This window comes from Macrotis lagotis, chromosome 7 (assembly GCF_037893015.1).
Source record: "Macrotis lagotis isolate mMagLag1 chromosome 7, bilby.v1.9.chrom.fasta, whole genome shotgun sequence".
NCBI lineage: Eukaryota > Metazoa > Chordata > Mammalia > Peramelemorphia > Peramelidae > Macrotis > Macrotis lagotis.
In genome coordinates this window covers 151,185,952-151,246,899 of record NC_133664.1, presented here as the reverse complement: position 1 = coordinate 151,246,899, position 60,948 = coordinate 151,185,952, and the positions used below count along the sequence as shown (strand labels likewise).

The 60,948-nt window shown below is 35.4% G+C and overlaps 1 protein-coding gene and 1 pseudogene across 2 annotated transcripts; both read right to left on the bottom strand.

Annotated features, from left to right (window-relative positions):
* Nucleotides 1-239: 239 nt before the first annotated feature.
* On the bottom strand, nt 240-47,408 carry SLC26A3 (solute carrier family 26 member 3). 2 transcript variants are annotated; one of them, XM_074195160.1, is made up of 20 exons: nt 47,214-47,408; nt 46,605-46,744; nt 46,383-46,493; nt 46,050-46,171; nt 43,732-43,896; nt 41,538-41,690; nt 39,847-39,929; nt 36,846-36,993; nt 36,611-36,724; nt 36,429-36,506; nt 33,345-33,440; nt 24,062-24,168; nt 22,805-22,874; nt 22,609-22,701; nt 15,682-15,777; nt 14,460-14,693; nt 4,774-4,828; nt 2,865-3,007; nt 2,654-2,719; nt 240-638 (listed from the first exon to the last, which is right to left on the bottom strand). In XM_074195160.1, the coding sequence occupies exons 1-20, from the start codon at nt 47,339-47,341 to the stop codon at nt 615-617; spliced, it is 2,226 nt and encodes a 741-aa protein (XP_074051261.1). In that variant the 5' UTR covers nt 47,342-47,408; the 3' UTR covers nt 240-614. The 2 variants fall into 2 exon arrangements, with proteins under 2 accessions (XP_074051261.1, XP_074051260.1); XM_074195159.1 differs by lacking the exon at nt 240-638 and having other exon boundaries at nt 2,462-2,719.
* Nucleotides 8,974-10,149, bottom strand: LOC141493879 (actin, cytoplasmic 2-like; annotated as a pseudogene).
* Nucleotides 47,409-60,948: the final 13,540 nt, after the last annotated feature.

Sequence of the window (60,948 nt, the reverse complement as noted above, 5' to 3'; positions counted from 1 at the left end):
GGTAAATGTCTTCTAGGAAATTTCTAGAATATTTCATTCTCATTATCTTGGTTTTTTTTTTTAAATTACAATAGGAACTTTAGAGATAGACTACTGAAGTTTTTTTCTTCCCCTTCAAGAATTTAAAAAGAAATTTATCATGACAAACCAAGCTTCTATGCAACTGAAAGGATTATTTAAAAAAGCTATATTATAAGGTTTAAGATTATAAATTACAGACTTCAAAGCAGTTGTGTATATGCATTATTATAAAGGTATATAAATTATAGAATCCAAAGCAGTTGTGTAAATACATTGTAAAAACCCTTATACACAGAGGCAGTGACTTGGATTAGAATCCATCAATACTATATAAATAAAATATATATGTACATAATTAGTTCCTTTTTGTCAGTTAAATCTATAAAATAAAAAATTAAGAATATTTATATCATTTAAAATGGACATGTGAAAAATATACTATGTTAGAGCAATCTTGTTCCAAAGATTGAAACAATTCCATGTAGTAAAAATATTCTTCATATGATGTATGAATTTATTGATTACTTTCTGGATATAAAATTGTTCTTCTATACTGGACAGTCTGATAAAGATCTCCCTGAATTTTATTTTGATTAAAATTTTGTTTCCACAGATCCCTGAAAGAAAGAAAGGCTTATTTTAACAGAAGTCATGTTAGATTTGAACAGTTATCATGACTGAGCATAGTACCTATGTGTTTAGAGCAAGCCTTTGGCATCCCAATTTCATTAGGATCACTAATAAATATCGACAATGTCAATGTATCAACATGTTCCTCTGTTGATAGTTGGTTAGCTGAGTGAATTAACTCTTATATGCTCCTAGAGCTATCTAAATTGGGGGGAAGGGCCTAGATTTTAAGAGGGGCATTTATGCTGGAAGACTTGGTCCATTCTCAGATAGTGTAACATCATGCAGCTCTGGGGTTGAGAAGGGAGGTGGGTTCTGTGGCAATAACTCTGGGCATAGTAAGGCTGCATTCCACTGGAGGATTTCTGATGGTCACTATGAAAGGAAAGGAAATAGGTCCCTCCTTTGTATTCTGGGATGAAGCACTGTTTATGTTAGTCTGGCAATATTGGTTGTCTCTGCCTTATGTATGTATACTATATTTTAGATTTATCAAAGTATTTGTAATCGGGGCAATACATAACAAATTTTCTTCCTTCACCCTTTACTTCTGAAGGGCATTACATAAAACCCCTTATTAGTATGTCTCCTTGTAATATGGAACCTTTCTTCTAAAATGGTTGAAGTTTTCATTTTTCCTAACCATATTGCTCTGAGAAAGAATGGGTGGGTGAAGCTAGCTAGTATGATTAGATTTTCAAAGGTGGGGAAGTTGCTTTGAGATTACAGTTCAATATTTCTGATGCCTGTTCAGAGTTCATTCTTCTGAAACCCTGAAACTTAGGAAGTTTCGGATGAACCTCTTTCCTGTTTAATTTAGTGACAGTTCAGAAACCAGCCACCATGGGGAGCAATTTCAAGTTATTTTTTAATATTTTCAATTTCATTGGAACTTTTCCCTAAACCTCCTGTCTCTTTTTAAAAAAATTTAAAATTTTATAACTGTTGACTTTTTTATCAACTTCTTTTTGGAATATATTTCTCCTCCTGCTCAGTGAACTATCCCTTAGGGCAAAGTATAAAACAGGAGGGAAAAAATCAGTTCAGCAAAACTAACCCACATATCATATATATATATATATATACATATATATATGTATATATATATATATATATATATGCAATGTTTCACCCTCTTACAACTTCCTCTTCAAAGGAGGGAGGGAAAGCTACATCTTCTCTTTTCTTCAGAGATGGGGGAGGGAGGTTTCAGTCATTATCACATCACAGTGTTCATTTTTGCCTAAACCGATTAATAATCTTAGTTCTCCCAACTCAAGGAATTTTCTTAAGGATAAGAATATCATACAAAGTTCCTTTTCCTGTTTGAACCCTGAAGTAGAGCTGGTGATCTGGTTTTGAGTCCAAGCTCCATCCTTAATTGGACCTCCAGTTTCTTATCTTTAGAATAGAGATAGTAACACCAGTTTTATCTCTTTGGAATGTTTGTGGGGCAACAGTGAGATAATAGTTGGCAAGCACTTTGAAAAATAACAAAATGATATATAAATGATCAGAGTATTACTAGAAATTCAGTGGCATTACACTTTGGGGTAACTTGGGTTTAGTGTTCCCAATAGCTCCCTGAATTTTGTATATTTACATGGTACTTTAAGATTTGCTTTACTTATATCATTCCATCCTTACACCAATCCTGTGAGTTAGGCTATATTATTATCCTCATTTAACAGATGATGAAATTGTGATTCAGAAGGATTAAATGACTTGTCTAGGGTAGTAGGGTAAGAAAATTGTGAGGTAGGGTTTGAACTCAGCACCCTGAAGTCCTGAGCCTATTCACTATACAACACTGTCTCTCTGTGTTTCAAGAATGAAACACAGAGGGCTTGTAGAAAGTCCAAAGGAACTGTTGTCTTTTGTTTTGTTCCTTAGCATATTTCTTCCTCTGACTTAATGAAATTTGTTTGTAAAAGGCAAATGATCCTCCCTAGAGCTACTTCATGTGGGAATTATCTGTCAGTTCCTGGCAGATGAGCCTTACCTGGTAATCCCTATTGTGTAGTCCTCCATTTGTGTTTATAGTAAAATCAACTTTCATTTCTTTCTCCTGAGATAAAAAGAAGTTCTAAGTTACAAGGCAAGCAATTTTCAAAATGGTCAAGTTTAATTCCTAGAGTCTACTGTAATCTCTTAAACAAATTCAACGTCAATATTCTCTTTTAATGTTAATATTGCCAGGAATTATTACCTACCTGATTGTGGTTGGATTTTGAAATAATGTAGTTCTTTTTCATCCAAATGTGCAAAATGGCATCATGAATTGTCAGGAAAAATATTGAGCTCTGGACTTCATGGTCAAAAAAGTCACACCGTTCAAGTTTTCCTACAAAATCATCTGAATGAAAACAAAATGAACGTGACAAAGTCCTTTTATTAAGGTGCTTATAGGTAGACCCTATTTGCAAATATTTCATTTATCATTGATGTCAGTTGAAGTTTTGATGCCTTGCTATGCTATGGCAATAATGATAATTCATATTTAACTAAGGTTTTATGGTTTACAAAAAGCACCATTCTCACATCCTCCCTGTGATAAGACAGTCTGTTTTATTATTATTATTATTACCAGATGAGATTAAGTACCTTGCCCTCAGTACCATCACTGATAAGTCTCAGAGCAGACTCCAGACCAACCCAGAGTTCCTATTTCACCATACAGCTAACTAGGATATCACCAAACCATTAGCCTACTATTGGAATAGTTTCTTCTTCTAGAGGAATATGAACACTTTTGTATTCGTTTGTATGACAGTATGGATGATGGTGGTATGAGAATAGTTTCAGTTGGTGACTGAAATAGGTCAATATCTGTTGGTACAGATGACCACACAGTTGATTGGTTTCAATGCTGAATTTTGCTTTTGGTTTGTTTTTTGGGTTTAATTGAAAGAGCAAGACACAGTCTACCTGCCTGTCAGTATATTAGAATTCTTTGCTAAACTTCAGCGATTTTACAACTTCAACCTCAGTTGTTCACCTGGCAGTCCCATGTCTTCAAAGGTTAGATTTTGTTAGGAGCTAGATCCATTGCTTGGCACTTGACTTCCTTGTCTGTAGATGACTGTTTTTGTAAGCATGGTAGTTGCAGCCCTGATCAATTATCAACAGGTGGAAAGGGGTTACTAATAACAATGAAAACTTAGCACTGTGGTGATATTGCATTCCCCATAAGACTTCCATCAGAGTGCTATGAGAAAAGAGAGTGTTTGTTTTGCATGTTAGCCTGTTCTGCTTTCTAAATTGGGACTCACAGTAGAAAATTGTACCTAGGGACTCAGCAAATGCAATTAAAGTATTCATTGATTTATTTAACAAGTATTTATGAAATATCTATTGCATGCAGAGCACCATGATAGGTTGGGAAGATAAAAAATTTAAAAACATTCAGTTCCCTGTCCTCAAAGAATTTATAGTTGAGAAGTAAAGATTATATCAGGATGGAATTCTAATTCTGGGACACTCTGGGGAAGTTCATTTCATCTCTTGGGAAGAAGTGCCACTAGGGTACTCACTCCAAAGAAGCACACTCACCAGCTCCAAGGTTTATAGGTGTTATATTATATATCATATTATGCAAGAGTTATTGTGTTCACTTTTCCCCAGCAAGAAAATATCTTCAATGTCAAAGTTGAGAATTTGAGGTTATAGCAACCCAAAGGAATAAGACATGCTTTGTGGTCAGGGAATTCTTGGAATTTAGGTCTGAAATTCATCTACTTATATAGAAAAAATAAATTGCAAATTTTATATTCATATTCTTAGGAATATCCTCATATATTCAATCCATGATTAAATATAATGTGTTTTAAAGATTTCGAGCTTCTGGCTCACTAAATTACTTTCACATATGTTGTTAATCATGGACATTTTTATTATTCTTAATGGTTTTTGGAAATTCTAATAATATTAAACTATTAATACTAATAGTATTAAAAAAAGAAAGTGTAGGATAAAATTTCCTTAATGGTTTTTGTAGGACCAGTTGCTATTTAGGCCCTTCTGTTTTTCCTTCTGTGAGAATGGTACCTGTTCTTTTTTAATTGTATTCATAAAAGGTTGTACACCAATTAAATGAAGGGTGAAAACAGAAAGACAACTTACCATCAACTCCAACAATATACACATCTACATTAATCCTGAGAAATCCTTGCAAAATCTGTAAAACAGAAATCATGTCTTATAAGAACAATTTGATGTCATAAACAAAGAGAACAATAGTGATTATATTTTTTGGAGGATATATAACTATCAAACTTTTGCATGGTGAATGAATATAAATTAATAGTTAATAGAAAGGGAAAAAATTTCCAAGTTGGGAAAGAAAAAAAGGCTAATAAGAAACAGGGTGCTTGTTTAATTAAAAGAATCTTAAAAAGGTGTCTAATTGTTTATGGGCATAGTATATGGGGAAAATTTCCAATTAAGTTTCTTTTTAAGTAAGTTTTCTTAAACAGAAGGCTCAACAAAGACCTGCTTATTAATTAAAAGCAAGAGACCTACAAAAACATCTACAAGTTTACAAAATTTTCACCATTCCTATCCTTGGAAATTGACTATTACTGTCAAATGAAATCATTTATGTTCTTAATGTGACAGTTTCCTCAATTCTAAACTGAGAGGTTGTGGTCTGGATGACTTCTAAGTCCTTTCAGCCCTAAATCTGATTCAACAATTCTGACTATATTTAACACATTTTTTGCAAACCTTAAAGGATTATATAAATGTTAGCTATAATTACTACCTCAGTCTTAAACATGTTCATATCTTCTAATTCCCTAGATCCTTAGACTGAGAAGTCTAACAGTTCCAACAAAATATACATCCAGGTATGACTAAACTGAACCAGACAAAAAATTTTTTTTCTTCTGTTTAAGTGTCATTCATTACATGCATCATCATCATCATTAACATTGTAACAAATCTCTTGGATACAGGATACCATACTCTAAGAGTTTGAGATATCAAAAAATATAAAGTATCTTCCCTGCTCTATGAATGTACATGGATAAGCCTAAACAAACATTAACCTCATGTGTAAAGAGAAATTGAGTGAATCTAAATCTATTTACACTTTCTAGGTCTGACTGTCACAAACCACAGATGAGTTGAAAACCCAGGAAAAACAGAGGAAAAAAAGGGCAGAACTTTTAACATTTTCTTTAATCCTAGATATAATTTAGGCTATGCATGTACTCCCTTTGAAGCTAACATGGTGGATAGCTATCATCATAAAATCACTGTACTGACAATTAGTCCACTGAGAGACAGGTTTGGATAAACTGTGTTTTCACCAGTTTGTTGCCAGAAAATCATATATTGGTCCTTTGCCCAGGGTTGCTAGAGTGTCATGGTGCCTTGCTGATATGGGAGGGACCCATATCCATATAATCAAGGACTCTCACAGCATGTAGGCCACCACCAGAAGTCCTGTGTCCTATTAAATAAGACCATGGAGGGGTGATAATGGTTTTGGAACAATCAATGGGAAGATTGTCTTTGCACAACATTCTCCTCACTATAATAAAACATCATGGATAAGTCATACCATCATGTCCATGATGACATGGTTCTCTTCAATTACAAAGGACAACTTACTTTTCTCTTAAGTATTTAAAAAAAGCACTTGAAGGAAAATAGATCTCAAAATCTGATGATTTTCCACAAAGATAGTTTCAAACCATAGAAATTATGTGAAAAAACAACATTTTCACAGGACTTCAACAAACCTCCTCTGCTTGCACTAAATGTAAGAATGGCTTGGATATTTTTAGGCTATGCATAACAGTTAAAGTCTGGGGAATTGGGGTTTGTTGATTTTTACCCTGGCAGGGCTGAGGGGTAGGGAGAGATCTATGTTGTAAATTTGTAGAAGATTCCTGAGCTAACAGGCAAGAAGCAAAGGCAGGATGGAAGCACTCACATTTATCTAAACTTTTAAAGGTTACTAAGTATCTCCCCCTCAAACCCTGGGAGGGGAGGTGGTATAAGTATTATTAGCCTCACTTTTCAGATAAAGCAACTAAAGTCCAGAGAAAGTAAATGATTTGTCCAAGTTCATGTTAAATAACAGGATTGATCCTACACAGACCCTTGATTGGGTATGTAGTGGGTAGAGTGTTGGGTCTGGAGTCAGGAAAACTCATCTTCCTATGTTCAAATGTCTCCTCAGATACTCACTAGCTGTGTGACCCTGGACAAATCATTTAGCCCTTTTTGCCTCAGTTTCCTAATCTGTTTAATGAACTGGAGAAGGAAATGAAAAACCACTCCAGGATCTTTGCCAAGAAAACCCCCAAATGGGGTAATGAAGAGTCAGAAACAACTCAACATGACTGAAAAACAACTGAGTTCTTTACTCAACTCCAGTGTATTTTCCAATATTTCCTATTAGATCTTTCCTTCACTACTCATCCCTTTAAAATTACAGAGAAAAATACTGGATTTATGATTAGAGTAGATTGTAGGGAACTCCTGGGTGAGGAAACTAATGTAAGTAGGACTTCTCTTCAAGTCTTGGAACACTACCTAATGTAGAGCACTGAAAAGTTAAATGACTTGCTCATGGTCATACAGCCAAAATTGGAACCCCACCTTTCTTTTTTTGTTGTTTTTTTAAAGATTTTAAATTATTTTGAGTTTTACAATTTTTCCCCTAATCTTACTTCCCCCCACACCCCCCCACAGAAGACAATTTGCCCGTCTTTATATTGTTTCCGGGGTATACATTGATCCAAATTGAATGTGGTGAGAGAGAAATCATATCCTTAAAGGAAGAAACATAAAGTTAAAGAGATAGCAAGATCAGACAATAAGATATCAGTTTTTTTCTAAATTAAAGGTAATAGTCTTTGGTCTTTGTTCAAACTCTACAGCTCTTTCTCTGGATACAGATGGTATTCTCCATTGCAGATATTCCAAAATTGTGCCTGATTGTTGCCCTGTTGGTATGAGCAAGTCCATTAAAATTGATCATCACCTCCATGTTGTTGTTAGGGTGTACAGTGTTTTTCTGGTTCTGCTCATCTCACTCAGCATCAGTTCATGCAAATCCCTCCAGGCTTCCCTGAATTCCCATCTCTCCTGGTTTCTAATAGAACAATAGTGTTCCATGACATACATATACCACAGTTTGCTAAGCCATTCCCCAATTGAAGGACATTTACTTGATTTCCAATTCTTTGCCACCACAAACAGGGCTGCTATGAATATTTTTGTACAAGTGATGTTTTTACCTTTGTTCATCATCTCTTCATGGTATAGACCCAGTAGTGGTATTTCTGGATCAAAGGGTATGCACATTTTTGTTGCCCTTTGGGCATAGTTCCAAATTTCTCTCCAGAAATGTTGAATGAGTTCACAGCTCCACCAGCAATGTAATAGTGTCCCAGATTTCCCACATCCTTTCCAACAATGATCATTATCTTTTCTGGTCATATTGGCCAATCTAAGAGGTGTGAGGCGGTACCTCAGAGAAGCTTTAATTTGCATTTCTCTAATAAGTAATGATTTAGATCACCTTGATCTCCTCATCTGTAAATAGCCTTTGCATATTCTTTGACCATTTGTCAATTGGGGAATGGCTTTTTTTTTTACTTGCAGCACTTTTATTTTCCTTAAACAATGATGTGTTGGGCATTACAATTCTCAACTCTTAGGATGACTTACAAATTTTGGTATTCTACTGTCATGTGAGAATATTAAAGCAATGTACAAAAATCTAACTAGATGCACAAATTTACAGGTTTTAAATGAAAACTTTTGCAACTCATGGTTGAGTAACTTAGTCCCATGACATTGGGGGGAAAACAGTGGGTTAAGAAAAAACTGGTTCCTAAGGCTTGGATTCAATATGTATTCCTGCTAGGATGAAGGCAAGATATAACACACATTTAATAAACTCTTGCCAGCCTTAGGACAGAAATTCTGACCTTTAAATACCCTGTATAGATCTGATGCTTAATAGAACTAAACTGTACAGCTGTTGAGTGTCAACCAGCCAAATACTATATTGCTGTATTATCAGGTCAATTCTCTATAGAAGTTAACTCTTAGCCTTAGCCTTACCTGTCAAAATGAAGTGACCTGTATCAGGATTTAGATCAAAGATATGTCAAGGTATGCTAAAATGTACACCAAGGGAACAATTGTTAACTTGAATACATACGAGGTCAAATCAGTAACGGTTCAACAATCTAAAGAGTGCTGATATTTGTCTAATATCAGATACAAACTTCCTCAAGGACAAGTTTCTTTTCAGAGAAGGCTTATTCCAGTTTCATGAGGTTAACATGAGGTGTATATTTGTCAGGGCAAATTTTTACTTTGTGAATACTCATGCAGCAAATGCTACGCATCTGCTAGCAGTCCATTTAGAAGCATTTGTGATAGACAATGGATGGGCCAGATTCATCATATTTCTGCTTACTGATCCCCATCTGCTGGAAGGTGGAGAGAGAGAACCACCAATCCAGACTGAATACTTACATTCAAGGGGAGCAATGATCCTAATTTTCATTGTGCTAGGTGCCAGGGCTGTGATTTCTCTCTGCATTCTGTCAGCAATACCAGGGTACATAGTAGTACTACCAGACAATATTGTGTTGGCATATAGATCCTTTTGGATATCAGCATCACATTTCATGATAGAATTGAACAATATGAATGCCACAGTATTCCATACCCAGGAAGGATGGCTGGAAGAGGGCCTCCGGACACCTGAACCTCTCATTGCCAATGGTGATCACCTGGCCATCAGGCAGCTCATAGCTCTTCTCCAGGGAAGGAGATGAAGCAGCAGTGGCCATCTCCTGCTCGAAGTCCAGGGCAACATAGCACAGCTTCTCCTTGATATCACGAACAATTTCCCTCTCAGCTGTGGTAGTGAAGCTGTACCCTCTTTCTTTCAGTATCTTCATGAGGTAGTCTGTCAGATCATGGCCAGCCAAATCCAGATGAAGGATGGCATGGGGAAGGGCATTACCCTCATAGATGGGCACAGTGTGGGTGACACCATCACCAGAGTCCATGACAATACTAGTGGTACAACCAGAGGCATACAGAGACAACACAGCCTGAATGGCAACATACATGGCTGGGGTGTTGAAGGTCTTAAACATGATCTGTGTCATCTTCTCTCTGTTGGCCTTAGGATTTAAAGGAGCTTCTGTAAGCAGAACAGGGTATTCTTCAGGGGCTACACGAAGCTCATTGTAGAAGGTATGATGCCAGATTTTCTTCATGTCATCCCAGTTGGTAACAATGCCATGCTCAAATTTCAGAGTCAGGATACCTCTCTTGCTCTGGGCCTCATCACCAACATAACTGTCCTTCTGCCCCATTCCCACCAGGACACCCCTGGTGTCTTGGGCATCCAACAATGGAGGGGAACACAGCCCGAGGAGTATCATCCCCAGCAAAGCCAGCTTTGCACATGCCAGAGCCACTGTCAATCACAAGAGCAGCAATTTCTTCCTCCATTTTTGTTTAATCTAAGACTGCACAGGGTCCAAGTCTGAGAATTTCCAAAGTAGCCATAGCCTACAAATGCTGCTGGCTACCACTGAGTGAGAAATGGCTTTTTTTTTAAAAAATTTGACTCAGTTCTCTGTATATTTTAGAAATGAGTCCTTTGTCAGAAACATTAGTTGTAAAGACTGTTTCCCAGTTTACTACATTAATCTTTTGAACTTGATTACAGTGATTTTGTCTGTGCAAAAGTTTTTAACTTATTGTAATCAAAATCATCTAGTTTGTTTTCAGTGATGTTCTCCATCTCTTCCTTGGTCATAAAATGCTTCCCTTTCCATAGATCTGACAGGTAAACTAGTCCTTAATCTTCTAGTTTGCTTATAATATTGTTTTTTAAGTCTAAATCCTGTATCCATTTGGATCTTATCTTGATATAGGGTATGAGGTATTGGTCTAATCTAAATTTCTTTTCCCCAGCAGCTTTTATTGAAGAGAGAGTTTTTATCCCAATAGCTGGACTCTTTGGGTTTATCAAACAGCAGATTACTATAATCATTTCCTGCTATTGCACCTAGTCTATTCCACTGGTCCACCACTCTATTTCTTAGCCAATACCAAACAGTTTTGATGACTGATGCTTTATAATATAATTTTACATCAGGTAGGGCTAAGCCACCTTCTTTTGCACTTTTTTTCTTTGAATCCCTGAAAATTCTTGACTTTTTGTTTCTTCATATGAATTTGCTTACCACTTTTTTTTTAACTCAATAAAGTATTTTTTTTTTGGAATTTTGATTGGTAGGGCACTAAACAGTTAGTTTAATTTAGGTAGAATTGTCATTTTTATTATATTAGCTTGACCTATCCATGAGCATTTGATGTTTGCCCAGTTATTTAAATCTGATTTTATTTGTGTGAGAAGTGTTTTGTAATTGTTTTCAAAAAGTTTCTAAGTCTGCCTTGGCAAATAGACTCTTAGGTATTTTATATTATCTGAGGTTACTTTGAATGGTATTTCTCTCCCTAGTTCTTCCTGCTGTAGCTTGTTAGTCATATATAGAAAAGTTGAGGATTTATGAGGGTTTATTTTATATCCTGCAACTTTGTTAATGTTGCTAATTGTTTCCAGTAGTTTTTTTGGATGATTTCTTGGAATTCTCTAGGTATACCATCATGTCATCAGCAAAGAGTGAGTTTTGTCTCTTCCTTTCCAATTCTAATTCCTTCAATTTATTTTTCTTCTCTCATCACTTAACATTTCTAATATGATATTGAATAATAGTGATGATAATGAGCATCCTTGTTTCACCCCTGATCTTATTGGGAATGCCTCTAGCCTCTCCCCATTGAATATAATGCTTGTTGATGGTTTCAGATAGATACTTCTTATTATTCTTTTTTTTTTTTTAGATTTTTGCAAGGCAAATGGGGTTAAGTAGCTTGCCCAAGGCCACACAGCTAGGTAATTATTAAGCGTCTGACATCGGATTTGAACCCAGGTACTCCTGACTCCAAGGCCAGTGCTTTATCCACTACGCCACCTAGCCGCCTCTGCTTCTTATTATTCTAAGGAACAGTCCATTCATTCCTACACTCTTTGGTGTTTTTAGTAGGAATGGGTGCTGTATTTTGTCAAAAGCTTTATCATATAATTTCTGATAGGTTTGTTGTTGATATAATTAATTATACTAACAGTTTTCCTACTATTGAACCAACCCTGCATTCCTGGGATAAATCCTACTTGGTCATAATGTATTATCCTAGTCATAACTTGTTGTAATCTTTTTGCTAAGATTTCATTTAAGATTTTTGCATCTGGGGCGGCTAGGTGGTACAGTGGATGGAGCACTGGCCCTGGAGTCAGGAGTATCTGGGTTCAAATCTGGCCTCAGACACTTAATAATTATCTAGCTGTGTGGCCTTGGGCAAGCCATTTAACTCCATTTACCTTACAAAAGAAAAAAACCTAAAAAAAAGATTTTTGCATCTATATTCATCAAGGAGATAGGTCTATAATTCTCTTTCTCTGTTTTAACTCTTCCTGGTTTAGGTATCAGCACCATATTGGTGTCATAGAAAGAGGTAGGGAGAGGAACTCCACCTTTCAAGGATAGTTCTAGTCACTATTTCATTCTGCCTTTCTCAAAATTATGTTGTTCAGTCATATCCAACTCTTTGTGATCTCATTTGGGTTGTTTTTTTTTTTTTGACTAAGATACTGGAGTGGTTTGTCATTTCCTTCTTCAGGTAATTTTAAAGATTAGGAAACTGAGGAAAACAGGGTTAAGTGACTTGCCCAGGGTCACACAGTTGGTCAATGACAGGTCAGATTTGAATTCAGGAAAATGTTTTCCTGACTCCAGTCCCAGCAGTCCAGCTGCCTAGCTGCCTATTCTCAAAATCATATATACTTAAAAGGAGGTTATCCTAGAATAGGAGTGGGGAATCTTTTTTTCTAACAAGGACCATTTGGATATTTATAGCATCATTTGCCTACTATATTTGGTCAAAAATTTAATTTAATTCACCCCTAAAAAGCTCCTAGATTATTGAATTTTGAGTCCCCCTGCAGTTGCCATGGCAATGCCAGACCAAATGACTAGAAATTTTCAGCCCCTGACCTAGAGGGGTAAAGGAGGGATCTCATTTGTTCATTTGCCAAAGGCAATATTCTCATCCTATGATGTTTCTCCCTTTAAAGTATAAGTACAAATAGTTTTATGGGACACTAATGCATTGTTGGTGGAGCTGTGAATTGATCCAATCTCTCTGGAGAGCAATTTGGAATTATGCCCAAAGGGCAGTAAATACATACATATCTATGTATGTATTTACTGCCCTTTGATCCAGCACTACTACCACTGGGTCTATAGCCTGAAGAGATCACAAAAAAAGAGTAAAAACATCACTTGTACAAAAATATTCATACCAGCTCTGTTTGTGGTAGCAAAAGAATTGTAAATCAAGGGATGTCCATCAATTAGGGAATGGCTAAACAAAATGTGGTATATGTATGTGATGGAACACTATTGTTCTATTAGAAATCAGAAGGGATGGGATTTCAGAGAAATGTGGAAAAACTTGCATGAATTGATGCTGAGAGAGATGAGCAGAACCAGAACAACAATTTACACCCTATCAACAATATGGGGGTGATGATCAACCTTAATGAACTTGCTCATTCCATCAGTGCAATAATCAGGGACAATTTTAGGGGATCTGTAATGGAGAATAACATCTGAACCTAGAGAAATAACTGTGGAATTTAAACAAAAAAAACAAAGATTATTATCTTTAATTTATTAAAAAGTTGTCATGTACTACATAATTTTGCTATCTCTAATGTTTTATCTCTTTCTCAAGAATATGTTTCTTCTCTCAACACATTCAATTTTGATTAATGCATAGCATGAAAACAATGTAAAGATTATCAGATTGCCTTCTATTGGGGAAGGGGAGAGATGAGGGAGGGAGGGGGAAAATTATAAAATTTAAAACCTTACAAAATATGATTGGTAGAAATTACTATTGTATATAATTGGAAAACAAATATTATATTTATATTATAAAAAGATAAAAAGAAAAATAATTTTGTATTATTCTTCCTGGAAACAAAACTTATACCTATAATCATGGCTCAGTTAGTTTTATTATAAATTAAAATTCATATATATATTCAAGTATCCTCATAGAGTTAGTTCTGCTATAATGTGTGTTTCAAAAAACATGAATTTGTTCAGTGAAATTAATACATTAGGGGACATTTTGAGCATTACTCAAATTTCAAGTTTGCTACTGCTCAATTTCTTCTTTGAGAAGCAGTCAGATAACAGAGAAAATTGCACCATTTCACATTAACTTACAAGCTACAACCTTTTGACATCCTCTTCCACAAGCAAAATTCAGGTTTTAGGGTAAAGTTCTGGATTTATTCTGAATTCTGGTGTAGTAGGAGTTCTGAGAACAAAGGACTGAACTCTTACTTCCTCCCTCACTCTTCTGCCATGGACTTGTGCAGCCCACAAAAGGCCTAGCTGCATATTTAGACATAATTTAAGCATTTCTTAATCTAAAACATCTACAAAACTATGCTACAATTTTTATTAAGTTTCTATCTTTTTATGTTTTACTGAAAAAGATTTTCAGTGTTGGTCCTCTAACACCATTTCCTCCATAAACTCTGTGGGTTTTTTGTTTTCTTTTTTATGTTGCATTTAAAAAATTTTTTTTGGGGGGGGAACATAAATACCCCATTATAACAAAATTCCCTGGGTAGAAAGATGGGGTGGAAGGAAAAGGAAGAGAAATATTTAAATTACCGATTTAAGGCCCCTCATTGAAGAAACATCCAAGAATGATACAGCTGAAAAGTCAAGAATGAGGCTGTGGAGGTTGATTTTGGGAACTTGAATATTGAGAGGAAGGTCTGAGTTCCAGTCTATTTGAAAGGGTAGATCTGTAGCCTGGATAGGCTGATCCAATTCTTCTATCTGGTTGTTATCTAACTCATCATCAGAGTCTTTGAAGCCATCAGCAGTATATATAAATCCTTTCTGCAGGGTGGAAATACAAAGTATGCAATTCATACATACACACACAGATATTTTCCTTTACTGGAATCAAGAAAAAAGATTATTTAGATTAATACTAATCTTCCAATTAACAAGAACTTATTAAGTGCTAAATGTTAGGCTAGGAACTGGGCAATACAAAGATAAAAAAAATGAAACAATTCTTGCCCCCAGGAAACTTATAGATGAAGTATTGTATTTAAGGAATAGTAAAAAAAAAAAAAAGCTAATTTGCTTGTACTATAATGTGTATATAATGGGGAATCTTACATAACAAATCTGGAAAAGTTGTTTATGTTCAAGTTATGGAAAACTTTAAATACCAGAACAGTATATATGTGATAATAGATGTAATAGGTAGCTAGTGGAGTTTATTTTATTGGGGAGTGGGTTTAGCAAAATCATGTTGACATCTTTGTGATTTTGACAGGGGAGAGATCAAATAGAAGTTATTTCAATAGTTCCAGTGAGAGGTTATAGGATTGTAAGTTACGTTGCAATAAAATTTAATTACTTATATGAAAATGAAAGAAAGGAGCACATGAAATTAGGAGACTGTTCTTGTTCAATTATGTCTCTTTCCCCATTTTGAAGTTTTCTTGGTAAAGATCTTGGAATAGTTTGCCATTTCCTTCTCTGGCTCATTTTACAGATGAGGAAATTGAGTCCAATAGGGTTAAATGACTTGCCAAGTGACATATAGCTAATAGTGCATGAGGAAGGATTTGAACTCTAGAAGATGGGCATTCCTGATTCCAAAACCATTGTTCTATCCACTGTGCCACCCAGCTGCCTGAAATTAGGAAGACTGAAGTTCAAATCTTTCCTTTGGTATCAATTTGTGAACATGTAATGTTTTGAGTGGAATCCCAAGTAACTAATGGGGCCAAAATCTTGAAACATATCTACTAAGCTTTCAGTTAAAATATGTAGCTTTATATATCACATATAATGTGTCCAAAGTACTTACTTGTGTTATTTGCAATAGTCCCTTCTTCTCCCACTTTCGGATTTTCTTCAGGGCTTTGTTGCGCTTTCGCAAAATTCTAGATGGATTAAAACCAATCTGAAAAATACATCATTGAATTAAATACTTGCCAACATACATTGTGCTTTTAGGGATAAAGACAAGTAATAACCTTCCCTCCCTCCAATTTTTAAAAAATCAATTTTTTGGTTGTTTTTGAAATGCAGTGGGGTTAAATGATTTGCATTGGTCACATAGCTAGGTAATTTTTAAGTGTGAGACCGGATTTGAAATCAGGTCCTTCTGATTTCAGGGTTGGTGTTCCATCCACTGCTTCACCTAGCTGCCCCCAAAATGATTCTTGAGAAGCCTGAAGATGACAAATTATAGGAAGAATTAATGATTTCATACTCAATAATGACAATAATGAGACAACATACCAAAACTTATGGGATATAGCCAAGGCAGTTGTCAGGGCATATATTATATCTTTAAATGCTTACATGAATAAATTAGAGAAAATTAGAGAAAGAACAAATTAAAAATCCCCAATTAAATACCAATTTAGAAATTCTAAAAATTAAAGGAGAAATTAATAAAATTGAGAGCAAGAAAACTATTGAATTAATAAATAAAACAAGAGTTGGTTTTATGAAAAAACAATAAAATGGATAAACCTCTGGTTAATTTGATTAAAAAAAAGAGAGAACCAAATTACCAGTATCATAAATGAAAAAGGTGAACTCACCACCAATGAGGAAGAAATTAAAGTAATAATGCAGAATTATTTTGCCCAACTGTATGCTAATACATTTGATAATCTAAGTGAAATGGATGAATATTTACAAAAATATAAGTTGCCCAGGTTAAATGAAGAGGAAAGTAAATACTTAAATAACCCTATCTCAGAAAAAGAAATACAACAAGCCATTATTGAATTCCCTAAGAAAATATCTCCAGGACCAGACTGATTCATAAGTGAATTCTATCAAACATTTAAGGAACAATTGGTTCCAATTCTACATAAAGTCTTTGGCAAAATAGGCAAACTCTGCCTAACTCTTTCTATGACACCGGTAGGGTGCCAATACCTAAACTAGAAGAGTCAAAATAGAGAAAGAAAATTATAGACCTATCTCCCTAGTGATTATAGATATAAAAATCTTAAATAAAATCTTAGCAAAGTGATTACAGCAAGTTAGCACTAGGATAATACACTATTACTAAGCAGGATTTATTCCCGGAATGCAGGGTTGGTTCAATATTAGGCAAACTGTTAGTTTAGGGGGCGACTAGGTGGAGCAGTGGATAGAGCACCAGCTCTGGGGCCAGGAGTACCTGAGTTCAAATCCAGCCTCAGACATTTGATATTTACTTAGTTGTGTGCCCTTGGGCAAGCCACTTAACCCCATTGCCTTGCAAAAACAAAAACAAAAACAAAAACAAAAACAAAAACAAAAAAAAACCTGTTAGTTTAATTAACTATATCAATAACAAACCTATCAGAAATCATATGATTATCTCAATAGATGCTGAAAAAGCCTTTGACAAAATATACTACCATTCTTACTAAGAATACTAGAGAGCAGAGGAATAAATGGAATGTTCCTTAGAATGATATGCAGTATCTAACTGAAATCATCAACAAGCATTATATGCAATGGGAATAAACTAGAGGCTCCCCAATAAGATCAGGGGTGAAACAAGGATGCTGTTATCACCACTACTATTCAATATTGTGTTAGAAATGTTAGCTTCAGCAATAAGAGAAGAAAAAGAAGTTGAAGGAATTAGAATTGGGAAGGAAGAAACAAAACTCTCACTCGTTGCAAATGATGTGATATTATACCTAGAGAATCCCAAAAAATCATCTAAAAAACTACTAGAAACAATTAGCCACTTCAGCAAAGTCGCAGGATATAAAATAAACCCTCAAAAATCCTCAGCATTTCTATATATGACTAGCAAGATACAGCAGAAAGAGAAATGCCATTCAAAATAACTTCAGACAATATAAAATACTCAGGAGTCTACCTGCCAAGGCAGACTCAGAAACTTTTTGAAAACAACTATAAAACACTTCTTACACAAATAAAATCAGATTTAAAAAACTGGGAAAATATCAGCTGCTCATGGATAGGCCAAGCTAGTATAATAAAAATGGTAATTCTACCAAAATTAAATTACTTATTTAGTGCCCTGCCAATCAAAATTCCAAAAATTTACTTTGTTAGAAAAAATTGCAAGTAAATTCATATGAAGAAAAAAATCAAGAATTTCCAAGGTAGCTTAGCCCTACCAGATCTAAAATTATATTATAAAGCATCAGTCATCAAAACTGTCTGGTATTGACTAAGAAATAAAATGGTGGACCAGTGGAATAGACTAGGTGCAATAGCAGGAAATGATTATAGTAATCTGTTGTTTGATAAACCCAAAGAGTCCAGCTTTTGGGATAAAAACTTCAGTAAAAACTGTTGGGAAAATTGGAAGTTAGTATGGCAGAAACTTGGCTTAGACCAACACCTCAACACTTCGATAAGATCAAAATAGATACAGGATTCAGACACAAAAAACAATATTATAAGCAAACTAGGAGATCAAGGAATAGTTTACCTGTCAGATCTATGGAAAGGGAAGCATTTTATGACCAAGGAAGAGATGGAGAACATCACTAAAAACAAACTAGATGATTTTGATTACAATAAATTAAAAAGCTTTTGCATAGATAAAACCACTGTAACCAAGATCAAAAGAAATGTAGTAAATTGGGAAACAATTTTTACTAGTATTTATGACAAAGGACTCCTTTCTAAAATATATATAGAGAGAACTGAGTCAAATTTATTAAAAAAAACAAGCCATTCCCCAATTGACAAATGGTTAAAGGATATGTGGAGGTAATTTACAGATGAGGAGATCAAAGCAATCCATAGTCATATGAAAAATTGCTCTAAGTCATTACTTATTAGAGAAATGCAAATTAGAGCATTTCTGAGGTACCAGCTCACATCTCTCAGACTGACCAATATGACCAGAAAAGACAATGATCAATGTTGGAAGGGAAATGGGAAATCTGGGACACTAGTGCTTTGTGGTGGAACTGTGAACTCATCTAGCCTTTCTGGGTCTATACCCTGAAGAGATGATGAAAAAGGGTAAAAACATCACTTGTACAAAAATATTCATAGCAATTCTGTTTGTGGTAGCAAAGAATTGGAAATTGAGTGAATGTCCATCAATTGGGGAATGACTGAACAAATTGTGATATATGTACATTATGAAACACTATTGTTCTATTAGAAACCAGGAGGGATGGGAATTCAGAAGAGCCTGGGGGGATTTGCATGAACTGATGTTGAGCAAGATAAGCAGACCCAGAAGAACCATGGGCTTGATGATCAATCTTAATGGACTTGCCTATTTCATAAGTGCAACAATTAGGGACAATTTGGGGGTATGTGCAATGGAGAATACTATCTGTATCCAGAGAAAGAATGGTGGAGTTTGTACAAGGACCAAATTTTTAAAAAACCATTATCTTATTATGTAATTTTGCCATCTCTTATATTTTATTTTTTTCCTTAAGGGTATGATTTCTCTCTCAACACATTCAATTTAGGTCAAGATATAGCATGGAAATAATGTAAAGACTAACGAACTGCCTTCTGTGGGGGGTCGGAGGAGGGAAGAGAGATTAGGGGAAAAATTGTAAAATTCAAAAATGAATAAATTTTTTAAAAGATATGATATGGGGGCGGCTAGGTGGCGTAGTGGATAAAGCACCGGCCTTGGAGTCAGGAGTACCTGGGTTCAAATCCGGTCTCAGACACTTAATAATTACCTAGCTGTGTGGCCTTGGGCAAGCCACTTAACCCCATTTGCCTTGCAAAAATCTAAAAAAAAAAAGATATGGACTGAATTACTCATTCAACAAGCATTTAATAAATGTTTACTATGTATCACACACACATACACACACACACACACACACACACACACACACACACACACACACACACACACACCCCATACAAGAAGCCTGAAGAAACTATCCTGAGACAGAACAATAGCCTATATAGTTTGGTATTCTGTCTCAAACAATAATCTGAACCTCTCTTTAATAATCTATACAGATTTGTTATCCATAAATTCATCCATTTCTTTCTTTCACCTATTCATAGAAATAACTATCAAAGTATTGATTTCCATATAATTTACCTTCCTCCTCTATAAAATGAGGGAGTTGGACAAGATAATTTCTAAGATTCCTTCTAACTTTAAGTCCCATAATGATTTTTTTTTAAGGTTTTTGCAAGGCAAATGGGGTTAAGTGGCTTGCCCAAGGCCACACAGCTAGGTAATTAATTATTAAGTGTCTGAGGCCGGATTTGAACTCAGGTACTCCTGACTTCAGAGCCGGTGCTCTATCCACTGCGCCACCTAGCTGCCCCATAATGATTCTTAAATTAAATAATACTTTCATTCAACTTAAAGAGATCTCCTTCATACTTTAAGGGATACTACTTAGCCTTGGTAATTTTAAATCCATCACCAGAAACTAGGTTGTAAATTGTTTTGACCCTGGCAATTCATTAAATTGGGTTGGGATGGGGAGGGGAATAAATCATTTAGTGAAATATTGATCAATTGGCTTTTATTATTCTAGGTTTCTCATTTATTGTGCAATTATATATGTATATTTAACAAACTGTAGCCTTATTTATATTGCAAAATCAGTATATTCAAGTAACTTTTCTCAGCATTATAGTTATGAACATCTGTCATCATTGATCCTTTGCATTCTCCTTCCCCTCATTACATAAAAGATCCTTACAACTGTTGCTCTGTCTTCCTCAAGAGAAGGGCCAATAGGAATGGTCCTCCAGTGTATGTTGATACACCTGATTCATGCTCTATGGCTATAGTACTTAGTTTTAGCTGGAATCTAGGAAGGTTTCTCACAGAATGTTAAGAAGAGATCAGTGGAAAGGATACTAGCTCTGAAATGAGGGAACTTGGGTTTAAATTACACCTCTGATACCATAGATAATGATTATTCTTCAGTTATTTCATTTAGTTGTGTTTGAACTCTTTGTGATCCCATTTGGGGTTTTCTTTGGCAAAGATACCAGAGTAGTTTGCCATTTACTTCTCCAGATCATTTTACACATGAGGAAACTGAGGAAAAACAGGGTTGAGTGACCTGCCCAGGATCATCCAGCTTACTAAAGTGTCTTTGAACTAAGATCTTTCTATCCCATCCTGGGCATTTATCCACTTTGCCATCTAGCTGTCCAATTAAATGATTAGTGTGAATTATGAATATCCTGAAGAAATCAGATAATCTGAATTTACACTACATTATTTCTCTTGGGCTGGAACCAATGATCATAGTTTACATAATTATAATTTTGAAGTGTATAAATTAGAAAGAATCTCTATTCTTTGATTTCTCATATCTGAAACATTGGGCAAGTTTATCTCTCTGAGCCTCAGGTTCCTCACCTCCAAAATGAGAAGTTTGGACTCCAAGATCTACCACTGAAAGAGCTTCCAATTCTCAGTTCCTTATAGTTTTCCCAGAATCACATAGCAAATAAACAGTGAAGCAGGCTCTTTGATTTTCTAGGTTGTAGAACTAGATAAATCCTTTGAAATATCTAGTCTTTCCCTTCATTTTAGGGAAACTTGGGCCCAGAGAAGAGAAATAACTTGACCAAGATCATAAAGATAATATGCAACTGAATCAAGTTTCATATCCAGATCTTCTGTTCTTTTCCCTGATGATACCCTAATTTCTGAAAACAAATCTTTTGTTGCCAAGTATTTTTTCCCATTGCTTAACACTACCTCCCATAATGTAATTAGTATTATAAATATTCAAACTGGGTGTGTGTTGGTGGGAAGACAACTAATAAAGACTATATAATATTCTTCCCTGATGAACATGGTACCAAAACTCTATTGAATGGGATTCACTAGGAAAATCCTGATTGCCCTATAGTTGAAGCTTGTAGTATGCATTTTTTTTGTGTCTCTGGATGAAGAATAATAACATGGAAAAGTCAACCTTTATTTACTTCCAGATATGGTGTAAACAAAATTTCAAGCCTAGAAAACACATTAGGAAATCAGTTATGTTCTTCATCTTTTACTGATTTGTTTGTTCAGTCACTTTTCAGTCATGTCCAATTCTTCATAATCCCCTTTGGGGTTTTATAGACAATGGTATTAGGGTGGTTTGTCATTTCGTGCTCCATATTATTTTACAGATGAGGAAATTGAGGCAAACAGGATGAGGTGACTTGCCTAGGGTCACACAGTTAGGATGTATCTAAGATCAGATTAGATCTTAGTAAGATGAATCTTCTTGACTTTAGGCTTAGCACTAACCACTGTGAAACCTAGCTTCCCACTTTCTTCATCTGTGATTTCCTTGTACTTCCTTTCATTCCTCAAATTTGAGTCCCACCTCCCTATCTTCAATCCACTCCCCATCACATCACAGTCACTTATATATTGTCATTAAGACCAGCAGCAGGGATGTTTTAAAATATTAAATATTCCTTCATTGTTTCTGGATTGCTTACATATTCCTTGCCCTGAGTTTCATAAGGAATTGACTTGGGAGATAGCAGTAAATATAGAATAACAAAACCATACTCTAACACTGTTTGCTATTGACAGAACTTCATCATGAACCCCATCAAAGGACTTTTTTCCCCCTGAAGACATACCTTTTTATAAGGTATTCTTGCCTATAAGGCAGTTTCACAACATGGACCTGGGAACAAGAGATATAGTAAAGTTCCCAAATAATAGCATCTACTAATCATTTTGTTAAGAAGCAGAATAATTGTTTCCTGGAATTTAGAAAAATAATGGAATATATGCATTAGTATGTTTTTAAATCACACCAAAACTTACAGCATCAATAAGTTTTCTCTTGAAGAAATTAATATTTGCAAAATAGATAGGAGATGCACATTTGAAAATCTTCACTCCCTCTGGTTCATAAACCTACATAAGAGGAAACATGATGTTAGTTTCTGAATATAATTTGCTGAGAATTAAACAGATGTCAGGATCAAAAATATATCAAACAAAACTGAAAAGTTCTTACATCAGGGTAATCTTTTTTGTTTTTATAGATGTTGCTTCTTCCAACATTGGCCAATGTGCTACATTTGGGGCTATAAAGAAATGAGAATAAAATGAAAAAAATATCACATTAGGACTATGTCTGTGGTATGAAATTTGGTATCTTTCTATGCCTTATCAAAAAAGACCTTTGAAGACAGGAAATAGATCTTAATTTTTTTCTTCTTTATAGAAGTAACAGAGTAGTGGAAAAAGTGCTTTTGCTATGTGAAATCAGGGTTCATATGCTTACTCTGATGCTTCCAAATTGGTAAATTATTTAAACTCTAAGCTTCAGTTTCTTCAACTATAAGATAGAACTAATGCTATATCTTATACCTATGTCAAAGGGTTGTTCTGAGGATCAAATGAGATAATCTGTTAGTTATATGTAAATATTAGTTATTCCTTTTATTTTGAGTTCTGACATGTTTAACATAGTACTTTTTCTTAGCTGTAAATTGAAGTTGATAGGTTGTGGTACAGTGGAAGGATCATAAGATTTGGTAATCAAAAGGCCTGACTTTAGATCTCCTCTCTTCCACTTACTACCTTGGAAATGTTCAGAATGTAATTCTCTGGACCTCACTTTTTTTCTCCTGTAAAATGAGTTGGTTGGACTAGATGACTGCTGTTCTTCATTTGTATCAGTCATGCTTGACTCTTCATGACCTCAACTGAAGTTTTGTTGGCAAAGATACTAGAGATTTGCCATTCTCTTCCTCAGATCATTTTTACAGATGATGAAACTGAGGTAAACAGGGTTAAATGACTTGCTCAGACTCACATAGTTAGTAAGTGAGGCCAGATTTGAACTCATGAAGATGAATCTTCTTGACTTTAGACCCAGTACTCTTATCCATTGCACCACCTCACTGTTCCTTTGAAGAAAGTGCTTGGCATTATCCACTATTCCAATTTGTCTCCAACTTCTCTCTGTTATACAGGTAATCAAACCAGAGCTTATAGCATTTATATAATATCTCTGAAATAGTATCAAACATCAGAGTAGAAATGGAGGGGAGGCTAGGGCTACAAAGTCATACAATACATCTGCTCTTTGAAGATCATTTCTAGATAACCTGAAAGAAAATGGAATAGCTCATCTTAACTTTAAAGATATTTCTATCAATTAAAATGCTACTTTCTACCTCCATAAAAATGACAAATTAATCTCTTCCAATTTATTTCAATCAAAACCTGAAAGTGTTCATGTTTGGCATACCCAATAAATACTCACAACTGAGTCCGGAACACAATGGTAAGGAGCTGGAATACAACACCAGCTGCTAGTCCCAAACCAAGGCCCAGGAAAATAACAGCCACGAAAGTAAAAACCCAAATGACCTGGACAAAGAAAACAACATACAAACTATACATTAAAAGAATGATAAAACTCCATCAATCAATGTTGAGAATGAGAACAAATGTAGTTATTTTTCATTTTTTGTCAAGCTCAATAAATATTAACTCATATGCATCATTTTTATGCTATTTATCCTAATAGGAGAGAGAAAATTTTTTTTTGCTTAAAATGCTCAATACAGTAGAATTTTAATTATATAGCTAAGGTTAATACAGATCCTATTTGAACAAATTATTTCTATGGCACCAAAAAACTTGAAAAATCTGAGTTAAAGAGATCGTAGTGGTCATTTGATCCAATTCCTCTTCTACTCTCTCCTCCTGCCAAAACTATAGGTAGGATAAGGGAAACTGGGGTATTTTCCAAGAGTGCTGAAATTTAGAGGTCATTTTAAATGCTTGAAGTAATTAAAGTAGGAATTTATCAGAGAGCACAGGTCTAAAGTAAGTTCTTCTTTGACCAGTCTCTGCTCTTCACTTTCAAGCTAAAACTCCTTAATTTATGGGATTCTCTGTCTATGAAGATTGTTTCTCCTTTTTAGCACATTTGCAAGTGTGTGTTGTAATGCTGGCCTTCGGTGCAAAAATGGCTATTTCAATCTGAGAGTGGAACCAAGATGATGGAGTAGAGAAAGCACTCAGCTGAACTTTCTTTTTTTTTTGGCAAGGCAAATGGGGTTAAGTGGCTTGAACTCAGGTACTCCTGACGCCAGGGCTGGTGCTCTATCCACTGCACCACCTAGCCACCCCTCAGCCGAACTTTTTTAACATTCCCCTCCAAATAACTTTAAAATAATTCCTCAAATTGAATTCTGGAGTGACAGAGCAAAACAGAAGGTTTATGTGAAACATTTTTCCAACCCAAGACAACTTGGGTTGTCAGAGAGATCTGTGATGTGGGTTCAAAGGCTAGTCTCAGTCCCATGGATAAAATACAAGTTGTGGGACTGAGGGTGACAACAGAAGCAGTGGCAGCTTCAGGAGCTCTCAAGTCAGAAATGGTAAGAGGACCTGGCAATTGGTTAGAAAATTAAAGGGGATCTCTGTATTAGCACTGGACACAAGATCAGAAGCTGTTTTGATAAATCATTGCCAAATCCACTTTTGGGTCATAGTTAAAGGGTAAAGAGGAACACTTTGCTCAAGGGAGCAAGGGCCCTGAGGAACCACTATCACTTCTACCCCAAGGGATCAGGAATCCTGAGGAACAGTATCATTTTTGGTCACAAGCAAACAGGAGTCTAGTGGAGCAACATTAATTACAATTCTTTCCTTAGTGAGAAACAGAATGCAGCTCAGGAGACCAATAATCATACCTCTTCTTAGATCACACTGAAACATCCAACCCCCCAAAACAATGAAAACAGTAATGTGGAAAAAGCCTGAAACTTGAGACAGTCTGTGTCCCCCTGCCCATCTCCACCCTTTCACTGGGATCAGAACTCAACCTTAAGATTCCAAATCATGAAGTAGGCTAGGAAAAACAAGCAACAACAGAAGCAACAATAAACCTGACCATAAGAAGCCATTATCGTGACAAGACATAACATTAAAGAAGAAGACAATGAAATCACAACTACAAGAAAAACTTCAAAGAACAATGTGAATTGGACACAAACTCAATAAAAATTCCTGGAGGAGCTAAAAAATGATTTTCAAAATTATATAAGAGTGGTAGAGAAAAAATTAGGTAATGAATTGAGAGTAAAGGAAAAAAATTATAAAAAGACACATAGTAGCTTGGTAAAAGAGAGATTAAAAAAAAACAAAATTGACCAAAGGTACAAAAAAGGTACAAAGGCTCACTTAAAAAAATAATTTCTAAGGTCACAGACACTCAAGAGAAACCAACCAACACAACCTTCTGGCCAGCTCAGTTGGAGTTACTAAACCCAGTGAGTAAAGCCTCTAGGGATCTCAACACCAAACCTCTGTGAACCAGCCCCTTGCCAACATAAGGTCTTAGTAAAATGAAGAAAGGCCAAAAGAAAAGGGGGTCCACAGAAAAATTCCTAGAAGGAAAAGACCCTAACTCAGAGAGACCCAGAACCTCTGAGGAGAATATGATCTGGTCTCCAGCATAGAAAGACTTCCTTGAAGAAATCAGGAAGGAGTTTAAAAATCAATTGGAAGATTTGGGAGAGACAACACCTTGCAACAAGAAAATAAATGATTGGAAAATACAATTAGACAAATACAAAAAGAAAATAATTCACTCAAAACCTCAATTAGTCAAATGGAAAACTCTTTCAAAAATAGAATTGACCAATTGGAAAAGGATTTGCAAAAAGGAAATGAAGAAAATTCTTCTCTAAAAAAAGAATGGAGTCTGTGGAAACTAATGATTTCATGGGACAGCAAGAGCCTGTTAAACAAAACCAAGAAATAAAATAAAAAATAGAAGAAAATGTAAAATATCTCATTAGCAAAACCACTGACCTTGAGAACCAATGGAGAAGGGACAACCTAAGAATTATAGTTCTTCCTGAAAATATTGAAGAGAAAAAAAAAGCCTGGACTTCATATTACACGATTTAGTGATAGAAAACTGCCCTGATATCATGGAACCAGAGGACAAAATTGTTATTAAAAGAATACGTCTATCCCCTCTGGAAAGAGATCCTAAAATGAAAACACCAAGGAATGTTGTGGCCAAATTCCAGAACTATCAGATAAAAGTGAAAATCCTGAAAGCAGTCAGGAAAAAAACAATTTAGATACCAAGGAGCCATAGTAAGGATTATGCAGGACCTGGCTGCAGCAACTTTAAGTAATTAAATGGCTTGGAATGAGATATACTGAAGAGCAAGGGAGCCTGGAATGCAGCCAAGAGTCCACTACCCAGCAAAGATGAGCCTTCTCTTCTAGGGGAAAGGATGGACATTTAATGAAATGGGAGTCCATGGTTTCCTGATGAAAAGATCAGAGCTTAATAGAAAATTTGGACATCAAACAGGAGGCTCAAGAGACACATTTTTAAAAGGGGGGGGCACTAAGAAAAAGCAAACTGCTATCCAATAAGATGAAACTGGCTATATACCTACTTGGGAGAAAGGTTCTCATAACTCTTGAGAATTGTAACTCTGTTAGAAAGAATATACTTAGCCAGAGGTGATGTACACTCATGACTTTTCTGTGACCCAGATAGAATGATTTAAAAACAAAATCTCCTTAAAAAGGGGGACAGTAAGGAGACAGGAAGAGGGAGGAGATTGAATGGGGGGTAAATCTCATTACATTAAGAGGTACAAAAGACCTATTGTAATAGAGGAGAAGAAGGGAGAAGCTGAGAACCACCTGAATCTTCCTCTCATCAGACTTGGCTTAAAGTTAACTTACACAAACACTCAGTTAAGAAATTTATCTTACATTTCAAGTATTAAAAGGGGAAAAGGGGAAGGAGGAGACAGGGAGGAGGAGAAAAAAGGGGAACTAACAGAAGGAAGGGAAGGAAGAAGGGGAAAAGGGAAAGGGGAAGGAAAGGAGAGGGGGGGATTGATATAGGAGGGCAGACACACTGAAGGTGGCGGTATCCAGAAACAAAATACTGGGGAATATGGATAAAGGGGGAAAAATACAAACAGAGGGAAGATAGCATGGAGGGCAATAAAGAGTTAGTAATTATAACTTTGAATGTAAATGGGATGAACTCTCCCTTAAAACATAAGCAAATAGAAGGATATTATTTCTTTCTTATCACATTCAACTTAGATCATTGTATACCATAGAAACATTGTAAAGACTAAGAGACTGCCTTCTGTGGGTGGGGGGAATGAAGATTGGGGGAAAATTGTAAAACTCAAAATAAATAAAAAAATCTTAAAAAAGAGAAAAAAAATTCTAAAAAAAATTAGGTATCTGGAAGCTAATGACTCCATCAGACACAAAGAAACAAAAAAAATTTTAAAGAATGAAAAAATAGAAGAAAATGAAGTATCTCATTGGAAAATCAACTAACCTGGAAAATAGATCAAGAGAATTATTGAACTTCCTAAATGCTACGATAAAAGAAAGAGTCTAGACATCATATTTCAATAAATTATAAAATTGTTATCTTAGAGCAAGAGAGTAAAATAGAAATAGAAAGAATCCAAAGCTCACCAGATGAAAGAGATCACAAAATGAAAACTTCCAGGTATATTATAACCAAATTCTAGTGCTTCTAAATCAAAGAGGAAATACTCCAAGCAGTCAGAAAAAAAATAATTCAAATACCCTGGAGTCACAGTCAGGATCACATAAGATTTAGCAGCTATCACTTTAAAGGAGCAGAGAGCTTAGAATACAATAGCCTAGAACAGGGCTGTCCAATCTTACTTTTAAAATTTTTCACTGAAACACTAGACAATATATTTTGATTTGCCATTTAAGTGAGAGATCCTGGTAGCTTGGCTTTGTTTACTAAAGCATTTAGCAAATCCACAGAGAGGCCACATTTGGACAGCCCTGGTCTAGAAGACAAAAGAGTTGGGATTACAACTGAGATTTCTAGTAAAAATGAGTATAATCCTTCAAGGGAAAAATGTATATTTAATGAAATAGAAGATTTTCAAGAATTCAGGATAAAAAGACCAGAGCTGAAAAGAAAATTTGGCTTTCATATATAAGACTCAGAGAAGTGTAAAAAGGAAAACAAGAAAGAGAAATCATATGGGATTCAATAAAGTTAAACTGTTTACATGCCTATATGGGAAGATGATTTATATAACTCCTAAGAATTTTATAAATATTAAAGCCTCTAGAAGGATTATCTATAGAAAGAGGGCATCTTAATGAGGCAATTATATTGAGATGATGTAAAAAAATGGACAGTGGATAAAGACAGATGCCCTGTGAGATGGGGGTGGGGAAGGAAAAAGAAGAAGAATGGTGAAAATTAACTCACATAGAAAAGGTGGATAAGGGAGATCTTTTATGTTGGAGGGGGAAATAGTGGTGGTGGTAAATTGCTTGAAACATATCTAAATTGATTCAAAAAGGGTAATATATACATACACACATACAATCAATTAGTAATAGAAATCTACCTTATACAACAGGGAAATAGAAGGGAAAATGGATAAGAGAAAGTTGTGTGTGTGTGTGTGTGTGTGTGTGTGTGTGTGTGTGTGTGTGTGAGAGAGTGTGTAATAAAAGGATGATAGATGAAAGAAGGTAGTGGTAAGAAGGCAAAACAAACTTTAGAGGAGGGATAAGATAAAGAGAGAAATGATAGTGAGCAATAATAATTGTAAATGTGGACAGGATGAACTCATTCATTAAACACAATAGTAGAATGGATTAGAAACCAGAATCCAATAATATGTTGTTAACAAGAATCACACTTGAAACACACTTGAGAGCAAAAATACTCCCCCAAAAGACCTAATAAAAGGGATAAAATGAGAAAGTATATCTTGCTAAAAGAACATAGACATGAAGCAATATGAGTGTTAAACTTATTTATACACCCTATGGCATATATCCAAAAATTAGACAAACTATTAGTTTTATTTGATTTTCTCCATTGAAAACTAGATAAATCCAATTATAAAATGAACAAGGAAAAAAGTTAAGGAAATGAGTTGAATCTTAGAAAAGTAACTGGAGAAAACTGAATGGGAATGAAAAGATGTATATGGCATCTCCAGAAACATTGAAAATGTAATAGGACATAAAAACCCCACACTCAAAGGAATAAAAGCAGAAATATTAAATGCACCCTTTTCAGACCAAAGAGCTATAAAAATTCCATTCAAAAGGGAGCTGAGAAAACATAGATTATAAATAAAGTGGGAACTAAATAACTTAATCCTAAAGAATGAGTGGGTTATGGAAAAAAATCACAGAGAAAATCAATAATTTCAAAAAAGTGATAACAATAAGACAATATTCTAAAATGAGATGCGCTCAAAGTACTACTTAGGGGAAATATTATTTGTTTAATTGTATCTATCAATAAAAGAGGAGAAGAACAAATCAAAGAATTGGGCATGTAACCAAAAAAATCTAGAAAAAATTCTAAATCCCCAATTAAGCACCAAAATGAAATCCTGAAAATCCATAAAATTGAGACTAGAAAAGAAAACTACTGAATTAATAAATAAAATTAGAAGTTAGTGTTTTGGGAAAATAATAAAATAGATAAATCATTGGTTAAATTGATTTTAAAAAATGCAGAAGAAAACCAAATTACTAGTATCAAAAGTAAAAAAGGATAAATGCTTCACCTATGAAGAAGAAATTAAAACACTTCTTAGGAGTTGCATTGCCCAATTATATGCCAGTAAAACTAACATGGAAATAGATGAATTTTTACAAAAATATAAACTATTTAGTTAATAACCCTATCTTAGAAAAAGAAATTAACTAAGCCATAAATAAGTTCCCTACCAAAAAAGTTTCATGATCAGATGGATTTACAAATGAGTTCTATGAAACATTTAAGAAACAATCCCAAATCTGCATAAACTATTTGGAAAAAAATAGGTAAAGAAAAATTCTAACAATTACATTTATGACATAAATATGATATTACCTACTTTCATTAGGGAGAAGAAAAACAGAAGCTAGATTTGCCCTCATTTGACAAAAATTGCTAGGAAAATTGGAAAACAATCTGGCAAAAACTAGATTAAAGTCCAACATGTCACATCATATACCAAGAATGAATCTAAATGGATAAATGATTTAGACACAAAAGGGTGATAATAACAGTATTTTATCAATATTACAATTGATATAATATTCATAATTCTGATAATAAATTATTTAGATATCAAGGATAAGTAAATTAGGAGAATATGGGAAAAATACCTGTCAGATCTATGACTAAAGGAAGAGTTTGTGACCAAACAAAAGACAGAGAGAATCATGGGAAGTAAAGTTTTGCTTACATGAAATTAAAGCCCAAACAAAACAAAAGTGGTCAAAATTAGAAGGAAAAAAGGAAACTGGGAAAATGATTGCAACAGTTTCTCTGATAAAGACCTAATTTCTCAAAAATATATAGGGAACAGACAAATTTATAAAAATAAGAATCATTCCCCAGTTAATAAATGGACAAAGGATATGAACAAGGAGTTTTTAGAAAAGGAAATCAAATCTATCAATAGTCACATGAAAAAAATTCTCTAAATCACTACTGATTAAAGAAATGCAAATTAAAACAACTGAAATACTACCTCATACTGGCCAGATTGATTAACAAGACAGAAAAGGACAATGACAAAAACTAGAGGGAAATATACAAAAATATATACACTAAGGCACTGTGGTGGAATTGTGAGCTAGTCCAACCATTCTGGAGAACAACACTATCTCTAATGGTCTATAAAACTGTGCATGCCATTTGACCCTGCTTTATTACTACTAGGTCTGTATTCCAAAAATATTTTGTTGTGGTAAAGAATGAGAAATTGAGGGGATGTCAGTCAATTGGGAAATGACTGAATAAACTGTGGTACATGATTGTGATGGAATATTATTATGCTATAAGAAATCACAAGCAGGATGGTTTCAGAAAAATCTGAAATTTATGAATTCCTGTAAAGTGAAATAAGAAAAATTGGGGTGGCTAGGTGTCACAGTATATAGAGCACCAGCCCTGGAGTCAGGAGTACTGGAGTTCAAATCTGGCCTCAGACACTTAATAATTACCTAGCTGTGTGGCCTTGGGCAAGCCACTTAACCCCATTGCCTTGCAAAAACCTAAAAAAACAAAAACAAAAAAAAGTGAAATAAGAAAAATTTATGAACTAATGGAAAGTGAAATAAGCAAAACCAAGAGAAAGTTGTATATAGTATTAATACTGTAAGGATGATTAACTTTGAAGGCTTAGCTACTTTGATCAAGACAATGATCTAAGACAATTCCAAAGAACCCATGATGAAAAATGCTATCCATCTCCAGAGAGAGGATTGATGAACTCTGAATGCAAATTAAAGCATAATTTTTTAAACATTTTGGGGGTGTGTGTAATGTGTGTGTTTACTTTTGCAATGTGGCTAATATGGAAATAGGTTTTTCATAATTCCACATGTATAATCAATATCAAAATAATTTCCTTCCCAAGGAGAGGGAGGATGAGTCAAGAGAGGGAGGGAGAGAATTTGAAACTCAAAATTTAAAAAAAAGAATGTTAAAAATTTTACATGTAATTGAGTATAGTTAATGAAACAAAAAATATTGAAAATTGCCATTTCAAACTCTGCAACCTCCTGTATGATACGCACACATGCATATGTATATATACACATATATACATGTATGTATGTATGCATCTCCTATAATAAACACACCTTTGAGGCTCATTACATAAAATAATCCATTCCATTTAAAAAAAACCCTAATTGCTACAAAGTTTAGTTTTGCATTGACCTGCTATTTCACTATAACTTCCATCCCTTGGTCCTAGTTGTTTATCCTTCATTCTTGAAGAGGTCCAATGACATCAGGAAGGTGATGTATTAACTTGCAAGTGAATTGGATAAAAGTGAGGCAGGGCTGTACGAAGTCATCAGCCTTGTTCTCTCCTCCAGGTTCATCTGAGTTCAGTGGCAAGACAATAGGGAGGATGACTGAGGATGAGCCCAGATGCAATGGGAGACCTTGCCCTTTTTGTGCTAAGATCTTTCCCAGTTATCAGTTTGTCTAAGGCAATACCCATTCAGTAATTTAAGGCTAGATAAGAATAGAGGCAAAAAATAGCTTAGTTTGCCTACTTAAAAAAAAAAACTGGGAGGGTAATACCCCCAGCGTTTCTCACCATAATAAACACAATTGCTATTTACACTCACTCTAAGCCAAAACCCCAAATGTTGGTTCATGCTCTGACAAACCTATACCATACAGAATTATAACCCCTCTTTCAAATGTAAACTAGTTTTTCAAATATTTAAAAAAGTTATCATATGTCTAGTTGATAGAAACAGGGATTCATGCGACTGATTTTCTGATAGACATTTGACATATGACCCCTCCCCCAAATTAAATCCAAACCTCATGTACCCAGATTTATGATTTAAAGACAGCTAGCAAATTAATGTAACAAACCAAAATTCCCTTTAAATTATAAATCCTGGCTTTTTTACACAAGTATGTATATATATATTATATGTTAACATAAATGGCTATCATAATTTCATTTTTAAAAAATACAAAGTTACTTTCTACTCACACAGTCATATTTGTCCTTCCTCCATAATCTGGACACTTCTGCAAACTGCATCAGCATCCCCTTTAAATTTCCAAGAGCTAAAGCTGCCAGCACAGACTGGTAAAAAGAAAAAACAGGAGATACAGTTTGTTGAGCAAATAAGTTTTCAAGATGCAAAGGCGAAGGTTAATGATAAGAGAGGGCTTTAAAGGGATAGAGGAAAACCTGTCACAGAGTAACAGCTTTTCCAATATAAATTGAGCTGTACTAGGCTTGAGACTTTGTCCTTCCTTGTACAGAAGCCTTGTTCTGATATAAAGCTTATTATAACAGCTCAATCTGTGCCACTCCTTGAGATTCCAGAGAGATTTCAACCAAAGATCTTAGTTCCTAAAAGACAGTAAATTAGCACGAGCACCATAGTTCTCTAAAGCAATGTGACCCATGATCTATTGAGGTATTCCATTTATATTTAAAAATGATTAGAAAGCAAGCTAACTATTCTATATCAGAGAAATGTTTGAGTATTTTAACTGGCTCAGATTTTGTTTATTTAGCTTCATAAATTACTTAGGAAAGAGGAGATCTTAAAATTATTCTGTTGATATTTTATCTTTGTAATGTTTTGTATTGCTTCTTCCTGTACAACATAAATTCTTTTAGGTGGAAGGGATTACTTGAATTTTTTGTCTTTATCTTCCTAATGCCATTCATAGTATCCAACACATAGTAGTTAGTGATTAATAAACAATTGTTGACTTGAATTAAATTGAATTACTTCCAATCAGGGCAGCTAGGTATTGCAGTGGATAGAGTGCTGCTCCTGGAGTCATGAAGACTCTTTTTGAACTTCCTGAGATCAAATCTAGCCTCAGATACTTACTAACTGTGTGCAAGTCACTTAACCCTGTTTGCCTTAGTTTCCTCAACTGTAAATTGAGGTGGAGAAGGAAATGGCAAACCCCTCTAGGATCTTTGCCAAGAAAACCCCCAAATAGGGTCACAAAGAGTTAGATTTAACTGGAAAAACAATTGAACAGCAATACTTCTCAAGTAAAAAAAGAGAAAATAGAAGCCACTTTTTTTTTGAAATAATTTATTCCTTGTCTTTGTGTAAAATATTAGTTGGAAGACGTAGATACTTTTGATTCAGTGATTAAACCTCAAAGAATCATAAGAATGTTATTTCTGGAAGGGAATCTTCTACTTGTTCAGTACAAAATGGAAGAGGAACTAAATGGGCTATGTTTTGTTCAGTTTAAAATTAATATCAACCAGACTGGTTTTTTGGAGGGTTAATTGAACCTAGTCATGCAGTTTGTAAGAAAAACAATATGGCTTAGTATTTCTTTGTGTGCTTATGTATGTGCCTAGATGTAGGTATACATTTGTGTTTCTGCCCTTGCGGTATTTTCCTGTGATTGCTTGCATTTCACAGGGATTTAAATTCTCTTATCTTCCTCAAGATGCATGATAGGTCCAAATGCTTTTTATTATCATCTCTCTTGCTCTCCTTATTAACCTTTTAGAAATCAGGAAGATTCCACAAACATAACATAAGAAAAGGAACATCATATTCTCAGGGGGGAAAAAAACTTGCACAGCATCCATTTCTAAAACAGACTCATCTATTGGGAGTTTCTCTGGATCATATTGAGAGGACCAGAACCTGAGGTCAGATCCACATTACAACTATTGTATAATAAAGATAAAAAATTTCTAGTTATAAATTCATCCATGTTAGTATGTCTCATTTAAAGTTTGCAAAATACTTTAGGAATGTATTCTCATCTTATCCTCATAACAAGCCCAGGAATTATTTTCCCCATTTTACAGATGAGGAGACTATTATTTTCCCCATTTTACATAAGAGAAAACTGATGGTGCTTAAATGACTTGCTCAGAGTCATAGCTAGTGAATATCTGAGCTTGGATTTGAACTCAGGTCTTTGGGATTCCAAGTCTGGCATGGCAGCCACTACATTATTTAGCTCTTATCTGCTTATGATAAAGCATTGCATTACCATCCTCTGTGTAGTAGTATCAAGTTAGCAATTTATTTAGATGTCCCATAATATGCTCAGATCATACATTTTCTATGATGTGCAATTATTTTTTTGGGTGGTAATCTGCCCCTTGAATTTTCTATTACTTTGTCAGGGTTTAATATTTACTAATGTATATTCACAATATACTTCCCCAGGAGAATGTAAGCTTCTTTGGAAAGGAAATCATTTTACTTATGTGTTTGTATACCTGGCACTTAGCACATGTTGTCTAAATTGAAGTGAGCTAGAGCAGTCTGGGAAACATTATTGCTGTTGTTGAGTCATTTTAGTCATAGCTAACTCTGACTTTTGAGATTTTTCTTGGCAAAGATACTGGAGTGGTTTGCCATTTCTTCTCCAACTCATTTTACAGGTGAGGAAACTGAGGCAAACAGGGTTAAGTGATTTGTCCAGGTTCATGAAGAGCTAGGAAGTATCTGAGACTGTATTTGAACCTGGATCTTTCTGATTCCAGAATAAAGGCTCTATCTACCATATCACCCAGCTACCCTAGGAAACATTATAGCCTAGATAAAATGTATAGAATGAATTTCAGATCTAAAATCTCTGTTTGGACCAGGATCAGGATGCTACCTCCTGTTTCTTGAATCTATTAGTCTTGGAGTCAAATCAATTCCTGAGGAGCTGGAAGGGAGTGTCCATTGAGAGGGTTGTAACTGGTAGCACCATTCCCTAACTTAGAGAAACTGATTACTTTAAGTCCTGGAAAAAGTTCACTGCAATCAATTCTTAATCAAGATCTGGAACCAAAAACTGGTCCTCCTGTCTTAACATAACATATTATACTTGGGTCTCACTGACATGGTAAGAAGAGGCATGATAATTTAGTTCGGGCATTTGCATTCCTGACATTTGTAAAATGTTGCCGGGAAAAATGAAAACAATTTGGTTGATCCAAACATTGGAATCTATTGAGACAAGAAAACCTTTAACTTCCTCCTTTTACTCTCTTGTTCCTGGGTTGATGAAGCAGTAGGGCCTTAGCTTATGAACAGAAAGAGAGATCTCTTGATGTCTCAGAGAATGAGGGAATTACCTTTTGTAGTGGATACAGGAGAAATCCAATGGCCACAATGACAATCAGAACAATAATAGCTGATAGAAACCCAGCAATCTGGAAAGTAGAAGAGTCTCATCACAAACTTGTTTAATCTTCTTGATTGTGATTTTGCTGTTAATTAATGTGCAGGTATCTTGGTAGCAAATATCTTGAAATACCTGAGTTTTGCCTCCTGTGCTTTCTTGAACACCTGATCTCGAAAGTGAAGTGCTTGCAGCAAAACCCTTGAATGATCCACCTACTATGTTGCTCAATCCAAAGGCAATTAATTCCTACAAGGAAAACAAGAAGACAATCTTATAAAAGAGTAAACAGAGTTGTTTTTGACAAAAAACAAAACAAAACAAAACTTTTTAAATTGACTTAATTAGATTCGATATGTTTTAGATTTACCTGATTTCCATTTATGCGATAATCATATTTAATAGAATATACACTTGCAACAGAAAATGCCACTGCAAATCCAACAATTGCAATGGCGAAGGCATCACCAATGCTATCTTGTAAATTGTCCATGGGGGGAAAAGAAGGTGCTTTAAACCTGAAATTGAGATTAAGGTTAAAATATTTCTTATCTCTTGAACATAAGTCCATGAAAACTTGGTAAAGCTAAAAGCACTTGAATCTGCTACTTTATTGATGTAATACTCTAAAAGTGTCCTAAAGGCAGGAGATAATCTTGCACAGTTTTCAAGTGGTCTAGGCAAAGCAATATGCTCTTAAATTTACATTCTTATAGGCTCAATTTAAAAAAAAATAAGCCTTTGAGTATGGAACCAGATATGTGATTTTTTAAAATTTATTTAAAAGCAATGATGTTAAGTGACTTGCCCAAGGTCACACAGCTAGGTAACTATTAAGTGTCTACAGGCACATCTGAACTTAGGTCCTCCTGACTCCAGGACCAGTGCTCTATTCATTGTACCACCTAGCTGCCCCAGACCTGTGATTTTATGGATATAGGGAATGTCTAACTGAAGAGACATCTACTATTCAGGTCAATACTTTCTCTTCATCTTACAATTTTTTTTAGTTTTTTGCTAGGCAATGGGGTTAAGTGGCTTGTCCAAGGTCACACAGCTAGGTAATTATTAAGTGTCTGAGGCTGGATTTGAACTCAGGTACTCCTGACTCCAGGGCTGGTGCTCTATCCACTGTGCCACCGAGCTGCCCCTATCTTACATTTTTTTTTGTTTATAAAAGAAAGATTTTGTTTATTTTTGAATTTTGCAATCCCCCCCATCTTACTTGCCTCCCCCCCCCCCACACACAGAAGGCAGTCTGTTAGTCTTTACATTATTTCCATGGTATACATTGATCTCAGATGAATGTGTTCATCTTATAATTTTAGAGCTACCTGGGGTAGTGAAAAGCTAAATAACTGTCAAGGTTCACATGGAATGTCTCAGAAGATCTGAATTCAGGGATCTCTTATTTTCAAGGCTTCTTCCCTATTCATTACACCATCATGCTCATTTTTGAGTTTAAAATTTGCAAAACAAGGTAATCCTATAGTAGCATGTATGGTGAGTGAGGGCTACTTTTAAAAAAAACAAGAAACAAATTCTTAAAAAACAAGAAAGTTGCTTGATATTCAGGAAATCATCCCATATTTTGTGAAAACAGAGTCAACCAATTAGTAGAAGAAAATTGTTGCTACACAAAATTGTTGTAGGTAGTCAAGTAGCATAATGGAAACAGGATTGGACTTGGAGTCAGGAAGACTCAAGTTCAGATTCTGTCTGAGATACCTTAATAGGTATATAACACTGGACAAGTTAAAACCTCTCTATGTCTCAGTTTCTCCACTGGTAAAATGGAGCTAATAATTTCACTTACCTCACAGGGATGTTGTGAGGATCAAATGAGATATCAGGTAAACATTTTAATAAACCTCAAAATGCTATGTGAATGGGGACTATGAATATTATACTCAGTCAATTGGGGCAGCTGTGTAGAGCAGTGGATACAGTATGGGTCTGGGAATTTGGAGGATCTGAGTTCAAATCTAGCCTCAGATATCTTCTATTGTATGACCCTGGGCACTTCACTTAACCTTGCTTACCCCCCCCCCCCCAATTTTCTGGGGGGAAAAAAGAGAATAGAGGGGAGAAAGATAGCAAACAAAAATCAGAATGGATGCTGAATGTTTTTTCTTTTTCTAACCAGCTTACATTTATATACTACTCTACCAGTTTACAAAGCAATTTACATACATTATTTCATCAGATTTCCACCTTCCCCAAACCCTAGAAGGTAGGCAGTTATATACGTAATTACCAACTAAGTTATATACGTAATTACCAACTACCATTTAGATGAGAAAAGTCAACCTCAGAAAAGCAAAGAGATTTACCCAAATTCACGATTGGCATATGAAAGAGACCAAAAAATGGATTCAATTTTTTTTCCTTTGGGTTCAAGATTATTGTTTTCATGTCATGGTTGACCTTAAATATTTTAAAATGCATAATTGATAACATATCTTAATAAAATGGACAGAATAAATTTAATACACATCCAAATTTCATACAATGATTGTGACTTGTATCTTCTATACTTTTTTCCAATGATTGCAAATGCTTTGCCAATATTTTAGGGTTTAGGTTTTTGAGGTTTTTTGGACTGCTTTTATTTCAAAAAAAATTTATTTTTTCTTCTTTCCCAAGAACAAAGAAAAACATCATTTACCCCCTACCCCCACTACCCCTGCTATCCTTAATAAATATGTGTGGTCAAACACAATGCATTCCCACAGTGGCTATATTCCTAAAATAGATGTCTCAATCTGCATTTTAAACCCCAAACCTCTCTATTAGGAGGTGAGTTCTTCCTTAGTTTGCTGGAATAGTTTTGCCAATGTTTTCAAAAAGAACTTCAGAAAGGACATCTTGAGCCTATTGCTGAAGCAGCATCAGATTATTTCTTACTTGTCTCTTTTGAACTTAAAGAACTTGGTTGTGGTAACTTAACCAAAACACTCTATGTTGTTTACAGTAATTTGTTAATGGGACCTGATTTTGTTTGATTCTTCTTCATGAAAAGGTAATTTATTTTGTCTATTCCTATTCTTTAGATGATTTCAAATTTTGCTTGTTTATGGGTCCTTGAACAGGCTCCTATCCAACTGGCCAATGTGTCCCTTTGTAAGAAGTTATCTTGATGTATGAAAAAATGGGGTTTTCCAAAAAAGCATTTTATGATTTCTCCTTTCTTTCTTATTCTTATAGTCAATCATGGAAGAGATCAAAAGGAGTGTCTTGTGATAATGAAATGACTGGTGACAGGGCTTTGACAATATTGTTTTCTATTTTAAATTATTTATCTGTGAATAATTCTACTATTTAAGCCAAGGATTGTGCTTGGGAAGGATCTCTTAAAAGAACATACTTACCCAGTGTTCATCTCACCAACCACTGCCACCTTAAATTTTTGTTCAAAATTAAAACCATAGGACACTCCTGCTGCAATGACTGTCTGAAAAAAATACCCACAATAGAACAAATTAGCCACATTAGAACCTTATGACCTAAGTAAGAGTCTGTTTTTCATTTGGTTTCACTTTCTATCCTCATCTTTGCATTTTTTTCTTTTTGATGCATGGAAGGGCAGAAAATATTTCTTTTCTTGTAATGGGATCCAAATTCTCAGTTCCCTAGGGTGAATTTTCTTAGGGGTGCTAAATCAAAATCCTTTTCTTTTTCCCTTGCCCTTTGAATTGGTCCCCCAAATACACCTACAAATAATGCTTTCCCATCTAGCAATGTTAGTTTTCACAGTATTAGTTCTATCTTCCAAACTTTGGCATTGCAAAACATTTCTGTTATATTTTATTTGCTGGTGGCTATGCAGCAAGAATTATTATTAATATTTATTAAATAACAGGTAGCATGTATAGCAGATAGAGTGATTATATATACATAAAAATAAAATCAGGAATGTGTATACATATGTGCAATTAGATCAGGAAGACAGAGAAATAGATAGCTAGGTAGCTAGATAGAATAGATAGAAATATTTGGGTCCAGATTTTGTCTCTGACACTTATTGATCATGTGACTAGGAGCAAATTCCTTAGCCTCCACAATGCAGTAGGATTTTGCTGTGTCACAGAGAGCTGAGATCTGGCTTGGTATGGAGAAGTACCTATACTGAGAGTCTCACACTGCTAAAATCACAGATCCTTTGTACATTTGCCTATTTATTAAATGTTAACAACAAATTAATTATTGTGCACAAGACATTTTAAAGACATAGATCCTGAATTCTAAGAGATTATATTTTATAGGTCAAAGGAAGTTCAAAATGGGCACACTTGCATCCATGATGGTTCTCTCACATTTTGAATTATTTGTGTCATGTAGAGGGATGTAGCAAGAGTAGCCACTCAGTATTGAGAAATATGTTAAAGGATCAAAGAAACCCCCAAATTAAAGAAAACTCTTAAGAGATTTCAGAGAACATGACCATTGAAATAGATGCCAGAATCAAGAGTTCTGCTCTTATAAACATAAAACTACACTTCAAAAGATGTACTTCTTATTTTATGAAAGGATAATTTAGTCTGTATACAGGGAACCATTTAAAGAACTTTTCCGAAATTTGAGAATTAAAAATAACTGATATGGAAATAAAATTTTTCCCCTTAATTATGTTTTGCCATATATATTTTCAGCTAGGACAGTGAGTCCAGAATCATGGAAAAAGTTATTAAATCTTGAATTACACATGAATAATAGATTTAGCTCTTGGTGGGACCTTAGAAATCATCTAGTACTATTCCTTCCTCTTACAGGTGAAGAAACTGATCTCTAGAGAAGACAAATGATTGTCCAAGGTCAGATAGGTAGCAAGTATCAGAGTCAGGATTTGAATCCGAGTTCTTTGACTTCCTCTGATCTGTAGACTTTCCCCAGTGCTACAGACTTGCAGTATATTTGTATGTTGGGGGCTCATGAGATTCCCAGGTCTACTAATGCCTCAGGGTCATACATGCATGTATAAGTTACAGAGAATTTGTATAAACTACGAATATCAATATTAATTAGTAGTTCTAAGAAAGGAGGCATTCTGATAAACACTTACCATGATGAGTTCAATTGGAATGGCTACTGGAAGTTTGTTTTTGCATCTCTGATTTATTTCTTTAACTATGAACACAATTACCAGTATTATGAGGGATGTCACAAGATCCGCAATATTAGTCTTCCTAATTTGTGTGAAGATAGATTTCAGGACCTAAAAAATGGGAAAAAAACAGCTCTGGAATTATATTATCTTTACTCAAAACAATGAGCTACATTTTTTTTCCAAAAAGAGAAAAAGAAGCCATTTGAAGAACAACAACAAATGGAGAATGAATCTGCTCTCAGGCTAACTGGGAACTCATATAGATGACAATTAGTATGTAGATGGCAGAAAAAGACCCAAAGTATCAATCACAAGGTAAGGCTAAATTAGCATCCTGGAGCAGTTCCAAAAATTCCTGTTGAAGATCATTTTGACAGAAGATAAATTCCATGGATATGTTTACATTTATTTTTGCTCTGCTTTTATGCCTTCACAGGTATATTTCTTTGTTTCTTAATTATTTTGTATTCTCCTGTGGAAAATTGGAGCCTCGGTTTCTTTTAGAATGTATCCTTTTTAGTTTATCTCTTTAAAATACCCAAGTCATCATTTCTAACATCCTCTAGTCTCCAAAATTTGGAAACCAGTGTCCTGTATGGTAAAGTAGAGCCAGAAGTAGACAGTTAATTAGTAACACATCTCTACTCCTGGGAGCCCTTTGGCTTCTAGTTCTGGTGGAGGCAGAGTGACTGGATTAGTTCATGATGGTCTGGTTTGACCAAAAGTAAAATTATATCCAAAATAGTTACCTTTGAATCCCTAACACTTGAATGAATTATAAAGGATGACTCAAGAACAAATACATTTGTCCTCCAATGGGGAAGACTAACAGTTGAATCAGATCTCTCAAAGCAAATTCATTTATTTGTGAATTAGGAAATGAATATTTGAAAGGAAATATTTTTGACTTGATTAAATTAGCAGTATTTGTCTGCCAGCTAGGAAACACGATGGATAAACTTATCTTCCTGAGTTCAAATGGAGCCCCAGATACTTATCAGCTGTGTGACCCTGGTGAAGTCACTTAGTCCTATTTGCCTCAGTTTCTTTATTTGTAAAATTATTTGGAGAAGGAAATGGAAGCCACTCCTGTATTTTTGCCAAGGAAACTCCAAATGGGAACATGAAGAATGATATGCCCCCCAAAAACCACCGATCAAATTTAAAAACATAGTGGAAATTATTAAGGATTTGAAAATTAATGCACATTGAATCTCCCCCTCCCAGTTTTAGAATACTCAAGAATTGAGGTTAAGAGATATGATTTTAAATTGCTATTATTAATTAAAAGTGTTCTATTAATAATAATATTCCACTAAGGATTAGAACACAAATTATAGTGATTTAAATTTGCCTTTCTTGGTTCTGATTCTTCTTTTACTATTCTAATAATAGTAACCCACACTTTTTTTTTGGTTTTTGCAAGGTAATGTGGTTAAATGACTTGCCCAAGGTCACACAGCTAGGTAATTATTAAGTGTCTGAGACTGGATTTGAACTCAGGTCCTTCTGACTCCAGGGCAGATGGTCTATCCACTGCACCACCTAGCTGCCCCAACCCATACTTATATAACACTTTAAGTTCTATGAAATGCAAAACAGAAGTATTATTATCCCCTTTAGAAGCTTAGTCTAAATGGCTTACTGATGATTATGAAGTTAGAGTAAAAATTAAGATTTGAACTCATCCTCTTACTCCAATGACTGCAGTGCTTTTTCCAATATAACTCACTTTTCTATTAATATCTATTCCCATATGATTTGTAGATACAATTGTCCTTGTTTATTGCACTACTTGCCATCTGCCATCCTTTGGTCTAAATTAACTCTAGAGGCTTCCCACTTTTTTTTTTAGGTTTTTTCAAGGCAAATGGGGTTAAGCGACTTGCCCAAGGCCACACAGCTAGGCAATTATTAAGCGTCTGAGACCGGATTTGAACCCAGGTACTCCTGACTCCAGGGCCGGTGCTCTATCCACTACACCACCTAGCCATCCCTGAAGCTTCCCACTTTCACAGTGAGAAATGGGGAAAAAAAGAATACAAAGGATCAGACCCATATGGAGTTAAAAGGTTAGGGAAAACATAGAGATTTAGAGTAGGAAGCAATTTCTTAGGAAAAGAAATAATAAGACTGGGGAAATACTTACTTTGATAATTGAAAAAGGGTCAGTGTGTGGCTCAACTTGGAGCTGAAGTATAAATTTCAGCTGGGACACCAGAACATGAATTGCTGCAGCTGTTGTGAAACCACTAATTAGGGACTCGGATAAGTAGATAACTAGGAATCCAACCTGCAATATTCCCAGGGCCAGCTGAAAAGGAAGGTCACAAAGGCATCATCAATACTAATGCCAGGTTATCCCAGCAACCTAAAGGATCAACAAATACCATTGAGAACAAAAAGGTATGAATTGAAATAAAAATCCAAATTCTGGTATTATGACTATAGGGAATAGTATCATTACAGGCTTCCCCTCTCCCTTGGTACATTTCACCATTTTCAAATGGAGTACATAATCTTAGCATTAACAAGCTATAACGGGGGTGGCTGGGTGGCTAGGTGGTACAGTGGATAGAGCACCGGCCCTGGAGTCAGGAGTACCTGGGTTCAAATCCGGTCTCAGACGCTTAATAATTGCCTAGCTGTGTGGCCTTGGGCAAGCCGCTTAACCCCATTGCCTTGCAAAAACCTAAAAAAACCCCAACTAAACACAATATTTCATGCTTTTATATACAATCTTCTTTTTTAGTTCCTTAAAATTTTCAGATTTACTGATAACTAAGTTCATAATAATAGAGGAAAATTGTTTAAAGAGAGAACTTGCTCTGTAGCTATGCCTTTTTATCTTTCACAAATAATTTTTTATAATAATAACTTGCACCTATATAGTGTTTTAAAGTTTACCAAGCACTGCATATGTTCTCTCATTTAATCTTCACAACAACCTTGGAAAGTATATACTGTTATTATTTTCATTTTACAATTGAGGAAACTAAGGCAAACAAAGGTTTAGTGAAACTTTTGTATATGATCAATGCAGCTAGCAAATATCTGATATGAGATTTTAACTCATTTTTCTGATTCTAAGTCTAGCACTGTTTCACTTAGATGACAAACTTATCTAAATATTAGTTTTTTTGGATATCCATAAGACTTAGCTGTGATGCTGTCGAGTGTGTGTTTGTGTGTGTGTGTGTGTGTACGCATGCACACACCTCTTAAAGTCTCCTGAGCCAGTTATCTCCTTAAATAAAAATTCAAAGCTGCACATCCTTGGGCATCCAGAATGCCCAGTCTTTGGGGGTTTTCTTTTCTTTTCTTTTTTAGTTTTTTGCAAGGCATTGTGTTTAAGTGACATTAAGTGTCTGAGGCCAGACCTGAACTCAGGTACTCCTGACTCCAGGGCCGGTGCTCTATCGAATGCTCCACCTAGCCACCCCTAGAATGCCCAGTCTTAACTAGAGATTGCCAGGGTTAATGCCCCAAGGCATATGTATTTAGCATTAAACAGATGAGTTTCTCAATTCTTGCCATGATATGATCACTCTTCTGCACACTGGACTTTTTCTGAAAAGCAATGTGAACCGCTTGCCACAAGATGAAGTTTGGACATATTCATAAATATGGTTTTTGCAAGTTGTCCAAATGACTGTTTCCCTGTGGGCTACATTGTTTATGTATTTGTGGCAATTTCCTTTTAAAAAAAACACTAAATGTCTTAACTAATGACACTAATCCAAGGCTTGGGCAAAGTCTGAATGTCTCTATGTCATCTTTAATATAATTTTACAAGTTGGCTTTTCTTTCAGTTGTTTCATTGATTTTCACTTGGGTGTTATATTGTATAAAAGATTTCAAACTTTAGCTGCAAAATTAATAATATGTTCAAAATCATATTTTGAACCTCAGTTCCATTTCTACTAGGACTGAGTGATGGAGGATTTATACCAGGACATCAACTTTTTTTCCTTTGGGAAGGATACACTTCTTCCCCAAGTGCTCTTCTGACTTGCTTTGGTCCTGTGTCACATTAACTCCAAAATAATTCTGTCCTTCCCTCAGAACTCAGTTTTTCCTTGAGTCCCATACCCCAACACCATTTTCCCTACCCTGCCATCTTTTCCCTTCATTTGTCTCTTCCCAAAATTTGTATGATTGTTCTCAACTGGGGTGGATTGACCTCAGTGTTCTCTGCTCTAAACTGTCCCCAAGTGCCAGAATTATCAGTTACATCCTTCATTGATAGCATTTGCAAACTCATCCCTTAGCTTCAGAAAATACTGATACTTCTAGACTTATTTTGTTAAGTAATATTGGGGATAAAATTCAGGGTAAAGTGGAGGAAATAGGTAATTTTTGGAATTAGCTCTGGGGGGGGGGGGGAACCAATAACAACTTGGGACAAGTGACCAGTTAGCTTTATTTCAAAGTAGTTTGAAATAGGTTTCACATGATAATACTGACCTGAATAATTCCAGCTAGAATGGTGATGGCAGCAGCTACGGCCACTTTATCAGAATTTGGATTGATATTAGCTTTCTTTACAACTACTGCTCCCACCATCATGCTCAAAATTGGAAAAGGACCTAATTGACATTAGAGATTTATTATGATTAGAAACTGCTTCTTGAAAATGTAATTATCATTTAAATGCAATTTAAGACATATTTCCATTTGTAACCCCTATTCTTCCACAGAGCACCAAATGACATATTTTGAAGCGATTGAAATGGATGGTTAATTAAAAGCAAGAAAGCAAATAAGAAGGTAAACTCTCTTCATGATGACTTCACTTACCGACAGATATGTGTCTAGATGTACCAAAGAAGAAGTAGACGATGACTGGGAAAAACGCCGCATAAAGCCCATAAATTGGGGAGATGTCTACCAGCAAAGCAAAAGCCATACCTGCAAGTACATAATATAAGGAAGCTCTGTTACATTAAACAACTGGAATCTTAGGCTACATTCTCATCAAAGTCAATATGCATTTGGTATTCAGACTTCATAGTAGATTACCTTGTAGTACAGCTACTAGCCCAGTGCTGATGCCAGAAACAATATCACTGAGCAGCCATTCCTTTAGACGATATGAAGGTAACCAAGAGGCTATAGGGAATAAAGAAAGGGCAAATTTCTTGGCCTTTTGTGAGGAACACCTGAAAATATTTTAAAAAATCATGGTCAGCTAATAGCTTATCTCAAATCTGAGTTTGATCACAGTTGGACAAATTAAAGTTTATTAGAAAAGATTAAATTATGCCAAAGATTAAGCTGAGGCATACCTCTGCTATCTCCCATATCTTAACCCCCCCCTTTCCCCTCCCTTCACCCCCTACCTCCATCCCCCAACCCTCTAACCCCCAGCAAGACTTTATTTCTTCCTGGTAGTGAAATATGCTTCTGTTGATATTCATTCTCTTACAACTGGTTTATCTCTTTGGAGAGATTGTGTTGAGAGCCAAGAGGGTGTTGACTTTAGAGGCTATCTTTGTAACTCTAGTAGGTGGTAGGAAAGTTAGGATTCCAGTGGAAAAAAACCCACAGGAAACAGTCAGAGCCAAAAAGAAGTTAAAAGCTCAGAACCCTCACCCTCATTAAGTATCCAAAACTTAAGATATTGCTTACCTACAACCTCTCCTGAAATACTGCAAAATTGTCTTTTGGTTTCTTCTCAGCTTATGTTCTTCACCAAAAGCATTATGTGAATACACTTGTCTGGCCACAACATATTGATTCCCCATGGGCTCAACCATTTTGCTTTTCTTATCTTGAGCTAAAGGCAGATGTCTCTGGAAACTGGTGTCGGATGCTTCTCCTTACCTTTAGCTGGTTAAAAGTTCTGAAAATAAACAACCAAACCTGCTTCTTAAATAACTCAGAGAAAATGTGATGCAATTTACAGATGAGTGAACTCCGAACTGAATGTTACCACCTTTTGAGATCAAAAGAAGCTGGATTAAGGAACTGAGATTGTGTTTTACTATAATGATATTCCTCTTTACTCCAGTGAACAGTGCTTACCCTACTCCTCTGGGGTAAGCAAACAAGGTCCTTTTGAAAAAGACTGCCAAAAAGCACAAAATTTGGACTCAGTTTGCTCATCACTGAGTCAATTTTTTACCTTTTCATCAAATAAAGGTACTGATTTTTTTATTTAAAAGAAAACTTTCCAGAGTTGTGATGTTAAGATATAGAACAGAATAAAGACATAAATGCAACTTAGTGAATCCAACCCAAATTAGAGATGTTCTAATATCTTTATTTTCCTTTTTAAGGTATATTTCATCTATAAAACTTTTGCTTGGTTTTCAAGTCATTTTCTTGTTGTTGACTCTGAGAATTGAAGCAGAGTCAGGGAACTGTATTTTATATTTATCTTATAGATGAGGAGCAGGAAGAGACCAAATAACTTGACCATAATGACAAATGATCAATGAAGATTTTTCTTCAAGTGGAAATTCAGGAAATAAAAAGATAAGAATTTCTGGGAACCAGTTCTCTAAACAGAGTTAGAAGAAAAGTAGCTTCATTATCTTTATGTTAGTGTTGCAGAAGTAAACTCTGCTTGCTGCTTCTTTAGATCCACATTCCTTCCTAGTGAAGTAGATTAGACACTAAACAAGTTCCTCTTCTCTTTTATAATATATTTTTCTTTTCTGTAGATGTTTGGGGCCTAGGTCTTGATGTCTGGTTATAGAACGGACCCTCAACAATGAACTCTATTTTTCCTTCTCCTTATTGAATGGATCCCACAATGAGTTCTCTAGCTCATTGCATACAAATATCTGTACCCTTGGGGCAGCTGGGGACGCAGTGGATAGTGCACTGGCCCTGGAGTCAGGAGTACCTGAGTTCAAATCCAGCCTCAGACACTTAGTAATTGCCTAGCTGTGTGACCTTGGGCAAGACATTTAACCCATTGGCTTATAAATCTTTCCCCACCAGTATATATATATATATGTGTGTGTGTGTGTGTGTGTGTGTGTGTGTGTGTATATATATATATATATATATATGTATATATATATATGACTCTTTAACAATTAGCCAATTTTATATATTTGACTCGTATATTAGCCAATGAATTAAATTATTATTTAAACTGAAAGCTAGACATCATACACTACGTTTATACCTTCAAATTTAAATGGATGAAGTATGGCATTCATCTTATCTTCATCTCTTCGCCTATTGCACACTTTTTCTTTTATGTTTATTATTTGTTAACATTATCATTTATTATAAATGCCTTACAATCACAATTTCCCTTATCATTTTTAGTGCCTCTTCATTTGACCCAGATCAGTGTTATCATCACTGATGAAGATAGAATGCTTCTTAGGGATCTGAGAGGAGAAGTAACTTGCCCATGATCACATAGCTAGTATGAAGTTGAGTGATTGGAATCCATATTACCAGCTCTCCAATTTCAGGTCACTATGCACTACAACACCTTATTTTTAGATGTGCCTTGATTCATGAAAAAAAAAAAAAACCATGATGGATAAAAGTAAAGTACAGCAAATTACTGGCATGAATTTATACACCATCACCAAGGTCACAGATAGCTAGACAAAGAGGTGTATTGATCATATAATGAGAATGAAGACCAACCAATATGATTCATAAATGTAAAGGAATAAAAAGAACTTAAAGAAGAAGTCTTCCAGTAAGTACTCTCTTAAGAATTTCCTTTTTTTCTGTTTTAGATTTTTTTAGATTTTTTCAAGGCAATGGGGTTAAGTGACTTGCCCAAGGCTACACAACTAGGTAATTATTAAGTGTCTGAGGTCAAATTTGAACCCAGGTCCTTCTGACTCCAATGCCTGGACTCCATCCACTGCGCCACCTAGCTGCCCCTCTTAAGAATTTTCAAAAGGACAAAGAGGAATTTTGCAGGAGAGAAGGTGGGGACGGATTGCATTTGGTATGCACCAATAAAAACTATAGATGATAACAATAACAGCTCATATTTATACAACATTTTAAGCTTTAAAAAGTGAGCCCCACCTTAGAATCTAAGAAATATTCCCTACATTCTATTTCCTGACCTCGCCTACATTTATTCCACATTGTTATATTGCACAATATTATATTTTTATTACCTCTCAACTAAATAGTAAAGAAGATGACAGCATGGTGTGGAGTCAAAAGCAGTAACCCATCCAACTTGTCTTGGATCTCATAGGTGATCATGAGGGATATTTCTTAAAAATGGATTTTCTCAGCTTTTACTACTCAAAATTTCATTGTTTTAGTAAGATAGTGTGATATGTCTATAATAAATCAAAATAACACTTCCTATACTATCATTTTCCTTCTTTACAACAAATGTTTTAAAGCTATAGACCCAAGTATTTTGGTTTACCAATCAATTCAGAATTGCATTATCCAGATTTTTTGCTCTTTCTATCAAGGCTAATAATTAAGAGGAGGAATAAGCTGAAAGGATTCTGATATTTGGATGTTAGTAAATCATGTTCCATTTCAGGAAGTGAGAAGCAGTCAAGTTTCGTATATGATCTTTTCCAAAATGGTCAGTTTTATTTGATCACATGTGATAGAGTAGCTAGTAAGAGACAAAGTCCAAGATTGTCTCTTTTGCATTATTTTTTAAAAATAATTTTGATTACATTTTGTTTTTACATCCATTCTCCCCTACTTTCTTTCAGAGAACCATCCCTTAAAATAAAAATAAAAGTTTAGCAAACTCAATTTAAAAAAAACAGTAGTGTGAAACTCTTGTTTCTGGGTTCTAATCTCAACTTTGGATTTCACTCTTTTTGTGACCTCGGGCAAGTAAATTATATTGTATATATTATTGTGGCTATTCCTTTCACATATGGGTTGGACTAAATTACTAAAATTCCTTCCAACTCTCAAATTCTGTGATTAATCTTTTTGGATCTTAGTGTACTATTTATAAAATGATAAAGTTAGACCAAATGCTTTTTTTAAAGGATTCCTGCCCACTTAACCTTCTCTTTTCAAATCATTTCCCATCTCCACCTCAGTTTTCCCCAAAGAAAACTGTTGTTAGTGCCCTCTTTTTCTCCCTACTTTTACAATTCAAATTCCCTCAACAACTTTTCCCTAATTTTTCCTCCTTTGTCCAAGTTCCAAGGGAAAAATCCTAATGGATCTACCAGAGTCCTTGATCACACCCTCATCCATCACCTCTGGGAGCTTATCTGGAGCTAGATCATTGCTTGCCTCTTTATGATCTTTAGTTTTCCACTAGCCACTGATTTCTACTCTACTGCTTTCAAATATCCTAAATCTTAACCATCCTTCATAAAAAGTTCTTCACTTGGCCTCATTTCCTATTTTATATATATATCCTCCTTTTTGATTCCAAACTCCTAAGAAGAGAAGTTTCCTAATGCAGTGCAAATGCATATACCCTCATTCCAGAACTCTTGATGAGTGATGAAACCATGAAAACAGAATAAATTTTTTACTTAAGAAATAATGTAATTAGAAATCATTTGGTGAAAGTTTCCCAGAACATTCACAATTTATTGGGCTAATATTAAATAATAAAGTTGTTTTATAATATGGAAAGAACCTTAAAACTAAATAGACATGAATAAAAAAGTAATTACATAAAAATAAAATAAAGTTTAACTTCACTTTACCTGTACAGAGAGGAGTATCTGACATAATGAATTGTTTGTCCTTCACTCTTGAAGAGGTCCATGACATCAGGTAGATGATGCCATAGCATGCAATTGAATTGTATTTAAGAGGGATTGCTGTGCAAAGTCACCAGCCTCCCTTTCTCCTCTGGAGTCATCTGGGTCCAGGGGCCAGATATGGACCTTGGGTGCAGTGGAAGACCTTGATCTTTTAAAGCTAAGATCTTTCCCAGGACATAGTTTGACTGAGGCAAAACCCATTCAGTGATTAAGACTATGTAAGAGACAGATGAAGTTAAAAGACCAAGAATGGTCATTTTTAGTTAAAAAAAATTCAAAAAATCAAATTTAAACTGGGAGGGCAAGACCCTTAGGGCTTCTCAATCATTAAGGCAGGTAAGTAAGAAATGAAACAAAGAATAGCCTCTTTTTCATAGTCAAAAAAAAAAATCTGGGAGGAAAGGGTTTCTAGCCAAAACAGAAAAGAATTGTTATTGCTATTTAAATTCACACTGAACCAATCAGGGCCCAAATAATGAGCAAGTGGGTTTAGCCTAGGGTTCTGCACTGTTCTTGAGACTGACTGCCAACCTCTGTTTCATCGTGAAAGAGGGTTGCCAAGTGGTGAACAAATGACAAGTGATGAAGCATTTTCTCTTGTGGGATACCATCGTGACGCATATGATTATAGTAAGTGCAGTGAGTCAAGCAAGCAACAAGTACTGAAACGGTTTTTTTTTCTCATCAAAATTTGATGAGTAATGGGTTTGATGAGTTTTGAAGACAATAAGTATTGAGGTACTACTATACTTCCTTAATTCTCACACTTCTCAAACTCTTATAGTCTATCTTTTCAACCAATTATTTAATTGAAAGTGGTTTTTCTGAGGTTACCATCAATGGCCTAACTACTAAATTCAATCTTAGCTTTTTGGGCTTTTATGTGACTTTTACCACTGTTAACCACTTCCTCTCTTAAATACTTTCTCTCTCTCTCTCTCTCTCTCTCTCTCTCTCTCTCTCTCTCTCTCTCTGTCTCTCTCTCTCTCTCTGTGTGTCTGTCTGTCTCTCTGTCTCTGTCTCTCTCTGTCTGTCTCTGTCTCTCTGTCTCTGTCTCTGTCTCTCTCTCTCTCTCTCTCTCTCTCTCTCTCTCTCTCTCTCCCTCTCTCTCCCTCCCTCCCTCTCTGGGTTTTTCAATATATTAAATTCTCTCGATTCTAACTATTTTATCTCAGAATCCTTTACTTTATATTATCCAAGTCTTGCTCTCTGGATCTGGGTATACTTCAGGTATCTCTTCTAGGTCCTTTCCTTTTTTTCTTTTCTACATTTTTTTCTTAAGAATTTCACTAACTCGCACAGGTTCAGTTATCAGATGATAACTATGTAGTAGAAATGTAGTAGAAATCTACATTCAATTTTCCTTCGTCTTGTGATCTATAATAGTGCATGAGCAATTGCCTGCTGTGTATCTTCAACTGGATGCCCTAGTAGTATCTTGAAACTCATCATATCCAAAACTGAACTCATTATCTTCCACTACATTTTTTAGGCTTTTTTTTTGCAAGGCAATGGAATTAAGTGGCTTACCTAAGGTCACACAGTTAAGTAATTATTATTAAGTATCTGAGGTCGGATTTGAACTCAGGTCCTCCTGACTCCAGGGCCTGTGTTCTATCTACTGTGCCACCTAGCTGCCCCTTATCTTTCCCTACTTTAAAAAAAAAGCCTCACTCCTTTTTAATTTCCCTTTTTTCTGTTTAGGGTACCACCATGCTTCCATTTATTCACATTTGTAATCACATAGTTATCTTCAACATGTCCCTCACCTGTTCTTAATCCAATCAATTAACAAATTCTGTCCCTTTGACTTTCACAACATCTAGTATCTGTTTCCTTCCCCTTCCACTCAGTCACCTACCTAATGGTCCTTGTCACCTCCCTCTTGGACTCTCTTCTCTAATCCATCCTTTACATCATTGTAAAATTGATATTCCTAAATCTTTGTTCATTTCTTAAGGTTGTGTTCTTTCTTACTTGAGGCACTCTCTTATCTCTAAGATAAACTACAATCTCACCACAATCTGGTCCCAACTCATTCCCCCCCTAAACCCCCCCCACATATTGCTTCCATTTGCATGCTCTACATTCCAACAAAAATTATATATTTGTGTCCCCCCCAATACAGAACATCCTTTTTCTTGTCCCCATATCTTTGCCCAGGCTATTTGTCCTCTATGCTTGGAAAGCTCTCATATAAGAGATTTTTCTTGATTCCCTCATTCTAATTTCTTGTTTTCCAGATCTGGTTCCCTTTCCCTTCAGAAATTATTTTGTACTTCCTCAACATATTTTTGTATGCATTTCTCTGTCTGAATTTTGTATTTGCCCTGACTCAATAGTAGAAAGTAACTTGAGAACAGGAACATTTCAATGTTTGTCTTCTCGCTTACCTATGCCTAGTACAGTGATGGGTAAATTATAGATATTCAGTAAATGCTTATTGAATTTTGAATCCAGGAATTATAACATTACATCCTGTGCCGAGATCATTGAACTAAGTTATTTACAAGGCTCTGTCTCTATTCCATTCTGTAATGTCCTTACCTATTACCATAACTCTAACCATCATCACAAGTCATTTTTGACTTCCTCAGTGCTGACCCTCTCTGACTCTGGTGAGACCCCTCTGCTCTGCTTTCCACTTAGACATATGACTGTAGAGGCAGTGTGGAAAAGTGGGAAATCAATACAGCTATGTGCTAATTTTGTGACATTCTAAGGAAAATCCTTGTCCTCAAGGAGATAACATGTACATGTAAAAGTGCATTACAATAATTAGTTTATTTTCAATCTAGGTTTCCTTCTCTTTGGCATTAGGGGAATTATTTTAAATGAAAAGTTCTGAGTTCAGTAAGAATTGCTTCAGGTTTCTAGAATAAAAAATTCTTAGGACTAAGGCAGAGGTAGAGTAGTCTGCATAACCTTATACTTATATGTATCTTTAGTTAACTCTAGTCATTTTTGTGGATGAAATAAAATTCATCTTATGTGGAATTATTTGAGTAATAAAACTGATTATATGATAATGTCTGATGATAGGCAGTTATTGGGGTAAAAGTTGATCTTTTCTTGGTACTCTTTTCCCAACAATACCTGAAGAACCAGAAATTTCCTTAAAATCTCTCCTCTCTTCTAGAACTCTTCAATCTAAATTCTCATAATTTCTTATCTTCCTCTCCCTATGAATCTCTCAATTTTATAGAAAGTACTTAAGATATGATCTGATCTCCCACACAGTGTTTTTGATTGATTCAAGAAGATTTACAGGTCATATTCCTACTCATCTCTGATATTTTGGTTCATTAAGAAAAAGTATTTACATTCAGTTAAGGCATCAGAGCCAAATGAGAAGATTTTGACTTCATTCTTATATAAGCATACACAGACTATTCAGAAAAGGAGTATAATACTAGCTTTACAAGAGAGGACACTAGTAGCTGCAGGAATAAGGAAGGGGTTCATGTAAAAAACGATGCTTCAACTGAGCCTTTGAAGGAAACCAACAAGTCAAAGAATTAAAAGTGAGGAGAGATGATTATTGCATTCCAGGCAGGAGAGATGGTTATTGCAAAGACATGAAAAACAAGAAACAGAGAATTATGTGTCTAGGCCATAGTATTGTAGAGGGGAGTAATGTAAAAGAAGACTAGAAAGGTGGGGAGGGGATAGGTTGTGAGGAGCTCTAAATGTTAACCAGAGAACTTTGTAGTTGACACTAGAAGTAGTAAAGAAGCACTGGAGTTCATCTAGTAGGAAGATGACATGATCAGACCTGTGCTTTATCAAGGTCGTGGAGGATAGACTAGAGAAAGGAAAGGCTAAAGATAAGAAGACAAAGTGGGAGACCATACAAAATAGTCCGGGGAAAGGTCAGAACTTGGGTCTCTCAAACTTATGAAAAGAGGGAAGGGGATAAATTTGAGAGATGGGAAAACTGGCTATGAAGAGATGGGGAGATGTGGGTTTGAATTCTACCTCCAAAACTTAATTAACAGTGTGATTATAGGTAATTTACTCTTCTGCTTTTTTTTTAAGTTTCTTTTTTTGCAAGGTAATGGGGTTAAGTGGCTTGCCCAAGGCCACACAGTTAAGTGTCTGAGACCGGATTTGAACTCAGGTACTCCTGACTCCAGGGTTGGTGCTCTATCCACTGTGCCACCTAGCTGCCCCTAGGCAATTTACTCTGATTTGTAGTTTCTTTATCTGTCATGTGGGATAATATCCATAGGATCTACCTCAATGTAGTTTTTGTGAGGAACAAATGAAATCATTATATGATATCATTTTGAAACCTTAAAGTATTGTTTAGCTATTCATGCAGATCCCTGTATGTTTCTGAGATTACTTCTGGCTTCCTCTTCAGCTGCTCTTTTTGAGTGAAGAAGGACCTTAATATAGTAGATTGTGCTGAATTTGGAGTCAGGAAGACCTGGGTCCTACTATTGTTTCAAAACTTTATCTCTTTTGACTTCAGTTTTGTTGTCTGTCTGTCTGTCTGTATGTATATATATGTAAAGACTAGCAAATTGCCTTCTGTAGGGGATGGGGGGAGGGAAGCAAGACTGGGGAAAAATTGTAAAAACTCAAAATAAATAAAACCTTTCTAAAATAAAAAAAAATGAGGTGTTTGGACCTGGTGCTTTCGAAGGTTTCTCCCAGTTTTCAACCTTATGATCTTTGATCTGAATTTTTTCCAAAGCGTCTCAGGACAATTATTTTATTTGTTCTTATCTTGGTTATATAACTGTCTGCATTGAACCTCTTCTTGTTGGTGACATAAAAGATCATATGGCAAAGAACATTAATTAATGTTGTAATCAGAAGACCTGTGTTAGAGAACCAGTTTTACCACTTATTAGGATGGAAGGAAGGAAATACCAGACACTTTTTTCTTTTAGGTTTTTGCAAGGCAATGAGGTTAAGTGGCTTGCCCAAGACCACACAGTTAGGTAAATATTAAATGTCTGAAGTCAGATTTGAACTCAGGTACTCCTGACTCCAGGGCAGGTGCTCTATCCACTGCACCACCTAGTCGCCCCTACCAGACACTTTCAAAAGTACTTTACAGATATTTCATTTGAGCCTTTCAACAACCAGGGAGGTAAGTGTTGAGTTAGAACTGAGTCAGAATGATATTAAGTGACTTTCCCAGTGTTACACAGTTCGTAGGTCTCTGAGGTCAGATTTGAATTTAAGATTTTCCTGACACCCCCCCCCCCCCAATCTAGTGGTCTAACAATTAGCTGCCTGTGTGGACTGTGACCTTTCATAATCTGGAAAATGAGTATAATAACATCTATTCCACTGTTAGGAGGATCAAATGAGATAACACATTAAAGTACCATAAAAATATTGGCCATTACTGTTGTTATTATGCAAACTTCCTACTGTTAGGATGAATTCACCAATCCTATATTTGAGAGGAAGTTATATTTATTTATTTAATCAATGTCCAATGTCTCCAAAAATGAGAAGAAAGCTCCTCCAAACCAAATTATACTTCCTTGTTGCTTTGCTCCTGATACCTTTCATTATATTTTCTACAGAGTGTATCACTAGAGTTTTTAACAAAAGAAAAAAGAAAACAAGGTCTTATCTCCTTAAGTAATGTTTCTAGTTTCTTGCTTGCTATAACCTTTCCAACAACTTCTCATATAATCCTTCTGACTTTGTTTCTAAAGACTGAAAGTAAAGTAAAGGCCTTTTTACCAAGCTCTAGGACCCCATTGCTTAACAGATCTGCAATATGTTAAGTAGACCTACAAAAAGTTTCTTCTTTCCTACCCATAACTACATATCCTAAGGAAGTCATAATGTGGTCAAAGACAGGTTTGAGATAAGTCTATCCAAAGAGATCTTCAAGACACATTCCACCTGCTGTTTTTCTTCATATCACTGTCATATCTTTTCCTCTGAAGTTTCTGGTTTCTGTTCCAGGTGGAACACTCTCAGCACTGAAGGCACCACCCTGGCAGTACCCATGCCAAGAGCAGTTAAAAACAGGTATCTTCTCTGACATTCTTGAAAATGACCTATCTTAATCAGGAATTCATGAAGGGTTTTATTTGACCTGCCTCCTCCTACGGCCCCTCCCTGAAGGAATGTCATCTTCCTTTCAGCTTTTTCTGCAAAATGTACTCCTGTCCTTGGCATCCCAATTTCTCTTTTATGAATCTGAAATCTTGAAGACAATTTGGTACAACAGGAAGTGTGTTGAATTTGGAGGCAGAAGATTTGGGTTAAAATCTACCCTGTACCGCCTTCTACCTATGTGACCTTAGAGAAGTCACTTCACCTCAGTTCCATAACTATCATTTGAGGGGGTTTCTCTGACGTCCCTTGCAACTGTAAATCAATAATCCTGAATCTTTATAATTGGGGGTGCTGCTCTTAATTAAGCTCATCATATTAGTGGATTATCAGATTCCCCTCAGTGCTTCTTATAATTTGGTGGGATTTTTCAGATTGAATTTCATTTGTTGGAATTTTTCCCTCTTGGACAATTCTAACTATCTTGATCTCATAATTTTTCAGTTTTGTCTTCCTTTTCAAAATGCACACTTTAGACAATGTGCTCTGTAAGCCATTGATAAATTTTTGTTCTATGTTTACTCTGATATCCTTTAGTCCCACCCATTAGTCTTATCATTTTTTTGTTCCTTTTTCGGAACAAAGCATTCATTCTGACAGTTACTTTCATTTCTTAAACTCAGAGAATATACTGTAGTATGTCCTATCTCTTCTACTAAATTCTTCTAGCTGTTTTTTGGAAATGATCCTAGTATTGCTTATAGGCAAATTTTGGAAGTGGGCAAAACATCTCTTTGGTACCATTCTGTACATACTGCCTCTTTCTCAAACTTCTGAGACTTAATGTTTCATAGTAACTTCAACACATTTCAACAAACACTTAATTGTTGGTCTCCTCTAGACAGAGCACAAACTAGGCAGTGGGGAGCCAAGACATGGTCTCTACCTTTGGGGAGCTTATAGTTTAGGAAGGACTAGGGATTTTTGTGACAGTGCCAAGCATCACAAGCTGTTCAGGGACAAGCGGCATGGAGGATTCCATTGGAGAGAAAGCTTTCTATTTTAATTGATTGATTATTCTTACTAATAGTTGTTAAACAGATTGATGATGTTTAATGTTTTGAAAGGACTCCAACTGTTGTTAGCACCCTCTCAAGTTATTATCCTTTATACCTAGACCCTGAGCAAATCACTCAACCCCATTTGCCTCAGTTTCCTCATTTGTAAAATGAGTTGGAGAAGGAAACGGCAAACCACTTTGCCAAGAAAACCCTAAATGGGGTCACAATGTGCTGGACTTGATTGAACAACAGTTCTAGAAGACAACTGTGGTGTGGAGAACAGAAGATTGACCTCAGAGCCCAGAAGACCTGGGTTCAAGTCTTGCCTTTGAACATGGTGTGTGACTGTAGACTAAGCAGCAAAGAGGGTGATGTCAAGCATTGAAAAAGACAGCTCTTGGGGTGGCTAGATTGCACAATGGATAGAGCACCAGCCCTGGAGTCAGGAGTACCTGAGTTCAAATTCGGCTTCAGATACTTAATAATTACCTAGCTGTGTGGCCTTGGGCAAGCCACTTAACCCCATTTGCCTTGCAAAAACCTAAAAAATAAAGGAAAAAGACAGCTCTTGTCAATAAAATCCCTATCCATTTTATTTGGGATCCTGGGAAAAGCCTTGGCCATTCCCCTCTTTGTGAAGGAGTTAAGGCATAAAGATAGCTCTATTACATGACAAATACTCTTGTTCAATTGTGTCCATCTCTTCATGACCCCATTTTGGGTTTTCTTGGCAAAGATACAGGAGTGATTTAACCATTTTCCTTCTGTAGTTCATTTTACAGATGAGGAAACTGAGGCAAATAAGATTAAGTGACTTGTCCAGGGTAACACAGCTAGTACCTGAGGTCAGATTTGAATTCAGGAAGAAAAATCTTCCAGAAATTCAGGCCTATAACTTTATCCTCTGTATCACTTTGGGACCAGATACAAAACACTTCTCTGAAGGAGAGCTAGGGAGACCAGAGAAAACTTCATAGAGTTGGCAAATGTATTCAGCTTAGAGGTTGGGTAGGAATTAAGCAGGAAAGAGGAGAAGAAAATAGCAGTCTGGGCATTGACCAAACATCCTGTGTAAAAGTATTAAGGTGGTCAAAATATTGAATCTGAACAAGTTTCCTCATCTATAAAATGGCACCAATCTCTTAGGGTTTTTGTGAAAATAAAATGAGATGTTTGTAAAGTCCTATGCAAATGCTAACAGTTAACAATCATAAAAAGTAGAATGGCTTTATATTGTAAAGAGCCATGAATGCCAAGCAAAGGAATTTGACTATTATTTAGTAAGTAATACTGATTTCTCCACTACTTGTATTGAAATATTTTCTAGTTTTGGGGACATAAATTATCCTTTGTTTCTCCTTTTCCATGTCTGTAAAGTTGGCTTAAGCTCTTTAAGACAGAGTTGCTGTCATTACTCTCTTCCTTCAGGTTCCTTTCTTTCTTGGGAATGAATTTTAGCCACCATTTTTTTGCAAGGTAATAGGATTAAGTGACTTGCCCAAGGTCACACAGCTAGGAAATTATTAAGTGTCTGAGGTCACATTTGAACTCAGGTCCTCCTGACTCTAGGGTCAGTGTGATATCCTAGCTGTCCCATAATCACCATTTTAATGGACAATAATAATTTACTTTGTTATCCTTCTCAGATAATATTTAAATTATTTTTAAAACCTGCCTTCTGTAGACATCACAAGACAGGCAGGTTGGTGAGAATGGCCTTCCTAGTCCCTACCTTCACCCAAAGCAAGTCTTGATTATATAATGAGTATATCCTTCCAGAGTTAATCTCTTTGTGACATCAGATAAACCCTTTTAAGTCAGTCATCAATAAACATTTGTTAAACATTTCTATATGCCAGACACTTAGCTAAACCTCAGGAAAAAAGAGGCAAGAAGCAAATCACTAGTATGGAAAGCAACATGTAATTAATAATACACAAATGAGATATTTATTTATAGAGAATCAGTTGTAAATAATCATAGAACCCAGATTAAGAACAATTAAAATAATATTGTTGTTCAGCCATTTTTCAACTGTGTCCAACTCTTTATGATCCTTTTTAGGGTTTTCTTGGCAAAGATATTGGAGTAGTTTGCCATTTAATTCTTCAGCTCATTTTACAGATGAGGAAACTAAACAGTATTAAGTGACTTGCCCAGGGTCACACAACTAGTAAGTTTTTGAGTCCAGACTTGAACACATGAAGATAAGATTCTTGATCCACTATGCCACCTAACTGCCCCTGTTTTTTATAATATTATAAAAATATAATTTACAAATTTATAAAATTTATAATTTTATTTATAATATATTCTTAAATTTTTTTCAAAACTACTAAATGTATAACTTATTTAATCTTTATTTATATTCAAGCATCATTATATACTTTAGTTGATTTTATGGATTACCTCAGTTTTAGGGAAAAAAACACACAACCAAAAACTACCAATGAAGTTCTACTTTGATGTCTCACAATGAGATGGAGCTGACCATAGATTCTCAAAATATATATATATATATATATATATATATATATATATATATATATATATATATATATATAATAG

Excerpts from the sequence above, each read along its gene's own strand:
- SLC26A3 (XM_074195159.1), bottom strand. The coding sequence starts at position 47,341 with ATGGTTGAGCCCATGGGGAATCAATATGTTGTGGCCAGACAAGTGTAT. Across the intron at positions 43,897-46,049 it reads TTCTAGCTGGAATTATTCAG|CTGGCCCTGGGAATATTGCA; the intron begins GTCAGTATTATC and ends CTTCCTTTTCAG. Across the intron at positions 36,725-36,845 it reads ATCGCATAAATGGAAATCAG|GAATTAATTGCCTTTGGATT; the intron begins GTAAATCTAAAA and ends TTTTCCTTGTAG.